This window comes from Lampris incognitus, chromosome 10, assembly GCF_029633865.1.
Source record: "Lampris incognitus isolate fLamInc1 chromosome 10, fLamInc1.hap2, whole genome shotgun sequence".
Lineage (NCBI taxonomy): Eukaryota > Metazoa > Chordata > Actinopteri > Lampriformes > Lampridae > Lampris > Lampris incognitus.
Genome location: NC_079220.1, coordinates 55,084,805 through 55,156,893, shown reverse-complemented (window position 1 = coordinate 55,156,893; position 72,089 = coordinate 55,084,805).

Sequence of the window (72,089 nt, the reverse complement as noted above, 5' to 3'; positions counted from 1 at the left end):
ACAAACGAGTCACCTGAGGAGCAGTCATTTGTGTAGAGGGAGAAGAGTAGAGGGGAGAGTACACATCCCTGGGGGGCACCAAAGCTGATTGTCTGGTGCTGGATGGGATTTTCCCCAGCCTCACATGCTGCCTCCGGTCTGTCAGGAAGTTTTTCATCCACTGGCAGATGGGGGCTGGTACAGTGAGCCGGGTGAGTTCGGAGTGGAGGATGTCTGGGACGATGGTGTTGAATGCCGAGCTGAAGTCCACAAACCGGACCCTTGCATCTGTCCCTGGGAATTCAAGGTGTTGGAAGATGTAGTGCGATCCCATGTTGACTGCATCCTCCACTTTGGTCTCACCCGGTCGAACATTGCAGGCACCAGATGATGTGCTGCTCAGTGGAATGACTCCCCACCCTCAGCGGTATCATTTTCACAGCTGTGGTGTCTCTCCCCCACTTTCTTGTTTTTTTTTTTTTGTCCACAAAACCACCTTCCGAACAAATCAGGTAGCTCTGCTCCAATGAGATGATTTTGTGACTGTTTGAGACTCTCAAATTGTCCGGCGTTACATCGCCCCGAGAAAAGTCAAAACACGCGTGAGCTCTGAATAGCTGGAAATAATTAGGTTGGAGCGCTTCTGACTGGGTGAAGCCTTGCTCAGTGTTTTTACCGGATATTGTGGAGTAGTGTGTGATCTCACATGTATATGATACCTTTATGGAGACATCATGTAGGTGCAGGACAACCGAGCCACCTGAAGACTTTGGTTGTGCTGTGGAGGGAGATACATGGTGTGTATAGTTTGACACCGCTGTCTCTCGGCAACCTGATGGTTCAAAACTTTGTCTGTGATATTAGTTACCACGGCATCCAGTTAACGTCCCAGTGTCTCATAAACACTGTTGTGTTTTAGGATAGTGTCTATGTTAGGCTCTATAGTCTGAATGCAGGTCATTTTATCTTTTCATTTCATTCCTCTCAGTTTATAGTGGGGTTTAAATTAATGCACTGTAACTGAAATTGCAATAGCTCCTTGTAGTCAGTCAGTCAACCAACCAACCAACCAACGAACCGACCAACCAATCAATCAATCAATCAATCAATCAATCAATCAATCAATCAATCAATCAATCAATCAAAATACAAAATCTTACCTGCTTCACAACAAAATATTTGAAAAGTACGTACAATAGAAAATAGCTGTACTTCAGAACATACAACTATTCTAAAAGAGTAAATAAGGGGCGTCCAGGTAGAGTGGTGGTCTATTCTGTTGCCTACCAACAAGGGGCTCGCCAGTTTGAATCCCCATGTTACCTCCGGCTTGGTCGGGCGTCCCTACAGACACAATTGGCTGTGTCTGCGGGTGGGAAGCCGGATGTGGGTATGTGTCCTGGTCGCTGCACTAGCGCCTCCTCTGGTCGGTCGGGGCGCCTGTTCGGGGGGGGGGGGATAATAGCGTGCTCCTCCCACGCGCTCCATCCCCCCTGGTGAAACTCCTCACTGTCAGGTGAAAAGAAGCGGCTGGCGACTCCACATGTATGGGAGGAGGCAGCCCTCCCGGGATCGGCAGAGGGGGTGGAGCGGAGACCGGGAAGGCTCGGAAGAGTGGGGTAGTTGGCCGGGTAACAACTGGGGAGAAAAAGGGGGGTGGGGGATAAAACAAAAGAAATGGATTAGAGCTGCCAGCAGATTTCCATACAGCTACTGGGTCGGTATAAAAATGTGTCTGACTGACAGAATCCTGACAGGGGATGGTGAACTACACAATCCCCAGCCGCGATGATTGGTGTGTGTAAGACCTAGTTTACGTCTCTGTCTGTAATGCAAAATTAATGGTACCTGTTCCCTCTTAATATTAAACTCTTGTTTGGCTCCAGTACAAGACAAGATATTCCTGCTGAGCACAACTGGTTTTATCTTGTACCAACGTGGCACTTTAAAGTAAAGACGGCATCAGTCCTGCCTATCAGCACCCTAAGGAGACGCATGTGCAATTATGTTGTATTTGTGCAGCAAAACCTGCGTGTCAATGCATTGTGGGTAAACTCTCGTCTCACTGTTTCTGTGTGTGTGTGTGTGTGTTCATTGTGTATTCGGTGTTCTTGGCATCCCTGTGAAGGCTCATGACTGTTGCATGTCATCGCTGTCGACTTTCACCGTGAGGACTTCTGTGGCGCTGGCTGAGATGGCGGCGGCGGCGGCGGCGGGGGGGGGGGCTGCGTGACAGCCCATTGATGTTCGGAAGATGGGAGGGGGTGATCCTTACTGTGTGTGTGTCTATGGGAGAGTGTGTTTGTGTGGGGGGATTTTTTTTATGGGTGTGTGTTTGTGTGTATGTGTGTGAGAGAATGAGAGAATGAGTTTGAAAGGGGAGAGCCACAGATATAATTTTTTGACAGACAAAGGCTCAGGATGTATCCCTTGTAATTCTTCACAGACTTCAGGAATCAGGAACACTTGATTTGTCATTTCCTTTCATGTACTTGCATACAGCAGTGGCACAGCGGTGCAACACGAAGACAACAACACGTCTAAAAACTACAAGAACTGCAGGAACACACATATCCAATCTAACGCACATATCCAATCTAACACACATATCCAAACTAACACACATATCCAATCTAACGCACATATCCAAACTAACACACATATCCAATCTAACACACATATCCAATCTAACACACATATCCAAACTAACACACATATCCAAACTAACACACATATCCAATCTAACACACATATCCAATCTAACACACATATCCAATCTAACACATCAAAACTGAACAAAAAAACAAAAAACAAATCACTGTCCAAGGGAACGAATGCCAGCCAGGATGGCTGTCGGAACTGCCGGTCTGCATGGGCTAGCAGATAGCTTAGCCTGCCCCACTTGCGCATCCTCTCAGACCGCCCTCGGGCGCAGCTCTAGGCAGGGCTGTGGTCCCTGGGCCCACCGGACGCGGCAGCAAACCAGGCTCCCCCAGCCGATCCAACGCCAGCTGTCCCAGCTGGACACCCTCGACACACCTTCCCGCACTCCACACGACGACGCCAAAAACACAGTCACTGTGAGGCCAGGCCGCCGCCAGGCTGCTGCCAGGCCGCTGCCAGGCCGCCCTCGGCGTTATCGGAACTGCCGGTCTGCATGGGCTAGCGGTTCGCTTAGCCTGCCCTGCTTCCGCGTCCTGTCAGACTGCCCACAGCTCCAGGCAGGGCCGTGGTCCCTGGGTCCGCAGGATGCAACAGACCAAGCTCTCCTAGCTGATCCAGCGCCAGCTCTCCCAGCCATCAAACAAAGACACAAAGTTAGATGCAGCTGTGGACAAAGATGACTGCATGGCCAGTACTGGGTGAGGCCGCTGCAAACGTGAATTCATGCCGCCATCTTCCCACACCGGGTTGAGGCCGCTGCAAACGTGAATTCATGCCGCCATCTTCCCACACCAGGGTGAAGCCGCTGCAAACGTGAATTTGTGCCGCCGTCTTCCCACACCGGGGTGAGGCCGCTGCAAACGTGAATTCGTGCCACCATCTTTCCACACCGGGGTGAGGCCGCTGCAAACGTGAATTCATGCTGCCATCTTCCCACACCGGGGTGAGGCCGCTGCAAACGTGAATTCATGCCGCCATCTTCCCACACCAGGGTGAAGCCGCTGCAAACTTGAATTCATGCCGCCAACTTCCCACACTGGGGTGAGGCCGCTGCAAACGTGAATTCGTGCCGCCATCTTCCCACACCAGGGTGAAGCCGCTGCAAACTTGAATTCGTGCTGCCATCTTCCCACACCGGGGTGAGGCCGCTGCAAACGTGAATTCTTGCCGCCATCTTCCCACACCGGGTTGAGGCCGCTGCAAACGTGAATTCATGCCGCCATCTTCCCACACCGGGTTGAGGCCGCTGCAAACGTGAATTCATGCCGCCATCTTCCCACACCAGGGTGAAGCCGCTGCAAACGTGAATTTGTGCCGCCGTCTTCCCACACCGGGGTGAGGCCGCTGTAAACGTGAATTCGTGCCACCATCTTTCCACACCGGGGTGAGGCCGCTGCAAACGTGAATTCATGCCGCCATCTTCCCACACCAGGGTGAAGCCGCTGCAAACGTGAATTTGTGCCGCCGTCTTCCCACACCGGGGTGAGGCCGCTGCAAACGTGAATTCGTGCCACCATCTTTCCACACCGGGGTGAGGCCGCTGCAAACGTGAATTCATGCTGCCATCTTCCCACACCGGGGTGAGGCCGCTGCAAACGTGAATTCATGCTGCCATCTTCCCACACCGGGGTGAGGCCGCTGCAAACGTGAATTCATGCCGCCATCTTCCCACACCAGGGTGAAGCCGCTGCAAACTTGAATTCATGCCGCCAACTTCCCACACTGGGGTGAGGCCGCTGCAAACGTGAATTCGTGCCGCCATCTTCCCACACCAGGGTGAAGCCGCTGCAAACTTGAATTCGTGCCGCCATCTTCCCACACCGGGGTGAGGCCGCTGCAAACGTGAATTCTTGCCGCCATCTTCCCACACCAGGGTGAGGCCGCTGCAAACGTGAATTCTTGCCGCCATCTTCCCACACTGGGGTGAGGCCGCTGTAAACGTGAATTCATGCCACCATCTTCCCACACTGGGGTGAGGCCGCTGCAAACGTGAATTCATGCCGTCATCTTCCGGGAAGACTTGTTTTAAGACAAATTATCTTCCACCCTTTGTCAGAGTTATCTGTTTTAGCGTAATCCTCAGAGAATTGCTTTTCCCATTCTTATTGTTGTTGTTGGTATTGCGGCAAAGTTGCTTAATCCTTTAATAGAGGAGGAAGAGTTACAGATATCTTCAGCAGATTTGGGGATTCTTTTAAATGTTGAAGTTGCAGATTATATCAGAGAAAGCTGCTGAAGCTCCTTTAGAAAGACACTTTATTTGCCATGGTAAACAAGCGTACAATGAAATGTGTATCTGCATGTAACCCGTCCTATTGTACAGGAGCAGCGGGCAGCTGCAGCACCCGGGGACCAACTCCAGTTCTTCTTCCCATTGCCTTGCTCAGGGGCACAGGCAGGAGTATTAACCCAAACATGCATGTCTTTGATGGTGGGAGGAAACCAGGAGCACCCGGAGGAAATCCACACAGAAAGGACCTGGGACGGCCTGGGGTTCGAACCCAGGACCTTCTCGCTGTGAGGCAGCAGCGCTAACCACCAGTACATGGACTTTAAGCAAGTGTGCTGGAACCTGGCCTGGCAGTACGATACGATATGATGGCCACTGGTGTCACTGTGCCCACTGGACTCCTCCATCCATCCATCATCTAGACCAGCGTTTCTCAAACCTCTCCTGGAGGACCGCTTGTCCTGCACGTTTTAGATCTCTCCCTGCTCCAACACAGCTGATTCAAATGATCAACTCGTCATGAGCTCCCGAGGCTGCCTAATAACAAAACTGACCATTTAAACCAGCTGTGTTGGAGCAGGGAGAGATCTAAAACACGCAGGACAAGCGGTCCTCCAGGAGAGGTTTGAGAAACGCTGATCTAGACCTCCTAAATCCAGATCACCTTCTGCAGTGGACACATCTGCAAATTGTATGGACGCAAAATGTAAACAACCTCGTTTCTGTGCATACTGCTTATCCACTCTCAGAGCCTGCAGCGGGACCCCGTGGCAGACACGTCCCCTAATCTTCACCCTCAAACTACGAAATGTGCTTTCAAGAGGAAGGGCCCGTGGTTCCAGCTAGGTGACTCGTGTTTGGAGTCGGCTGCCGGCGGTGGCGCGTTACCGCCAGCGAGCTGCTGAGACGAGGCCGACGCCGTGGATGCCGGTATAAAAACAAACACTTTAAAATGAGCGCCCGAGCAATCTTCTCCAACCCGAGCTTTGTTGCATTATTAATGGTCGCCCAGAGAGCAGAGAGGAGGTGGAAAAGAGGTGGGGGGGGGGGGACAGAAATGAAAGAAGTGAAGAAAGAAAGGGGGAGAAAAAAGAAGGGGGGAAATGAAAGAGGAGGGGGGGGGAACGAATAAACAGAATGAAGAAGAAAGAAGAGGAAGACTCGGCTCAATTACCCCAAGTGAGTCAACCTCACACAACCTCCCATACCCCACCACACGCGCGCACACACCTCGCAGAGTTTGCATCATGTAAATCCACTTCACCTGAAGCCAGGAGCTATTTAAGTACCCGTGAATTATTCAGAAAACTCCGCAGTCTGCAGTAAAAACACTGCCAAGCGGAGTGTGCCGTGTATCAGCCAGTCCTGTTTCAGTAATTGGCTGATTCTCCAGCTATGAGAACGCCGGTGTACCTGCGTGGGCACCAAAGGGTAAAGGTTTTTTGTTGTTTTTTGTTGTTTTTTTTATTTTTATTTCTCCCTTTCAGCAAAGCAGGCTTAACACCAACATAAATCCATATTGTGGAAATAATCCCCCAATCACATTTCTTTTAATCCTGTCGTAAAAACATGAGGAGTATGAGATTTACTACATCAGGTTTGCCTCCGGGCGGGCCTCGGATGTTCAGCCCTCGTTCACTCCGATCACGATAACCAATTTATCACAGATTTGAAGGCGACAAATGAAGGTCCGTTGTCCACCATCACGGCATCGCCGTGGTCCTCCCACGCGCTACGTCCCCCCCGGTGAAACTCCTCACTGTCAGGTGAAGCGAAGCGGCTGGCGACTCCACAAGTATGGGAGGAGGCATGTGGTGGTCTGCAGCCCTCCCTGCATCGGCAGAGGGGGTGGAGCAGCGACCACCGGGACGGCTGGGGAGAGCGGGGTGATTGGCCGGGGTACAACTGGGGAGAAAAGGGGGGCGGACACCCCCCCCCCAAAAAAAAGAAGCTGAAATCTGTGATTTCCCCGATCTATCCCTCTCCTACAACTAAAAACAAGGCGTAGCGGCCATCGTTGCTCAGGTCAGCAGCAGGCCGTTCGCACCATGTGAAAATAACGTCCTCGTACCAAAGCTAACACAGCAGTCTAATGTGCTGCAACCCAAATCAGACGGTACTCTACTGTAGTGTCGACTGTAGTACTGGTAGATCACCACCAGGAGCATCGCCACGTCGTCATCACGTATCCGTCCTTGTTTATCACTGGCTTCCTGTTGCATGTTACATTGTATCTAATGTCGATAATCAGTATCAATGTTAGGCGGCACGGTTAGCGCGGTCGCCTCACAGCAAGAAGGTCCTGGGTTCGAGCCCCGGGGTAGTCCAACGTTGGGGGTCGTCCCGGGTCGTCCTCTGTGTGGAGTTTGCATGTTCTCCCCGTGTCTGTGTGGGTTTCCTCACACAGTCCAAACACATGTAGGTCAGGTGAATCGGCCGTACTAAACTGCCCCTAGGTGTGAATGTGTGTGTGAATGTGTGTGTGTGTGTGTGTGTGTGGTCCCTGTGTGATGGCCTGGCGGCCTGTCCAGGGTGTCTCCCCGCCTGCCGCCCAGTGACTGCTGGGATAGGCTCCAGCATCCCTGCCACCTTGAGAGCAGGCCAAGTGGTTTGGATAATGGATGGATGGATGGATGAGTATCAATGTTTGATTAATCAGTGTTTCTCAGAGCTTTTAAAAGAGCCATGAGTTCTGCGAAAAACCAAACCGAACCAAACAAAACAAAAACAGTTTTCTCTCACCGATGGTGTTTTTCAAATCTCCACCGCAGCACAAACTTTGAGAGAGTTTTACAAACAAAACCCCCCCCCCAAAAAAAACAAAACAAAAACTTTTATCCGGGTGTACATTCTGTACTCTAGTAGTAGAAGTGAAAAAAAAAAAGATTAAAAAATGAACCATTGTGTAGGATGAAAATGCGCTGTTAGACTTCTACAAGATCATTTTAAGTTGTTTTTGTAAAGACGCAGAAGAAAAGTTGTGAAGATGTCCTCTTGGGTGGCCGGAGTAAAACGCCCCCGCATTTTAAACTTCGTGTTATCCAACAGGCGCAACCGCTGTCGGGCACGGCAGCCGAAGCAGGAAGCACATAGGGGCAGATTTCACTAAAAAAGACGGTTTTCTCATCTAAATTCCGAGGCTAAACTGGGCCGAGGTAGTAAAACAGCCCAACAAAACAATGATAGCTTCATGTGTCCTGGTGTGCTCTCTTCATAGGTGATGAGCGCCATACGACGCCTGCCGTCAGCGCCTGGCGAGGAGAGCTGCACGCTTGGGTCTGGTCTCCAGCTTAGATCCTGTGTGATGCAGCAGAGCGCCGGGCCCGAGGCGCGAGCACGGAAAATAGGTCACCGTCTGCGGCGCGGCGTGCGCTCTCACCGGCGTCCTGCTGTTTATCCGTCACCGTGAACGATGACGGGGGGACCGAACCGCCCCTCTGGATACGGGCGGCATGACGCCCTTCAGCGGCGCGTGCCGCCGAGGCCCCAGACCGAGGAGCGGTCTCGCAAATCTGCAGGCCGCAACACATCTTCATTTCCCCGCCTCGGCCGTGTCGGTGAGTCTTTGTTCTTTGACCCATCCCCTTCCTCTTTTCTTGCACTCTACCTCAACAACCCCCCCCCCACCCCCCAACTTACCCTCAGGGCGTGCTCTCCACGGGCCTCGGGCCTTAATCCACACAGGGGGGCAAACAGTAACTCTTGGAGATAATGCCTCTTTATTTCCCTCGAGTGCGGGAGCGAGCCTGACTCCGATAACCAATAAAACAAGATTTAGTTTCCTGCAGCCAAAACCGTCGCCTGGGCGCTTTAAGCTGCACCGCCCCGCGCTCACGTGCCGTCGTCGCCGCCGCTCGGAGGTGGTGGTGTATGGTGAATCAGCACGCTCCGCTGCTGCTGTCGGACACAAAGCAACACGGTTACAACCCAAAGACACAACACCGCCGCCGTGGAGGTTAAAGGACAATTCCGCTCTTTTATTTATTTATTTATTTATTTATTTATTTTTCACAACCGCCGTAATCTTTTCATACCCTTTTGCCAATGTGCGTATTGCTTCTGATGTGGTTTCCCTCACCAGCCTCATTGTGGAGATGCTGGACCCGGGACCTCGGCTGGACCCAGCTTTACAAGGGTATCTTAGGGGGGCTACAGAGCGTGGATCTCAAGACAGGTTTCAGCAAGTCCAAGTTGACCCAGTTATCTGAAGAGCCTACCCGGAAGTGGAAATGAAAGAGGGAGTTGTTACCCAAAAGTCATGACTGAGGCACTAGTGGTTTTTATCATTGTTGATATTGAATGGGTGGCATCGAACCCCGGGGTTGTCCAACCTTGGGGGTCGTCCCGGGTCGTCCTCTGTGTGGAGTTTGCATGTTCTCCCTGTGTCTGTGTGGGTTTCCTCCGGGTGCTCCAGTTTCCTCCCACAGTCCAAAGTCGTGTAGGTCAGGTGAATCGGCCAGTTCAGGGTGTCTCCCCCCCTGCCGCCCGATGACTGCTGGGATAGGCTCCAGCATCCTGTGACCTGAATTAGGATAAGCGGCTTGGATAATGGATGGATGGATGTTGACATTGGAAGGACAGGTGATCCCCTGGCGGGGGCGGGGGCATCATCCTGGGCTGTCTGAGTGTGGTCTCCTCGCTGCTTTCAATGCATGGGGTGCTTCTCACTGGGGGGCGGGTGGGGGTACGTCGGCCATATCTGTGTCTCTGGCCTGAGTGTGTGGGGGCGGGGTGCTGGTCGGTTGCCATGCTGTAGTGGACCGAGCCACGGGCTGGTCTGGGCGGCGGGGTCTGCTTGGCCGCTCTCCAGCCGGGCTGCACTCCCGCGCTGGTCTTCCTGTGCCTCACCCTTCTCTCCCAGTTCTGGAACTCATATGTAGCACAGCAAATGAAAGGCCGTGGGTTTGTGGGACAGGTGAGGTGCGAGCCATTTGGGTGGAGGCGTGGCGGGCGGTTGAGATCTTACCGGCAACGCTCCTACCCCTGCTTGCATCTCGACAGCGTCGTGAAATGTTAATCCCAATCACACTAGTTTACTACACACACACATACACACATTCTAACGAACCATACTCCAAACAACAGCCACTGCCGGGTCAGGGTCGGCTGGGCAGGAGGGGTGTGAGTGGTTCAGGTCTGATGAGCCTGGGTGACTCACATCCCCACACCCCAGCCATGTTAACTCCGTACCCGACACGAGTGCACGTTACCGGGGTGAGCGGCACGCTGGCGGGTGGGCGGTGGGCCCGCGGGGGCCCCCTGCCCAGGTGGGCCGCTCTGTCCTCGGTGCTGGGCGGTGTCCTGCCTGCTGCCTTCCGGCAGGGCTGTGGCGAGTGCTGCACAGTGCTGTCCAGGGACCCTGGGTGGTGGCTTGTCATCGTAGGTGTGGGTGGGGGGGTGGCTGACTTGCTCCTGCTGCGTGGCTTTTCTGTGATGGGCGCCGCGGGTGCGGTGGAGACGGATGGCAGACTCCAAAAATAGGACCCAAGGTGTGGAAAAAACAGATAATCAGGGTAGTGGTCGTGGAGGAGGTAGGAAAACTGGGTATACTCTCCTATATATTTCAGTGGCTTGTTGGCTGGTAGGTGTTTAATTGAGAGAAAAAGAGATGGGTCCACTCCATCTAGCACCTGCGTATACCCTCCACTACACCCGTGGATATCTCCGTCATGTCGCCATACAGGAATGCAAATCAGGACTCCTCACCCCTCCTCTAAGAACACTGGCAAAGATTTTCTTTTTCTTTTTGACATAATTCTCATTCAGTGTTGGTCTGGTTTCTCACCAGAGCCCTCCAGGCTGGTGGCTAACTCCGGCTGCCAGAAGTGTTCAGAGGGAACACATTCATTCAACACATCACACACACAGCCATCCTTCACTCCGTCCGTCCAGTTTGCCATCCGCCTCTGCTGGTGTAAGACTCGGAGCGCTTGCTGTCTGGAGGGAGGCTAAGAGCACTGTGAGGACCTGGCGAGTCTGAGCCGGCAAGTCCATAAAAAATGAATATGTTTTTGTGCTGTGCTCCAGGGGATGGATATCAAACCGTCCTCTGTGGGCACCCGAGAGAGAAGCTTCCTTTTTGCCTCGTCGTAGAACAAAGAACAAGGGTTTTAGGGATCCGAGCGAAGGCACTATCAATCTTGAATAGGTTAATTGGCGCGGTTGCAAGAATGGCAGAAGATCTTGTGTGACGCTGGGTTATTATTGCACTGCCAAGACATTACCTTTGTCTTGCAGGATCAAAGAGAACTACAAGGTCCATAGGTCACTGCTTTATGCAAAACCACCACTTGGAGTGGCTGTTCATAAAATCTAACATGAATAATGACTGATTTGTAAACGGATACATACACACATACATATGTATGTATGTATACATATGCATGCATGCATGCATCATGTATGCATACATATGTATGTATATGTGTGAATGCATGCATGCATGTATATATAATATATACACATATGCATGTATATGTATGCATGTATATATGTATATATATATATATTTATGTATATATGTGCGTGTGTGTGTTATGTATGTATGTATGTAACTGCCACCCAAGGACTGCTGGGATAGGCTCCAGCATCCCATGGCCCTAAGTAGGATAAGCAGCTTGTATGTATGTATGTATGTATGTATGTATGTATGCATGTATGCATGTATGCATGTATGCATGTATGTATGCATGTATGCATGTATGTATGTATGTATATAAGTATGTATATACACATGTGTATGTATACATGCATGCATGCACGCATGTATGTATGTATGTATGTATGTATATAAGTATGTATATACATGTGTGTATGTATGTATGCATGTATGTATTTATATAAGTATGTATATACACGTGTGTATGTATGTATACATGTATACATGTATACATGTGTGTGTGTATACAGGACAGTGCACAGCATCAAGCAAATACTTGAATTCAGAAGATTGGGTGCAGAAGATTAGATGTCAGTTAATGATAGCGACATGTTAAACAGATTACCCTCCCCCCCCACACACACACACACACACGCACACCTTAGCATGTAAACTGTGTAGTGGCACTTCAATCATTGTGGAGCGGAAGTGTGATTAGCCGGACGTTTAGCCAGTTAGCTTATGCGCACTGATCAGGCTTTGATCCGCCTGCATGGGTGCGTTTGGAGGATGTCGCTCTGCATAAGCAAGCGGGGATGGTGCTTGTGCTCTGACTTTACAAATGAGTGGTTAAAGGTGCAATGAATAAATAGAAATCAAATAAATAAACACATACACCCCGAGGTGGTGACAGCACAGGTAAATTCAAACATGGATAGTTAAAATTGTGTTTGTGATGTGATGAATAACCATTCTATTATTACAACTATTACCACAAACTCCTTTTTTTGTTCATTTCATTAGTAGCAAATTGGCATAAGGAGGAAGGTCGTTAAGTCGCAGCTGCTAATTAGCAGATGAAGCTCAACCGGGGGGATTCCACAGATCACATGACCTGATGTTCCGCTGCCGCTTTAGTTTACATTACGGGTCCCTAGCGGACGTTTGAGGTGGTGCATTTTTTCTTAAATTTCGTTTTCACCCTCCATTTTAGAATCTTTTCCACTACACGGTACCGGCTCGGCTCGGCTCGGCTCGGCTCGCCCTTGCTTCGTTTCCCATTACTGGAAAGTACCGGCATTTTACGCGGGAGGTGACATGGGAATAACATTATTGTAACTCGCACGCACGCAACATTAAGCCGCACGCTCCATTTAGTAAATTGCACGCACGCTTTAGTCAGTCGTGTGCGCACTTTGAGTAAGTCGCACGCACATGGTACGTAAGCACGCACGCACCGCCGCCCGCTGGCTCTGATCCGAGCGACGCTTGCCGGGAGCTCCGCTTCAGACCGCAGCTCACTTCCTGACGAGGGTAAGGTGCATACAGTTAAGTACGTTATATTGTAGCGAATTTGGGGGGGGGGGCACCACCACCACCACAGGAACTGCCGCAGCCGGGACGCGAACCCGTCTCTCCCGAGACATCGCTATCCGCTCGACTAAAGGGTCCGACCTGTTAGCCGATGGCTAACGTGTCTACTTATCCATGCACGTTGCACTACCCCCCCTCACTTCTGACACCAATTCCTGTGGTTGCCCCCCGAATTCGCTGCAATGTTATACATTATTATATATTGTATATTAAATATATGTAATATAATATATTAATATAATAATTATATTGTAGACACGCTGGCCGCTGGTTCGCGGGTCTGACCCTTTAGTGCAGTGTTTCTCAACCGGGGGTCCGCAGACCCCTAGTGGTCAGTGGTGTAATTGCAAGGGGTCCGTGAAAATAAAATATCTTTAAAAAAAAGATCCTATGACATTTATAGAAATAGGATTATTTTACTCAAATGTGACTGAGACCTTTATCTACCTAAACTATAAAGGGTAACAGGACTTTTTTCTCTAATTACATCTGTTTCACAAGTGTAATTTGTTGTGTTTTAATAAGAGATCTCGCTCCCGTTTGCATTGTTAAAAGTTACTGCATAAAAATTCTGTTCTTCCATATATCTGAAAGTTACTGAATACATATTCTGTTTTGTTACATATATCTGAAAGTTACTGCATACATATTCTGTTTTGTTACATATATCTGAAAGTTACTGAATACATATTCTGTTTTGTTATATATATCTGAAAGTTACTGAATACATATTCTGTTTTGTTACATATATCTGAAAGTTACTGCATACATATTCTGTTTTGTTACATATATCTGAAAGTTACTGAATACATATTCTGTTTTGTTACATATATCTGAAAGTTACTGAATACATATTCTGTGTTGTTACATATATCTGAAAGTTACTGAATACATATTCTGTTGTTACATATATCTGAAAGTTACTGAATACATATTCTGTTTTGTTACATATATCTGAAAGTTACTGCATACATATTCTGTTTTGTTACATATATCTGAAAGTTACTGAATACATATTGTTTTGTTACATATATCTGAAAGTTACTGAATACATATTCTGTTTTGTTACACATATCTGAAAGTTACTGAATACATATTCTGTTTTGTTACATATATCTGAAAGTTACTGCATAAGAATTCTGTTTTGTTAACTATATCTAAGTTACAACTGAAAGCTCTTATTTTTGCCCCAAAGAGTGAATAAATGTTATAATGCAATTTAAAATGCAGTTTCTACTGTTTCTATAATACCTGGTGTAAACTACTAATAAGACACGTTAGCTAGTCTGACCCTTTAGCCGAGCGGTTAGTGACGTCGCCTTGTGGTGCAGTACACCCCGTATCGAATCCCGCACCGGGCAACAAAATAACCGGTTACACTGGTACCTACATTAATATAAGAGACATAATACTAAAGAACCAAATAATGCTATGTACACTGTGTCTCGACATCCCCGGTCCATGTGGGGTCGCCACAGCGGGTCATCCGTTCCCATTTCTTCCTGTCCTACAGTGGCGGCTGGTGCTAAAAATTTGGGGGGGGGGGCGCAGTTTACCTTGGCGCAGCACACCTGGCAGCTGCTTTAACGTCCACACAGTCACAGAGCTGTTAAGCAGGACAATGTAGCCTATAGATTTTATCAGGGTTCGTAGACGGTGGATGATTGACAGTCGAGACGAGGCGTGGTGATGGGTGTGAACATGATTGACAGCCACGAGATTGTCCAATCGCATTAGATCAAAAAACAGTCAAACAATACCAATCCACTGCCAATAAAAGTGGGAGTGTGTGGGGCGCGCAGAACTGCGCCCCCTGGTAAATCTGAAGAAACCAATCAGACAGCGGCCTCAGGTCACCTGCTCGCCACAAGTTTGAGGGCTTACATAAGGTATGGTTTGGCCGGCGCCCCTCACCCAGGAAGTATATGTATTCAGACAGGAATCAACCAAATACCATTTGGAAGCAATATTTAATGGCTGCAGCATGTTTAAGTAGATTTTCATCTCTTGCTATTTGAAGGGGGCGGCGCCCCAGCGCCCTGTACTGGCCAGCTGCCACTGCACAACATACATACAACATGACTGCCCAGAAGAAAAGCATCTTGCCTGTGCAAGTCTTCATCGTCGCGGCGGTTCATGTGACATCAGTTGAATTTTGAAGTGTCTGACAAACACCCTCTTTAAAAATAGTGCAAAACGCATGGTAATATCAAATGTAAAATTCGAGTTGTTCATCAAATCTTGTCATTCAAAAATATGAAGGGAAAAAAAAAAGCAGCCGCCTGTGAACCAAGTGTGCTGGTGGTGTGCAATCCCAACATCATTCCTGTAACGTGTTCAATCATTTAGACAGAGAAAGTGCTGGCCTGTCAGGTTGGATCAAGTTAATTCATGGTACATTACATTATGAAGTAAACTGGTATGAAATAAAACTCACATCACATAACGTCATTGTGACTTTGAGACATGAACTTTCATGACTGATGAGAATATACAGAATATACGTATTGCGTTAACAGCAAGTGTTCATGCTGCTGGAGGGGGGAAAAAAGGATTAATGATGATCAAATGAAGGGAATGAAAAATATGAGTCCACGCTGGGTCTATGAAAATGAAAGCTCACTTTCCAAAACCCTTCCAAACAGGTCATGGTGGGCACAGCGGCAACTCTTTGGAGCTGATTTGGATCCGGAGGCTCGTTGATAAACCCGATTCTGCACCCCGGATAAAATCGCAAAGACAGGCAAGCAGTCGATACATGTTCTGTTTGTGTTCACTATAACGGTACGACTTCAGCTGAAAACATGTTTTACAGAAAGGTGGACCCCAGTCATTTTACATCTCCCAAAACTGTCATATATGAAGATGGATAAATATGAGTGCCCTGTGTCTATATCTGAATGTATACATACACCCTATACCTTGTATACTCCTGGTTTTGCGTCCCTGTATTTTCTGTAAGCTTGAGAAAGGCCCGAGACATGCACACTGTGAGGGAAGGGCAGCGTGAGTGTAACAGAAATCCTACCTGGAATATATTAAATTATTATCAAGATTTTTGTTTTTGGAGGGGGCAACCCAGCCACTGAGGATGCACAAGCCATTGCATGCTGTGACCACCCCGGTGTCAGCCCAGCTCCTGCAACATGGCCAGCGACCCAGCACAGCCCAGAAACACACCTGTACCCACTTCTCCCCTCGACGAGAGGGAGACTGAGCGACACACTTGGCCCCAATCGGAGGCTGATGGGGAGCCCAAGGAGAAAGGGGAGCCAGAGACAGGCGCCGGGGAGGGAGAGGGGTCGCGATAGTCGTGTTGGCTGCCCAGCGTAGGAGCCAAGGAAGACGGGAGCCAGCCGGCTCAGACGAGGAGCGGTAGTCGTGTTGAGCGGTTTTTCGGTTTGTCTTGTGAATAAACGCCCACAGCGGGCCAACCTGCCGACGGTCTCTGTTTCGCTGTTGGGTCGGGTGCTGAAGTTGCCCCGTGGTTGTCACAATTCTTAGCGCCGGTCCCAAGCCCGGATAAATGGGGAGGGTTGCGTCAGGAAGGGCATCCGGCATAATAACCTTTGCCAAATCAAACATGTGGATCATAAATCAGATTTCCATACCGGGTCGGTTGAGGCCCGGGTTACCAACGACCCCCCAATGGTACTGTTGACCAGCAGGGTGCTGGTGGAAACTATGCTACTGTTGTGTGAAGGAGAAGGAGAGGGGGACAGCATGTCCAGAGGTGGCGGGGGGGGGGGGGGGGGAAGGGTAGGAGTGTGGAGATGAGAGTCGAAACTTTGAATGTTGGCGCTATGACTGGTGAAGGGAGAAAGCTGGCTCAAAGAAGAAAGGCAGACATACTGTGTGTGCAAGAGACCAGGTGGAAGGGGAGTAAGGCCAGGAGCATCGGAGGCGGTGGTAGTAGTAGTAGTAGTAGTTGTAGTAGTTGATAGTAACGAGAGACAAGATGCAAGTGTGGAGAGAAAGGAGAAGACAGGCAAAAACCAGTTTGGACCCAGCTTGCCTGAACCAACATTAACTGGTAGGGTCAAAAGACAGCAGCAAAACCAAAACTGATCATATTATGATACAGAGATCCTTTCTCTGTTTCACCAGTGAATCCAGTTGCTGCAGTTTTTCTCCTTTTTTATTCTTACACCGAAAATCTTTTTCTTTCCCCCCCCCGAAGCACTTAAATACTGTTGGCTCTTTGGCGACCACGGCCCTCAACCTGTTTGCCTCTTGAAGCCACGGCTCTTTGCCCATGTTAATAAATGACAGAAAATCCATCCTCCTTCAAGGAATCAGTCTCTTATTCATGTACAGATGTGGATAGAGAGTTGCCGGGACGCTGCTGATGAAGACACGCACCGCCGGTGTCCGGAGAGCGAGCCGTTTCACGGGTGCTCGGTGTGCTGATTAGCCGTTCCTCTCTTCTGCATGGGAAGCCGATCGGAGAGGCCGGTGGAGCTTAACCGCTTGATGCTTTCTTTCGTTTTTCTCACGCCGACTTCGCTTGTTTTTGTTGCTGCTGTTTCGTTGTATTTTTTTTTTTCCCCAGTGAGGTCCAAGTGCTGCTGTCTCACCCACCCGTCAGATGGGCGATGACGAATGAGCTGAGCTTCAGCTGGGTAGCAGAGCACGGCGCTGCGAGAAAACAAACAGGGGTAGTCAGTGTGGCCTCTTGGTGTCTGGCACGTGCCTGTATAATAGCTCATTATACCCCCGGTCCGTGGTGCGAGAGCTCGTAGTGATGATGACGATAAGCCATGATTTGGTTTAATTAGAGAAAAAGGCATTCATCTTCTGGAACGTTCTCTCCCTGCACGGGTTTCTCCTTGGGGACACTCCCCCTCTTTTAATTTCCCTCCACTGTCTCTCTTATCTGTTGTAAGACGGTGTAAGAGCAGCGGCGCACGCGGTAATGCGTTGCACTGCCAGAGTATTAGGGCAACCTATCAGGGGCAGCAAGGTGGCATAGTGATAAGAGAGGCTCGTTTTTTACTCGGCAGGCCCTTTCTCAGTCCCCGGTACATGGTGAGAATAGGATCTTCTGAAGAGCCCTTGAGCAAAGGAGCTCTCTATCCGCTCTCCGTGACAGAGGCTGTCTGTCGACTCCCACGCGGCAAAGTGTGTAGCGGCTCCCGTGTGGCGGTTCAGTAGATGGTGCTGTGCCCTGACCTCCCCGTGGATGGGGGCAGAAAGCCAAAATGGATGCACGTCTCTTTCGTGGCTCAACAGTGTAACCCAAAATATTCTAAGGGGGGCAAGTTTACATCCAGACATCTTGGATAAATTTCAGTGCAAACCTTTTACAAGTCCTCAAAAAAACAAAACGGCAAATCAAGTGTGTTTCATTAGGTGGTTTTAAGTGATTAAAGGACCTCCTTGTGTTGCAGGACTGCATTATCATAAACCATTCAAAAGTAAAACAGAGAAGGTTTGGTAAGAATAACTTACCCGTAGGGAAATTTGCAAAACCAATTTCCAACTTTTCTTCTTTGCATAATTTCACTATTGACTGAAAAAGTTCCACCGCATCCAATAGCAGAAGCATTAAAAACCTCGTCTGCTTCACTAATTTACCGGAGTTTTCTTATTCGCTGACTATGGAAAGGCAGGTAGGGCTGACTTTTACTAGCCCTCTTAAATGATTAGACCCCCTGCTGTTAACTCTGGCTCGTTAACATAGCGACAAAATGTCTCTTCTTTCCAGAACCCTCTTTAACATTCCGCTCAGGCCGAGTGTTTGCTTGTTGTGTTTGTTCACGGGGATTTCAGGTCACGCCGGGTCACTGATGTTTACAAGCTCGGCCTGCACGCGTTCAAAGAATGTTGCTCGGCTGTAAGTCAATATTAAACTTGTACTGGCAAATAAGTCAATACAGGACACCACCCAGCTCACTGTCACGAGTTCACACGAGAGTAAATCCTACAGCCGATAATGCAAATGTGTTGGGGTTTTTTTTTTGTTTTTTTACTTTTGAAATCTGCTGCACTAGCATGGGTTAGCTTAGCCTATGCTGCTTCATTGTTTCCTGCAGTAAAACTCTCAAGTTGCAAGTGCATCTGCACTGAAATTAGGTTTCAGTCTCTTCCTAAGAGCAAATGCGAAGTCTGACACCCACTCCCGTCCCTTTGAGATGAAAACCCACCAAACAGGGTGAAAATGCCGGACGTTCCCCAAACATGTCCCGTCTCCTCCGCTGAGCACGCACCTTTCCACAAAATAAGATCTTGATTTTGTTTTTTTTTTTGATGAAAGGCAAATGGAATTTCCCAGAATGCTTTGCCTGATGAGCAGGGACATGTCGAGGTCTGGGTGGGGCTGTAGATCTTATCAACGTTTCACATTTCATAATGACAGCCTTTGATAAACGTGATGATGAGGGATTCGGTCTTGCGCCTCGTTGCTGTACCAGATAAACGGATCATCGGCCGCTTGTCTTCCACCCGTGTGAGTCAGACCACTTGTAGACGATGTCCTTTTCGCACACAGGTTTTGCACGCGCTTATGCTTAACTCACGCGTGACACCAGTTCCATAGCAGAGTTGTCCTTTTATTAACTCTTGCAAACAGCGAATTTTTTTTTCCATGAGCTAGAAGGCACCAGGTTGCTGGTTCAAATCCCATGTGGGGAGCACAGTATGTCCACCCAGCTGCAAGGCAGATACACTGTAGGATTGCTCTCGGCTACAACACCTGCCTGTCCGAGAAAAAAAACCATCTCCCCTGCTAATTCACTATTTTCAGACCTGGGTACTGGTTGGGGTGCAGTAATAGTATCAGACACAGCAGTCGTAATTACACTACGAGTTATACTTCCATGGCACGAGCTGTCAGTCATGCGAGCACCGTGTAAGTATTCCCCAGAGTGTTCATGGCTAAGTCAAACAGCTTCTGATGGAAATATATTCGATAGCTAGATAGATTAGACAGACAGACAGAGAGACAGACAGAATTGCAGGGGGGTTAATTTGGATAAAAATATCACTACTGAAGAAGGGCTCTTTTCCTCTGAGACACATTAAAGCCGAAGCGGATTAAACATTTATGCCGAGGAACCACAGACTGAACTACCAGTTGTGGAGTAAAGGCAAGGTCTCTCACGCGTGTCTGAAAATCCCAAAACCACCACCCATTTGTTTTAACCGTCACCCTCCTCAGCCACCTCCTCTTTTGGCTGAGCTGAGATATTGATCGGCCACTGTACCTGTATGCAGGTCACAGTCACACCTTCACCCCCCAGGAGAGGGTCCAACTGCAGCACCTCAGACCCCCCTCCTCAAGCCCCTCAGACTCTGCCTCTGATTGGTTAAGGTTAGGGTTAGGATGGGGTTAGGGTTAGTGTTAGCCAATCAGAGGTACTTCATTCATCAAGATCCTACTACTAACCCCACTGGCTCACAGAACTGGGGCCTTAGGAAGGAGGTCATGCTCAACCCCAATTGGCTCACAGAACTATAGGGCCTCAGGAGGGAGGTCTGCTGTCGGACCCGTCTCCCATAATGCGGTGATGTGCCTTCGGGGAGCCTCAGTTTGCTGGGGTTTTCACCGTTTGCCGGGTTCAAGCAAAATCTCCCAGCTCAGATGAATCCAAAAGGCTCCCATCTGACTAAGATGAAAGGAATCTCACTCTGTATGCCTGTCCTTCAATTTTCTTGACAGCTGTTCGTCCAATCGACTTCGCACGTGGTGGGTGTATTGCTGAGGACCCAAGGAAGTGCAGTGTTGAGTATCAAGTTGTGTGGATGAGTGGTTCTCGAGAAAGCTGCGAGCAGTAAAGTTTTAAGAGAAGTTAGTCATAAAAACTTTGAATCACTACTTCTGCTTGTGGGGGCGTCCGGGTGGCGTGGTGGTCTATTCTGTTGCCTACCAACACGAATCCCCGTGTTACCTCCGGCTTGGTCGGGCGTCCCTACAGACAATTGGCTGTGTCTGTGGGTGGGAAGCCGGATGTGGGTATGTGTCCTGGTCGCTGCACTAGCGCCTTCTCTGGTTGGTAAGGGCGCCTGTTCGGGGGGGGGGGACTGGGGGGAATAGCGTGATCCTCCCACGCGCTACGTCCCCCTGGTGAAACTCCTCACTGTCAGGTGAAAAGAAGCGGCTGGTGCAAGTTGTGATATTGGGCTATACAAATAAAACTGATGACTTGACTCCACATGTATCGGAGGAGACCTGTGTCTGCAGCCCTCCCCGGATCGGCAGAGGGGTGGAGCAGCGACCGGGACGGCTCAGAGAACGGGGTGATTGGCCAGGTACAGTTTGGGAGAAAAATAGGGGAAAAAAACTACTTCTGCCTCTTCACTTCCTGTAGAGTCAACAAGCGGAAACGCGAACAGCGCCATTCTGCCATTGCAGCCCACATTGTGGTTGGAAGGGGGATTTCACCCATGGTCCTTCGAATATTGAGTGTGAAGTTGTTTGGATGAACAGGTCTCGAGAAAGCTGCAAGCAGCAATACCAGAGGCCAAGCAGCCGGCCCGTTCTGAACAGGTAGGTTCTGAATGGGCACTGAACTAGTCATGTTAACTTCTGGAAGGGGAGAGAACTGTCTTTACTTTGTCTCACACATCCCTTTTGTCTTACCTTGCCTACTTAAAAGAGATTGGTAATTTGAGTTTACATCATTCATTCTGCCATCTGGTCAGTGAGTCCATGTGTTTTTGAAATTCAGTATATTTTCCATTATTTTTGTGCCACCACGTGCTGCCAGACTAAAACATGAAATTTTGGATCGACACACACACATAGCATGAAATTATGAAACACCAATCTGCAGGAGCTCATAACTATGTAAAACATCAGTACACAATGTATATGGGAAAGGCTTAATGGGTCAGGATGTGGTCATTACTTTGTATAATGCATCTTACTTTGTTGTCCCTAAACAGCTTGACTTCAGTACGCGGAGTTCCAGTAAAACAGCATTGCAGATTAAACCTTTCAAAACATGTTTGTTTACTTTACAAATGAGATAAATGGGATACACACCAGATGGTACGAATGCAATTTTTCCGCCTACGTTTCGGGCTAAAAATCGTATATAATTACCAAGACAGAGATGTGTGCGGAGTAGAGCAGCCAAAGCTTGTATTTTATTTATGACTGATTTTTGAGTCTGCTGCCCCTTTTCTACATTTCTCATGTCTTTTTAGAAGGACATAAGATTGCGGAGGATGTATTTGTTCACATTATTTTACCGTATCCATTCCTTAACTAATGCTGAAAGAGCTGAAAAAAAGAAAAGAGAATTGTCTAAATGATGTGGCATATGATGTAGAAGCAGGGCGAAGTAAAGTTAAGCAGTGGCAGTTCTAGTCATTTTTAACTGGGGTGGCCCAGGGGTGGCAAGGGGGATGTCTAGCAGTGGCCACAATGTGTTGTTAATGTGTGCACACGGCACACAGAATTTTTTTATACGCATTAATCCATCCATTATCCAAACCGCTTATCCTGCTCTCAGGGTCGCGGGGATGCTAGAGCCTATCCCAGCATTCACTGGGTGGCAGGCGGGGAGACTGCCAGGCCATCACAGGGCCTATATGCGTTAATATTCTACTAATAATAGGCTAAAACATAAATTAGTGGGCTACATGCATACACATAACTGTTGATGGTCAGTCTCCTATTTTGCAGAAATAGGAGATGGAGCCAAGTCAAGGAGGCTAACATTAACAGTGACAAGTAAATAGGACCTTTTTCTGAGCTTATTTACAAAAGTTAAGGCTGTTAAGTAGTCAAATGCTCTAAACAAACCACCAAACAAAAATGCAACCCAGGGTTCTATCTTCCTCTAAATTAACTCTAAATGGCTAATCTGAATTATACAGTATACCATATGTTATAGCATATACTGATATAATAAGACTGGCTGTTCTTGGATAAAGAATTAAAATCAGGATATGAACAAAATTTAAGGCCGTTAAATTCATGGAATTTGTTCTGCAGAACAAACTGCGAGGTGTTAGGCAGGTCTTGCCGTGGTACACCAACGTAACACCAGTTTACAGGCTCGTTTTCATCTGAGGAGACTAGCATGAAGTGACGGGATAAGTGACATGCGTCATTACAGAGGTAGTGTGGATGTGATTTCTGGACATAGCAACAGTGTGTATCACCATCTTCAGGTTCCTGAGCTTCATTATGATTAACAATGCTCAGATATGTAACTTAACTTCCCCAAGTATTTGTGTTTATGGATCTATAACAAGCCATTCAAAGAGCTGATGAGGCCTTTTACCAAAGGGTAGGCTACTTTGAAATAATAATAATAATAATAATTGGTAATTAAAACTGCAAGTAGCGATGAGTGGGCCCTTGTACCTCATGTGCGTTGGAGGGAGTGGCAGCCGTGGTAACGCTAGTGGAGGTTAGTTGACACTGCTCTGAATGTTCTGGATTATCGGACATTGTGTGTATGGGTAAAATATCATGAACTGTGTGCAGAACGTGGTGCTCGGGAGGACATGTTGGAAATTGTGTATACATTTGATGAACTATGTGTCATTTAGAGTTCAGCTTCTGTTGCCTGTAAGTGGTGTTATGAATTGAAGACTAGGTAACACATAGTTCATTCAAGGTATACTGCTAATAATCATATAAAAACAACAATACTGTGTCATTGCAACAGTACATTTAGTGGAGTTTGCCTGACATACAGTCAATAGATACACAACAGTTGGTCTAATTGTACTGTATGTCCGGTATGTGGAGCTGTGTACTGTTTTTTTTTTTGTACTTATGTCCTTTATGTTTGCACCGTTGTCATATGTGGTGTATTCTTACCGCCATCCCATCTGTACTGAGATTAATTCCCCCAGGCGTGTGGTAATAAAAGAAACTTAAATCTGCATTTTCATGAATATTGAACGTTGCACAAAGGAGTTGTATATCACCTATCACATAGTGGACACACTATGTGGCACTACAGAACATCCGCTTGTTTTACCTCAGTTGCTGCATGTCATGTGTAGACCACATCATGTAAATTTCGTGTAAATCGGATGTAGTTTGTCACATAAAGCTGACTTCCTGTTGTCAGTAGGTGGCACTATGACTATGACTCAGTATGGGCATGGAGAGGTCTTCAGGCCTGGACTCTTATCCGGCATGTTACGTTTGGGCCAGAATGGTCGATGTAAAGTTACAGCAGCTTCCTCTTTCATGGGGAAACGTGCCTATGTTCCGCATCGCCGCGGCAACGACTTTCCACAAAAACTCAAGAACTTTGCAGTTCGACATTGTAGAAGATCTTCAGATGTCCAACCAAATTTGAGATGATCTGGTTAACCTGCGAGATGATAAAACTACAGCACCTGTAACTTCCTGTCGCCAGGAAACGTCAGGAAAGTGGGGTCATGTTGAACGAGGGGCTTCACAGGTCCGAAGCCTGAGTTAGACCATGGGGATGATTACACCAACACCTGTTGTTATCCATTTATTTTATTTTTATTTATGACACTCATATTGAAGTTTTATTGATGGCCGTTCGTTGAAAGACATTTTTTTTACCCCCCCCCCCTTCTCTGAATTGTACCCAGCCAATTACCCCACTCTTCCGAGCCGTCCCGGTCGCTGCTCCACCCCCCCCTGCTGATCCGGGGAGGGCTGCAGACTACCACATGCCTCCTCCCATACATGTGGAGTCGCCCGCCACTTCTTCTCACCTGACAGGCGTTTCACCAGGGGGACGTAGCACGTGGGAGGATCCCGCTATTCCCCCCAGTCCCCCCCCCCTCCTCCCAACAGGCACCCTGACCGACCAGAGGAGGTGCTAGTGCAGTGACCAAGACACATACCCACTTCCGGCTTCCCACCCACCCACAGACACGGCCAGTTGTGTCTGTTGGGACGGCCAACCGAGCCGGAGGCAACACGGGGATTCGTTGGTAGGCAACGGAACAGACCGCCACTTCTCCCGGATGCTCCGAGGTGGGGATATTTCTAAGTCCCGGCCGTACTCATGTCTGCATGGGGGTAATTTTGAGACACTTGTTCGCTCGAGCCACTTTGACCCGCTCTAATGACGACTGAGCGCCCTCCCCGCCGCGGAAAGTTTGGTATGTTCTGCTGCTACTAGAGTAGGTTATGAAAAGATCCCCAGTGGTCGGAAGAAAAAGGGGGTTGATGAATGATTCATAGAACCCTCGTTCAACAGGCGTTTCCATGGCAACACTTACTGTCTCCGGCGAAGAGAACCGAAGGCCTCGATGCAGACACAGCTCAACTCCCTGAAAGTCCCTTTGATTTCTGTGTACGCGGATGTGTGCACACAAATGCATGCACATGCAAGCACGCATGCATGTGTGCACGCACACACACACACACACACACACACACACACACACACACACACACACACACACACACACACACACACACATACAAGCACAAATCTACAAAGACACAAGCAAATAGTGTTGTGTTCTGATATTGTTTCATGAAATTTTTGTGCTCATTTTTTTTTTCCTCTTGGAAATAGCAGTCTCATTCCGGCATTGCAGTGAACACAACTCGATTACCATTAACACAAGGTACACACAGTTCGACTCATGTGAATTTGATGAGGGATTGAAACAGATTTACATGCCATTATTCAGCCGATTGAACACAACTGCTTTGATGTGGGGTGTTCGGGTAAACAAAGGCAAATTGAGTTTCGGACAATCTGTGTAAAACACGCATATGGCACGTGTGCAGGGGCACACACACACACACCCACCTGCATGCAGGCCCAGGCACGAACAAGCGCACAAACGGGCTTACAAACAACACAAACACCCACGCAAAAACACACAAACTCAAGAGAGAGGCTCCTAATCACACGAACGCACAAAAGTACACCCCCTTCATCTGGTGGGTGATTTGTTGTAATGTAAGCAGTGGGATGGAGAGGAAGCAGGTTTGGGTTTGTGAGTCAGGAAATGCCACAGACGCATCTTTGTCTGTTTTTCTTCACAGCAACACTCAAGTCCTCTTCATCATAAAGACCGTGCTGCACTATTAGACATGGCATAGGCATTATCATCTACAGAGCATAGCTTCCAGCTGAAATGGACCGGGGGTGGGGGGGGGGGTCCACTTCTCTCATGTCTCTCAACACTTGCTCAGACAGAACAGCCAACGGGGCCGTTCGGCTTATTGTCCTCTTAGCTAATGAGTGTGTTGATGAGCGCGTGTCGTCTCAGTTAATGAAATGTGAGACTTTTCAATTGAACACTTTTTAAAGCGACAAGATGTTCCACAACATTCAATTAAGTGAGTTGCCGGTGGGAAACAATGAAACTGCGGCTTTGTGTACCCTCTTTTATCCCTCATAAAGCTTCAAGATGTTTTGTGTATGCGAACTGAAAATGGAGAGGCCTGTTAGTCTACTACCCTGAGCACGGGGTTCGATGCCGGGTGGTTGACATCACTGTTTGACCCGGACAGGTGGCCACAGACCCAGACTCTGGCACCGTTATAACACCGGTCAAAACACCCTACCATGCTTTTCAGCACCGGGAGCAAAGGCCACCTGTCAAGGCACAAGACACGCAGATTGCATTGAGCCAGAATTAGGTCACGCAGTATCCTACACCTGAACCCGGTCCAGCCTGGATCTGTAGCCAGATCGGCTCACTGACACAATCTCAGAATGGGTGACAAAAGGAGTTTTGGGTGAGCAAGCAGCAAGCGGACAGTGAGGTGCCTTGTGAAACGTCCTCTTGCGGTGCAGTTTGCTGACTGCCAATCTGGAATATAAAATGAGGTTGCCGGATGAGACACGGCTGCTGCTGAACCAGCGCAAACCTGGAAGTGCACTCAGTGGAGCACCCCTGGATTAAAAGCAAACGTTAGCCTCGTCTTTCTTTGAATAGATCACCCCGCCAGGTCTTATACACCTGCTGTGTGACCATGTGGGTGCATACCACGGATTTTTCCACTCCTCCTGTCTCTCTCACTACTACTGCTTGAGTGGTGGTGTTGAAACAAGTGGTGTGGTGTGGAGGAGAGGAGGGAACAAGAGGAAGCAGAGGTCATCGGGTACATGCGATTATGAACGCCTGGAACCCTCCCCGTCACATAACCGGCATGGCTGATCAGGTGGGAGTGGTAACGACACCTAATTTGGGGTGTATGTTGCACATCCTAACAAATGGGAACACAATGTCCTGATTATGAAGATCTATATCGGAATCATGTTTATTGGCCATGTAGGTTTGCACATACAGTGGTGTGAAAAAGTGTTTGCCCCCTTCCTGATTTCTTATTTTTTTGCATTTTTGTCACACTTAACTGTTTCAGATCATCAAATAAATTTAAATATTAGACAAAGATAACACAAGTAAACACAAAATGCAGTTTTTAAATGAAGGTTTTTATTATTAAGGGAAAAGAAAAATCCAAAGCTACATGGCCCTGTGTGAAAAAGTGATTGCCCCCCCCCCCTGTTAAAACATAAATTCAGTGTGGTTTATCACATCTTTGGAAAGCTGAGTTCAATTTCTCTAGCCATACCCAGGCCTGATTACTGCCACACCTCTTCTCAATCAAGAAATCACTTAAACAGGACCTGCCTGACAAAGTGAAGTAGACCAAAAGATCCTCAAAAGCTAGACATCATGCTGCGATCCAAAGCCATTCAGGAACAAATGAAAAACAAAGTATTTGAAATCTATCAGTCTGGAAAAGGTTATAAAGCCATTTCTAAAGCTTTGGGACTCCAGCGAACCACAATGAGAGAGCCATTATCCACAAATGGCGAAAACATAGAACAGTGGTGAACCTTCCCAGGAGTGGCCAGCCGGCCAATTTACCCCAAGAGTGCAGCAACGACTCATCCAAGAGGCCACAAAAGACCCCACAACAACATCCAAAGACCTGCAGGCCTCACTTGCCTTAGTTAAGGTCAGTGTTCATGACTCCACCATAAGAAAGAGACTGGTGAAAAATGGCCTGCATGGCAGAGTCCCAAGACGAAAACCACTGCTGAGCAAAAAGAACATAAAGGCTCATCTCAGTTTTGCCAGAAAACATCCTGATGATCCCCAAGACTTTTGGGAAAATACTCTGTGGACTGACGAGACAAAAGTTGAACTTTTTGGAAGGTGTGTGTCCCATTACATCTGGCGTAAAAGTAACACAGCATTTCAGAAAAGGAACATCATACCAACAGTAAAATATGGTGGTGGTAGTGTGATGGTCTGGGGCTGTTTTGCTGCTTCAGGACCTGGAAGACTTGCTGTGGTAAATGGAACCACGAATTCTGCTGTCTACCAAAAAATCCTGAAGGAGAATGTCCGGCCATCTGTTCGTGACCTCAAGCTGAAGCGCACTTGGGTTCTGCAGCAGGACAATGATCCAAAACACACCAGCAAGTCCACCTCTGAATGGCTTAAGAAAAACAAAATGAAGACTTTGGAGTGGCCTAGTCAAAGTCCTGACCTGAATCCGATTGAGATGCTGTGGCATGACCTTAAAAAGGAGGTTCATGCTCGAAAACCCTCCAATGTGGCTGAATTACAACAATTCTGCAAAGATGAGTGGGCCAAAACTCCTCCACAGCGCTGTAAAAGACTCGTTGCCAGTTATCGCAAACGCTTGATTGCAGTTGTTGCTGCTAAGGGTGGCCCAACCAGTTATTAGGTTTACGGGGCAATCACTTTTTCACACAGGGCCATGTAGCTTTGGATTTTTTTCCCTTCATAATAAAAACCTTCATTTAAAAACTGCATTTTGTGTTTACTTGTGTTATCTTTGTCTAATATTTAAATTTGTTTGATGATCTGAAACATTTAAGTGTGACAAACATGCACAAAAATAAGAAATCAGGAAGGGGGCAAACACTTTTTCACACCACTGTACATGGAATTTGACTCCAGTTTCGTGGCTCTCTCAGTGTACTTAACATAGAATAACAACACTACAACACAACAATCTTCAGTTACACACACAAGGATTGACTTATACAGGTGAAATAAGAGGTGATAAAGTGCAGATGGTTCAGAGAATATATCTGAGATGCTGAAATAGATGTTAGCAGGTTACTTACATACATGCCTGAGGTAGATGGACATGACAGAGCGTACCAGTATACATACACTGTATATACAATATGTACAGTACAGTATATACAAAATGGTTGGATTTATTGACAGTGTTAAGTGTTCATTTGATTGACAGCCCGCGGAAAGAAACTGTATATCTGGTTGCTTTGGGGTACAGTGCTCTGTAGCGCCTACAAGAGGGGAGGAATTGGAACAGGTTGTGACCAGGGTGTGATGGGTCTGCAGTGATGCTGCCTGCCCGTTTGTTGAGCCTGGAGGTGTATAAGTCTGGAATGGAGGGCAGGTTGGCACCGATGATTTTCTCTGCAGAAATAACTGTCCGTTGTAGTCTGCCCCTGTCCTGTTTGGTGGTCGATCCAAATCAGACAGTGATGGATGTGCAGAGGACAGACTGGAATCAACAGTTCCTGAGAAAGGTTGAACTTCTTGAGCTGGTGGAGAAAGTACATCCTCTGCTGGTCCTTTTTGATGATTGTGTTGGATGCCCACCTTAGCTCCTGGGAAATTGTGGAACCCAGAAAATAGTAGGTTTTCACTGTAGACACCGTGCTGGTTGAGTATGGTGGGGTGGGGTGGGGTGGGGTAGTGTTGGGGGTCTCCTCCTGAAGTCCACTGTCATCTCCACAGTTTTGAGCGTGTTCAGCAGCTCCAGGTTGTTATGGCTGCCCCAGAGGGCCAGCTGTTCAACCTCCCATCTATATGCAGACTCTGGCTTTTTAAGACTTCTCCAGAATGCTCTTACTTGGTAGCTCAAGATATCATGTAATGCAGTGTTTCTCAACCCAGTCCTCAAGGACCCCCTATCCTGCAGATTTTCTTTGCAACCCTGAATAGGTACCTGTTTGTAGTTATTCAACCAATCAGCAATGAATGTCAGATTTTGCACACCTTGCATAATTAAGTGCTATGAGATGATTGGTTGAGTAAGTACAAGCAGGGCCACCTATGAAGGGTTACAATGAAAATCTGCAGGATAGGGGGTCCTTGAGGACTGGGTTGAGAAACACTGATGTAATGCAAAGAACACAAACGGCACATTTTTTCTTGGACCCATTTGACAATCGAATTGTTCAACCGTTTCATAGGCCTAATTCGTGCTCACCTCTACCTCTGTTTCATGATGGCCAGATTGGGAGCGAGCCTGCCAGCGACAAAAGTCTGTTTTGCGATCCAATTCCTGATTTATCAGTGCCAACTCCCATTACGCCAGTGCCCAACCAAGACCTCACAAAACAGTCTCTCATTCTATGTGCTACTTTATCAGCAATGGATGATCAATAGATTTCCATCATCCTCCTCTATCTAATGTAGGCTCATACATCGCTTTCATATGAAACTAGGCCTGTATATTTTTCACAAGGATGCAGTTTCTGATTTCATCTCGGTAAAGAGCGAAAACATACATCTTAAAGCCCATATTAGCTGCCACACAACATATAGCCTCATGTAGCCTATGTAGTCCTGACAAACATACATGCACAAGCACACATGCGTGCTCAAACATTTGCCCGTTTTTCACTTGTAGTGTCGGTGACATCATTGTCCAGGTGGGATCAAACTGATGACATATCCCAACGTTTCATGACGCGGATGGACCTGCTTATGCTCAGCTGAAGGTTACTTCAACAGATGCTTGTTGAAGCAGCTGCTCTTGTCCCCTTCCCTCCTGCAAACACAGGCAGCATCGTGGCACCAGCATACGTTTCCTGCTATTGAAGAGATAAGGAGAAGATATGTTTAGACTATGGGAATGCTGTCTGTGAGATCTTGTTTGTGTTATGGCCCCGCCAGCACATCCCCATGCCCCGCCTACCCAGTGGTGTTTTGGGGGCTTTTAAATGAAAAGAGCACTGAACAGCATCATAATTAACTGAACAAATAATCCAAGTTACTCATTCAGCACTATACAAACTCAATATGTTATTATTATCATTATCCTAGTCATAATGAAAGTGCTGATGGGACCCAATGGGAGCCATCAAAGAGGAATAGAGTAATATATGTGGTGCTAAAATACTTTTATGAAGGTGAGGTGTTAATGACAGCTTTTAATACAGGTCCCATGTCACTCTCCTGTAATTCTCTACCTTGAACTTTCTCTCTGTCTCTCTCTACCTACAAACAGATGACAAATTAAAGGAAAAACCTGAATGCTTGACCCCTACAGTAAGGGGGTCCAAAGGCTCTGTCATGGTGTGGGGAGCATTTTCCTGGCATGGTTTTGGTCCATTTCTCCCCTGAGAGGGAAGGGTCTCTGCAAGTCAATACGAAGTTATTCTGAGTGATCGCCTTTATCCTATGATGAAACATCTCTATCCTGATGGGAGCGCTCTCCTCCAGCATGACCATGCCCCCATCCACAGTGCACGTGGGGTCACTGAATGCTTTGATGAGTATGAAAATGATGTAATTCATATGCTACGGCTTTCTCGGTCACCAGATCTCAACCCAGTTGAATGCCTATGGGAGATTTTGGACCGACGTGCTCTCCATCCTCAAAACACCAAATGACAGAAGTTTTCCTGTCATCCTTGGTGACTCTGTATCCTCCACAGTGCCTCTCCCTTGTGGAGTCCCTCAGGGTTCTATTCTCTGACCAGTCCTATTTTCACTTTATGTGCTTCCCTTAAGCCTCCTACAGATTGTGCGATTTGGGCCATCTCAGACAAAAAAATGACTAAACGTGGCAATATCTTTGGTCATGGCTCCAAATCAGTGGTTCTATGTCGCACTGTGAGACAGGTTCAAAGACGGCCATTATTACGGTCTTGCGACCGAAGATAACCTGGGACAAAAGTCTGACAGTGTCAGAAATTTAGGATGACCATCTCACCATGTGGCTGCTGCTACGACCTGCGTCTACTAACCAACCTATAAAAATGCAGCACGAAATGACGCACTGATCAACGCGACACAGAATCTCTGCTGGCGCTAAACACAAACAAACAAACTTGGCATCTGAGACCCAAATGCGAAGGATTCAACAAAACGAGCTAAAATTAGCAAACAAACGAGCTGTGGCGACTATTGAAAGGACTCGATTCCTGCTTGGCGTCATGTTGCTCTACCAGGGGCGTAGATTGATTACATGCACTGATGCGGCACACATGCTGATGACGTTTTTATGGACTTGCGTTGTAGCCTGCCATTCAGTAAGTGTTATTATTGTGCAGTCTACATCAAACTTGATGTTGTACCCAAGCTTGTCCGGCTGAGGCTCTTATCTAAGGTCAAGTCCTTTTTGTCATGACTCTGAAAGGTTATACGTTCTTTTTATCTCGTCTCGACTCGACTACTGTAATGCCCTTTATGTTGGTGTTAGCCAGGCCCCCCCTCTCACGCTTGCACATTTCCCCTGTACTGTACTGGCCTCCCTTCACTAGCTCCCAGTACGTTTTGGGAATTGACTTCACGATGTTCTTGTTGGCTTAATGGTGAAATGGGCTCGCTCCTACCTACCTCTCTGACCTCCTGCAACCACACCTCCCATCAAGGCCGCTCAGGTCTGCTGAGCAGCCAGGTTGGGAGCCACAGGGGAGCTCGTGCCTTATCAGTTGTAGCCCCCAAACTCTGGAACGAGCTGCCTCCGCATGTTAGGCTGGCCCCTACACTGCCTGTTCTTATTGGCTTATTCGTTTTTAAATGCAAACTCAAGACCTGCCTTTTCAGTTTGGCTTTCAGTTAAATTTTACTTACTCTTTTGTTTATTTAGTTTAGTCTGATTCCACCTCTTGACCTGTGCTTTTAAATTCTAGATTGTTTTCCTTTCGTTTCTGTTTTGCTCCCTTCGATACCTCCCCTGTCTTTTAGCATTTTATTATCTTGTGCTCTTAACCGTTCATTTACTTTTTATCTTTCGTTATTTGGAGTTTTTATCTATTTCTTAATGGTCTTAAATTGTGCCCCATGTGTTTCCTCATTGCAAATTGATGAGATTTATGATAGTGTCTCCTCAGTTCCTGTTTTTATTCAGTGCTGCTTTTATTATTATTACTATAATATTTTTCGTGGGGAGGATTTTATTGTGTGAAGCACTTTGTATTAAGTGTGTTTGCATGAAAATTGCTGTACAAATAAAGTCTGATTGATTGGTTGATTGATTGATTTTAAATCCTGTCCTAAAATACATTTTTATTCTTTGGCTTTTAACTCAGTATGAGAATTGTCTTAACTCGTTTTGTACTTGTGTTTTTATTGTGTTGTTTTGTGGTTTTTGCTGTTTTGATCGTACAGCACTTTAGTCAGCTGTTGTTGTTTTTAAATGTGCTTAATGGTAAATAAATTGGATTTGATTTGATTTAATATGAGGGAACACATTTGGAAGAATGGTGTCCGCCCCTCCAGTAGAGTTCAGAGACTTGGAGAGTCCATGACGAGGTGCACTGAAGCGGTTCTGGAGGCCCGTGGTGGACCAACGCCTTACTAACACACTTTATGTTGGTTCGTCCTTTAGTTTGTCACCCGTCTGTGTGTATGAAAGCCACTTTATTTTGTCGTTGTTCAGTTGTTTGTCTTCTGCATGTAACCCATCCTATTGTATGGGAGCAGTGGGCAGCTGCAGCGCCCGGGGACCAACTCCACTTCTTCTTTCCACTGCCTTGCTCAGGGGCACAGACAGGAGTATTAACCCTAACATGTGTGTCTTTTTGACGTTAGGAGGTAACCGAAGCACCCGGAGGAAACCCACACAGACACGGGGAGAACATGCAAAGTCCACACAGATAGGACCCGGGACGAACCCAGGACCGTCTTGCTGTGAGGCAACAGGGCTACCCACTGGACCACCGTGCCACCCCTGTATGTATATAAGCATGTATCTATCTGTCCATCTATCTGCACACACACACACACACACACACACACACACACACACACACACACACACACACACACACACACACACACCTGTGCCAAGATAGTGCTGCTTTGTGTTCTACATAGCCGAGTCATCCCTCACTGAAGGGATTAAGAGATTAGAGGCTTCTGTGTGTGTGTGTGTGTGTGTGTGTGTGTGTGTGTGTGTGTGTGTGTGTGTGTGTGTGTGTGTGTGTGTGTGTGTGTGTGTGTGTGTGTGTGTGTGTGTGTGAGAATGTATGATGACTGTGTGTGGGTGGGATAACACATGGCTAAACAGTCTGTACATGGGATCTTTTAATTGCAGGCAGTCATCTGTGTACAGTATACATGAGGGTCTGTGTGTGTGTGTGTGTGTATGTGTGTGTGTGTGTGTGTGTGTGTGTATTTAAGTCTGTTCGGTATTATGTTCTCCAAGTGGAGACTTATGGATACAATATTTAGTTGTGTGGGAGGGATCTTTTGATGCAATGTTGTGTTTTTAAAGATCAATATTTATGACCGTCTCTGCTTCTCAGACTGTCAACACTGCTCGCGTCATGAATTGCAGGATTCTTCTTGTGTGTTTACGTTTGTGTGTCTGTGGGGTTTTCTTTTTTTTTGTTTGTTTTGTTTTGTTTTTGCTTTCCATGTGCAAAAAGTAATGCAAACTGAGTGCCGGACCTCGCTACGAAGGGTTTATCCCAGGTGTCATCCAGTTAAGGTCAGTGGTTATTGTCAGTAGTTCACGTCAGTGGTTATTTCATTTCAGTGTAGGTATTTCATGATGAGATTTGATGTCAAGGAGTTGCTTTGAATTAGAAAAGCCCTCACAGTTGTTCAGCATTACATCTCCAAAATGGCAGCATGAGAGAACAGCGGTGTACCAATCCACCGAGGTCACTTAAGTGCCAACCACTAGCGTGCAAGGATGCTGTAGTTCCAGAGACTCCGGAGGAGGTTTCAAAACGTTCAAAACATAAATTTGCAATTTTGGGTGCAGCACATCTCACACTCATGATGGCTGAGCATGTCACATCACCGGGAGCAGTTGGTTTTTGTGTGTTTGTGTGGTTGGTTGGTTGGTTGGTTGGTTTTCGGCTTAGAAGAGAGTCGTGAGTTCAAGTACAAGGCAGCAAACAGTTCGTACTCACGCATATAAGCGTGTTATTCACCCACAAGACACTAATCTACCGTCAGTCTGTTGTTTAGTACAGCAGCACCACCTGGACTCTGGATGAGCGCGTAGAAGCGCCAATGCAAAACCTGTGGGCTTGTGCTGCCCCCAGCTGGCGAATATCTCGCATTACAGCGGGGTTTCTTCCTCATCCTGTCGAGGTTTTTCAGCGTTTGGGCCCCAAGTGAACTCAGCTGTGCCTTGTTGTCAGTATGTGTTAGCCTGACCAGGCAAATATACAACATGACGCTCTTGTCAAAGCAAGAAACTCGAGCGACAGTGACGTCACGAATATCCAGATTTGATGTAAAAGCCTCAAATTGCTGATTATTTCTCTAGAGCAGTGGTTCTCAGCCTTTTTGGGGTCCTGGACCCCCTGCATATTTTGGATCTACCCTGAGGACCCCTCCACCTGATCTTGGGGGAGGGGGGGTTGCAATTTGATAGAAACAGTAGAAACTGCTTTTTAAATTGCATTATAGCATTTATTCACTCTTTGGGGCAAAAATAAGAGCTTTCAGTTGTAACTTAGATATAGTTAGCAAAACAGAGTTCTTATGCAGTAACTTTCAGATATATGTAACAAAACAGAATATGTATGCAGTAACTTTCAGATATATGTAACAAAACAGAATTCTTATGCAGTAACTTTCAGATATATGTAACAAAACAGAATATGTATTCAGTAACTTTCAGATATATGTAACAAAACAGAATATGTATGCAGTAACTTTCAGATATATGTAACGAAACAGAATTCTTATGCAGTAACTTTCAGATATATGTAACAAAACAGAATATGTATGCAGTAACTTTCAGATATATGTAACACAACAGAATATGTATTCAGTAACTTTTAACAATGCAAACGGGAGCGAGATCTCTTATTAAAATACAATAAATTACACTTGTGAAACAGATGTAATTAGAGATAAAAGTCCTGTTACCCTTTATAGCTCAGGTAGATAAAGGTCTCAGTCACATTTGAGTAAAATAATCCTATTTCTATAAATGTCATAGGATCTTTTTTTTAAAGATATTTATTTTCACGGACCCCTTGCAATTACACCACGGACCACTAGGGGTCCGCGGACCCCCGGTTGAGAAACACTGCTCTAGAGCACGTGTGCCTTTCCATGTCGATTCCCCCCCCCTCCCCTTCTCCCCAGTTGTATCTGGCCAATTACCCTACGGTCGCTGCTCCACCCCCTCTGCCGATCCAGGGAGGGCTGCAGACCACCACATGCCTCCTCCCATACACCTGGAGTCGCCAGCTGCTTCTTTTCACCTGACAGTGAGGAGCTTCGCCAGGGGGACGTAGCGCGTGGGAGGATCACGCTATTCCCCCCTCCTCCCCTAACAGGCTCACCGACCGCCCAGAGGAGGCGCTATCCACCCGGACGCCCAGCCAAGCCGGAGGTAACGCGGGGATTTGATCCGGCGATCCCCGTGTTGGTAGGCAACGGAATAGACCGCCACGCCACCCGGACGCCCAACGTCGAGAAAGGAATTCTGTTATCAAAATGGCGAAACCACAAGTCACCAGGAAGGAGCTCGGCCAATGGGAAATGTGTGTATGTCAAGAATTCCTTTCATACACTAATATCCATATCAGGTTTGAGGACTGTTTTAATATACAGTTATTGTTGAGCAACTCTGCATGAAAAATGATCTGAAAATCATTTTTCAGCGTGTGGACACGCGACAAGTCGACCTTCACCGTACTGTTGTCATTATTAGTCACACTGAGTGACTCATTAGTCACTTTTAAGAATGAACGTTGTGGGTCACCATTCGGCTCTTCAATGCAGCTGTTCAGCAGCAAATCACAATATTACGCAACCCACCTCCAGCCTGCTGATAAAGTTAACAATCAACTCTACCAAGTGGACACACACACACACACACACACTTTCCCCATCTTGCATTGCTCTTGTTCTCTTATTCCCCCCAATCTTCCCTGAGTCCTTTATTTTTTTCCTTTTCGTCTCTCCCGACCAACGCTACACACACCACCACCATCACAAACCCGCTCGCGATGCTCACCCCATCCATCCTCCGGCCCTCCGAGCTATTTCGGCAACGCCTGTTCTCTCCCGGAGCTTATCCCACGCTCAGGGCTTCACCAATTAATGCCTGTCATGTTTGCTCCCTGGCAGAGGAGCCATAAGCGGTGCCGACAATTTGTATTACAGTGGGCCCATCTTATGCATGGCTGGGCTGGGTGATGAGGCCTGACGGAGATAATCGGCTGCGGGTGCACAGACCGTCGACGCCTAACGTTACAGAACTGGCCGTGGCAGAGGTGGGCTGAAGTAAGTAGGAAGGAGCATAAAGCAGCAATATGTTTGCACAAAACGGCAGGCAGGTGTGCCTAGATGTGCAACAAACCAAGCACTGCACACGCGCTAGGTACACAGTCACGTTGAAGTTAGTCGCATGCAGGTGTGATGGAGAGAGACAGGGAAATGTAGGGGTTTCTACAGTTACATCGACACCGAGGTGGCTTAACAAGGCTGTGGCGTTCACTCGTTGTGGGTTCTCCTTTCTGTCCCCCCTTTTTTTCTCTTTGCCTCTCCCTCTCTTTCACGTCCTCCCTCCGTCCCAGCTAGTATAATTACATTAAGCTGGGTAGATCACCTTTCATTACCTGGAACGACGAGGTCTGCCTGTGCTGGTTTGCGGGTGTGCGCCTTTGTGCATGCACACATGCACGTGTATGTGTGTGTATTTGTGAGTAGGATTGTGAGTCTGAAAAACTGAGAAACTGCATTGAGAGTAGTTTGAAATCTCCCTGATATTTGAAATGTTCATAATTCTATATCAGGCGGCATGGCGGCACAGTGGTTAGTGCGGACGCCTCACAGCAAAGAAGGTCCTGGGTTCGAGCCCCGGGGTAGTCCAACCTTGGGGGTCGTCCCAGGTCGTCCTCTGTGTGGAGTTTGCATGTTCTCCCCGTGTCTGTGTGGGTTTCCTCCCACAGTCCAAAGACTTGTAGGTCAGGTGAATCAGCTGTACTAAATTGTCCCTAGGTGTGTGTGTGTGTGTGTGTGTGTGTGTGTGTGTGTGTGTGTGTGTGTCCTCTGTCCAGGGTGTCTCCCCACCTGCCGCCCAGTGACTGCTGGGATGGACTCCAGCATCCCTGCAGCCCTGAGAGCAGGATAAGTGGTTAAAGATAATGGATGGATGGATGTCACACTGAACTGTTTCAGCTCTTCATACAAAACGTAATACAAGACGAGGAGGACCCGAGTAAACACAAATTTCTGTTTTTAAATGATACCTTTAGTTATCAAAGGAAACAAGCAATCCAGCACCAACTAACCCTGTGTGAAAAAGCAATCACCCCTTTAGTTAATCAACCAATTAACCAAATTTGATTGATCACTGAATTTAATTAGATCAGTCACACCCAGGCTTCATTGCTGCCAGCCCTGTTGAATCTAAACAGGACTCATAAACAAGGCTCAGCGTTTTCGGTTTTTATTCCTCAAAGCCATCCAGCGTGCTGAATTTCGCCACAAGAGGACACTGTTACATAACCTCACACGAACAGGAACAACTTTTGGGTCCAGGTGAAAATCAGTTTAAACCGATCTGCTCCTTTTAAAAAAATGTGGGTATTGCTCGGTGAAAAAATGTAAAAACTGAAAACGCGGCGCCTTGCTCATCACTATCAATATGAAGTAGGCTACAAGGTCTCAACAAGCAGCACTCGAAGTCGCCATCAAAAGAGACTACGGAAGAGATGAGGAAAAAAAAGTTGTTGGCATAACAGTCTGGAGAGGGTTATGCAGCCACCTCTAAAGCTCTGGGACTCCAGCAAACGCTCCAAATGGAGAAAACTGGGAACAGTGGTGAATCTTTCCAGGCGTGGCCGGCCAACTGAAATTTCTCGGCTCATCCAGGAAGTCACAAAAAACAAAACCCAGGACAACAGCTAGAGAACTGCAGATGTCTTTAGCCTTAGCTAAGGTCATCGTTAATTTTTCGTCAATAAGAAAGAGACTGGGCAAAAATGGCATTCATGGGAGAGTTGCAAGGGGCAAACCACTGCTAACTAAGAAAAACATTACTGCTCGTCTCACATTTGCAAAAAGGTACGTTGATGACCGCCAAGCCTTTTTGGATAATGTTCTGCGGACGGATGAGTTAAAAGCTGAACTTTTTGGAGGACACGGGACCCGTTATGTGTGGCGTAAAGCAAACACAGCATTTCCCAGTAAGAACACACCAGTGGTCTAACATGGTGGTGGTCGTGTGGTGGTGTGGGGACGCTTTGCTGCCTCAGGGCCTGGAAGACTCACCATCAGTGAAGGAGCCATGAATTCTGCTCTCTACCAGAACATTCTGAAGGAGAAGGTCCGGTCATCAGTTGCTGGGTTATGCAGCAAGACAATGATCCAAAACCCAAGAGTAAGTCCACCTCAGAACGGCCAAAAAGAATCAAAAGTAAGGTTTTCTGGCCTGGTCAAAGTCTTGACTTGAACCCCATCGAGACGCTGTGGCAGGACCTTAAACCAGCACTTCACGCTCGAACACCCTCCAGTGTCACGGAATTACTGCAATTCTGCAAAGAAGAGTGGGTCAGATTCCCTCCAACGCAGTGTGAAAGACTGATCTCCAGTTATAGGAAGAGTTTGGTTGCAGTTGATGCTGCTAAAGGTGGCACAGCTAGCTAGGTTCAGGGGGCAGTTACTTTTTCACACGCGTGATGTGGGTGTTGGGATAACGTTTTTCCTCGAATAAATGAAACGATCATTTAGAAACCTATATGTTGTGTTTACCTGGGTTCTCCTTGTCTTACAGTTCATTTTGCATGAAGAGCTGAAACCATTCAGTGGGGAACATTTGCAAAAACAGAGGGGATCAGGAAGGGTGCAAACACTTTTTCACGGCACTGTAACTCAACCACTGAAACCACTGGGAAACCACCTGTCATCCTCGGAGACACGCACAACATATTATGCCGGCCATAATTCTGTTTCCCTCGTTCGCCGCTTGTGTAAACAGAAAAACGACAAACAGTAATGTTCTCCTGCTATAATTCATAGAACAATCCAACAAATTATTTAACAATGTTTACAAAGCTGCGCGAGCGCAACGGAGACCTCCGGCAATGACCGTGTCTGCTGTTTGTGTTTGGATTTTGCAATGTGCAGTTTGATCTCATATTACTTGTAGTGACTTTTGGTGTGCATGTGTGGGATCTAAACCTTTTAGAGTTTGCTGCGCCCTACCTTGCTGACATTGGCTCTCGTTTTCATTCGTGCGTTGTTTCTTTTCTCAAAGACTGCGCAGGAGTCGCAGCAGTGTACGTGCAGCTCCACATCTCATCGACAGCCAGGCTAGTAGAACTGCTCCCTGAGGCAGTGGAGGGTCTTGGCATTCCTGTAGTGCCCCACCCCCACCAAGCCATGTACCATCTGGAGAACCTGGGAATGGAGCACACAGGGCACCAATAGTTGCAAGAGGTCATTCCCTCATCGGGAGCTTGCCACCTCCGGTACCCCAACTCGTCGTGGAGCTCAAAGTTGTCCCATTGAGAGTGGTAGGCCTTTACCTCCGGCCCCAGCACTGACGCCCCTGTCCACTCAGATTGCCGTCCCATCTCCAGCCAGCCCCTCACTAGTGCCAGGGTCATGTCCGTCTCCTGCTGCTGCCTCAGTTGCTGTGTGGTCAATGGGAACCACTGCTCCTCATTGCTGGTGGTCCGGACGGCTGCCACCATCAGCATCATTTGGCCCTATTCCTGCCGCAGCGGCACTCCAGTGCACCGGGGCTCTGAGCCTGCTGAGCTGTGGCTGCTCAGTAACCAGCTCACCGGTCCTTGTTCCCGCTCCTCCCTCAGTCGGAACCAGAGCACCATGGTCTTCGTGCCGAGGGTGATGGTTGCCTCCAATACTTTAACATGGGCTCCCCAGTAGGTCAGCAGGTCCAGGCAGATCATGCATGGGTCTTGGATGTTGATGAGCCAGAACTTGTGCGCCAGCTCCTGGTCTTTAGCCCGGAATTGCAGTGACCTCTTCCCTCTCATGCCAGCCTTTTCTCCTGTCACTGTCATCAGCTGGGTGTTGGTTGGTGACCATGCCACCGAGTGGGCCTGTGGTGCCTGGGAGGGTGCCAGGTCACACCAGGGAAATGGTAGACCCATGTCTACCAAGGTCCTGCAGGATTGACCATCAAGTTGGCAGTCTAGACACAGTCTTTTGGTGTGACCTTGGCAGCCGAACAGCCTGCATTGGCCTTGAAGGGGGGCTGGAGACTGGAGTGGTGGTCCCCTCACTAGGCCACTCTGCTATCATTTCCTTGCCGGCCGGGTGACTCTGGCTTTCGGCGCTGGTGCTGGGCAGTCACAGGCTATGTGACCAGGCTCATCACACAGCGATGGATGTCACCTGGATGTTGGAGGCCATTGCTGGGACTGCTGTGGTGGAAGCCAAACTTGGTAGACCTCTTCCTCTTCGTTGTAGTCAGCCAACCTGACGTGCGGTCGGACAGCGGGGGCCTTATGCTGGGTAAGCTCCATGGCGAGCCTCGGCTCATTCAGCTTCACAGAGAGCCTTGCTAAGGGATTGGGGCCATGGTGAGGTGAACATGCTGGCGCAACTGCTCCGACATGAGCCCCTGCAGGAAAGCATGGAGGGCCAGCTGCTCTTGGGTGGCTGTGTTGAACTGTGGGTAACCATGTCGGGTGTGCGGGTGTGCAGCTGCACATCTGCGGCGAAGGTACCCAGGTTCTCTCCCTCTTGGCGGTGGCGGCTGGCTAGCTGCTCCCTGCTCCAGTCAGTGAAGGGTCGTAAATATATATAAGGAAAATATGAGTTTGGAGACTGCTGTACTGTAGTAGGGAAGTGTGTGTGGCTTAGAGAGTCGGAGTCACGGCTGCTGTGTGCAGCAGTTTCGTGAAGCACACGGCATGCGAAGGCAGCGTGGATTCTGGGCCGCTATTATTCAGAATTGTGGCTTTTCGCCTGTTAGGTGGCATATGTGAGCCTTTAGGCAGGTGTCGTTGTGTTGTCCATAATCATTAAGGACAGAACCACTTACTGGCCCTTCACTTTGAATGATAAATGACACCATTTGAAAATATAGTGACCCACGGTATAATTCATTACTTTTACAGCGCTGTGTGGGCTGATCAACACAACCCAGGTCTATTATGAAGGGGGGGGGCGCACAGAGAGATGTGGGTTTTTTTTAATTCTTTTACATAAATTTGTGAAATTGTGTGGTTAAATCATGTGAACAGGGCCAGAATGGCTGCCGCCGTACACCTGCAGACGGAAGCTGTTGTATCCTGAACAGCAGACTGAGGTGCTGTTATTTCCTCCATACGTATTTCTTATTTATTTGTTTATTGGCATATTACTCTCCAATCCCTTCAGGGGGCTGCCGAGGCTGCTGGCGAGGGGTTTGTGGGAAAGGTCAGCCAATCTGCATAATTTCCTATTACTGGTAATGTGGGAAGTGATTGGATTCAGGGCGGTGGCTAGTCAACCGTCAAAATTCCTTATTTCATGCACCTCTAAATGAATTCTCATCCTCCCGAGTTGCACGATTCCGTGTGTGTGTGTGTGTGTGTGTGTGTGTGTGTACGTGTATGCACACCGTGAGTCATTTGCACATATCGCACATATGTGGGCTTAATATATGAAGATGCTTTTTACCATGTAACGTGCCGGTGTGTTTCCATGGGGGTCTGAGTGTTAAGTGTGTGTTTGCCAGTGCAAAACAAATACACATCAGACACGAATCCCTCCCCTCTTGAGGCATATCTACATACATAGGTACCTGACACTCAAGTAAATATTTATATTAGCCAAGACAAGAGCCTCATTCATATGGACGTGTCACTCCGTTTGTTTACTACCACTCACCGGGGTAGGTCTGCAGACTTCCTCTGCCTGTCCGGGAGGAATCCCAGGTAATTATGTTGTTTGTCAGAGACATTTATAGCTGTAGGACACGGAAAAGTGCTCACACTAATTCACGGCGGTGCCGCCACTATTTATCAGATGATATTTTACCGGGGCAGCACGGTGGCGCAGTGGCTAGCGCGGTCGCCTCACAGCAAGAAGGTTCTGGGTTCGAGCCCCGGTGTAGGCCAACCTTGGGGAGGTCGTCCCGGGTCGTCCTCTGTGTGGAGTTTGCATGTTCTCCCCGTGTCTGTGTGGGTTTCCACCGGGGGGCTCTGGTTTCCTCCCACAGTCCAAAGCCATGTAGGTCAGGTGACTCGGCCGTACTAAATTATCCCTAAGTGTGTGTGTGTGTGTGTGTGTGTGTGGGTGGGCCCTGTGTCTCCCCGCCTGCTGCCCAATGGCTGCTGGGATAGGCTCCAGCATCCCGGCGACCCCGAGAGCAGGATAAGTGGTTTGGATAATGGGTGGATGGATGTTTTCCTGGTCGTGTGTCTCAACACAATCCTTTCCTTCCATGACAAATATGAATATTGAGCTTCGTGAGAGAGATCCCAGATTGGTATGTTACCAAAAAACCAAAAAATAAATCTACGCAAGCGTGCATTTCGTAGTAGTACTACACATGGTACTGCATAAACAGAGAGCTGTTCAGTGCCGGGAGACCGGCCAGAGAAGTGTACTGCCAGCAGGATTTGGTGCGTGAGAAAAGGTCCATCAGACACGTTTGAAATTAAAGGCTGTAAGGTGAACACCTGCCCCCTCGCCTGTCTCGCTGAGCCCGGCAGAAGAAGTCTTCAGACGGTGATTAAAGCAGCGGCGCGGGCACACACTTCATTCTCATTCACACCGTGTTTCACTACCGCTGTGGAAACACCGCCGCCGCTTCAACCACTAACACTAATGTCTCCGCCGTCATAACGGACGAGTGCAGCAAGATGTGCACGATTCTGCGTGTGTGTCTGTGTGTGTGTGTCTGTGTGCAATGTACTTGTCGATTGTTTTATCCCGCGGACAACTGCTCACAGTGTGTGCAGCAAGGTCATGCTTTCTGGTGGCCATATGCACCCCTGTCCTCCACGCATGGTGGGAAGACACCCGGAGAGCTGTGGGGCGGACGCACAGGCCGCCACCGCCACCGCACAGGCACGCCGGAGACGAGCACACACCTGCTCGCACACCGTGGGGCCCTGTCATGCTGAGGATGGCGCCGGCGGAGCCGCCTAGAAGTCAACCAGGCGTTCACTGTGGTCAGCTGTCCTTGTGGAGCGACCACCCGGAAGGTTACTTTTGAAATGTAATCGGTTACAGATTACTTGTTACCCCGTTAAAAATGTAACTATTTCAATTATTTCATCAAGGTAATGCAACCTCAAGCGTAGAAGCCCTAAAAACCCAAATTTAAACCAGCCAGAGTAAACCTCACTTGGTTAGCCAGGAAGGACCCATGCATCTTGCGCACCAAATCACGTGATCCCGCGAGCCCGATGCCGCCTGTTGGCAAACACTGATGCCGAGCGCGAGGGACAAAATACTGACGGATGAGAGCACCTCGTTAGCATTTGGAGGTTTATTACCCCGGGGACTTAATGCAGGTGTGCGTGCTGAAATGTGAAAATGCTGAAATGAGAGAGAAGAGTAAGGTTGGGTTAATTTTGCATGACCCACACACACACACACACACACACACACACATACACAGACACACATTCACCCAGACACACAAACACACCCACAGGCCCATATGCCAGTGTAATTTATCCACATTTATGGTGAGATATCAAATCATCTTCGATCCCCAGCAGCCCACGCCGCTCCACCACCTCCCCCCGGCCCCTCCTTTACCTCCTCCTCCTCCTCCTCCTTTTCCTCCCCTCGCCTCCTCTTTCCTCCCCCTGGCTGCATGGCGGAGCAAAATCGATAGCAGATAGAAAAGGGAGAGTGCTGGAAAATATAGTTGATGTGGCTGTAATGCATCATCATTAAACATGGGTGTGTGGGGCAGGGCCATATTTCAGCTGCGGGGCAAATAATTTCAGCTAATAATTGAGATTCAGTGTTTTTTAGCTTTATACTAATGGGGTTGTCAAGGTGAGAGTCCATCAGCGGGGGGAGAAAAAATTGAAAATGAAAAAACATGGAAACTTATTATGGAATCTTGTGTGTGTGTGTGTGTGTGTGTGTGTGTGTCTGTGTGTACGTATGTACGTTTACGTCACAGCATGTACAAGTCCTCCAACCCATAGGACCACATAGGTCATATACCCTCTGATACGGCCCACAGGAGCGTTTCCTAGATTAGCGCCCCTACCGGCGGCAGGAGGTACGCCACAGATAGTTTTCGCCCCTGTGCATTGTGGGTTTTTATCTACTTGGTGACGTCCTTCTTATGAGGCCTCCTAGACAGGCTAATAGAGGTCAGTAAATAGCGATTAAAACAATGTGAGAACAATAGAACATGTAGTCAGTGGGTGTTTGTGTTGTAACTAAGAGTGCTATTGGCAGCACGGCCGCTAGAGGTCGCTTAACTTCCAAACGTAACTGTAGGTCTAAACAAGCTGCTAGTACAAACGACCTATGGGGTCGTTTTTTGGCGGAGGACGGCCTCGTCCGACCAGTTGCACAGGGTTTAAATTTGTGTGTAAAGTTGTGTGTTTGAGATGGAGAGAGAGAGAGGTGGAGGCTTAAACACATACAGCAAAGCAGGCGGTGTGTGATTTGCAAGCTTTAGTGGGTGATGGAGGAGTACCGGCCACTGGGTCGCGTGTCAGCTTTGAGTCGCTGCGGGAGTTGGGAGTCTCCTGAAATCCTGAGGAATTCTGGTTCTGGTGAACTTGTGAGCACTTGAAGTGGACCACACATATCTCCTCATATTCAAGTTCTCAGTAAGGGGCAGAAATGGCAAATCCATGTCCAGCAAGGAAAAGTCCTGACCGTGCATTTGATCCACCCGTGCACTAAACGAGGTGATTTGATCAGCTGGTTTCCCCTACCTGACCGAACAGCGGCGGTGACTAGAATCAACTGGTGGAGTACATGGGTGGAGCAAATACATGGTTAGGATTTTTATTTTCTGGACATGGATTTGCCACCTCTGATAAGGGGTGGGCTTTGGTGCTGGTGCTGTGAGGAGAACATTTTTCTCCTCCCAATTGTACCCGGCCAATTACCCCCCACTCTTCCGAGCCGTCCCGGTCTCTGCTCCACCCCCCTCTGCTGATCCAGGAGGGCTGCAGACTACCACAAGCCTCCTCCCATACATGAGGAGTCGCCAGCCGCTGCTTTTCACCTGACAGTGGGGAGTTTCACCAGGGGGATGTAGAGCGTGGGAGGATTATACTATTCCCCCCAATCCCCCCTCCCCCCCAAACAGGCGCCCCGACTGACCAGAGGAGGTGCTAGTGCAGCGGCCAGGACACACACCCACATCCGGCTTCCCACCCGCAGACACGGCCAATTATGTCTGTAGGGACGCCCGACCAAGCCGGAGGTAACACGGGGATTCGAACCGGCGATCCCTGTGTTGGTAGGCAACGGGATAGACCGCCACGCCACCCGGACGCCTGTGAGGGAACTTTTACCACCTACTACAACTACCATGGCTTCCCATCTCATAACAGAATTGGGATGGATGCTCCACTGTCTATAACATACATTACAGTGTGTGTGTGTGTGTGTGTGTGTGTGTGTGTGTGTGTGTGTGTGTGTGTGTGTGTGTGTTGTGTGTGTGTTGGGCTCAGGCCTGTGGTAATGAGGAGGCCTGCTGTGTAACCCTGTCTTTGTTTGTGTTCTAACAAGCACAGCTGACACAACAGGACTCTGGCATAACCTTCCCATAGTACCACACACACACACACACACACACACACACACACACACACACACACACACACACACGCGCAATAACCAAAATCAGTTTGTAATAATCACCCAGTTTGTGGTGATTTACAGTTGTGCACATAATGAGCCGAGTCTCTGGTTGAGCGTCGAAGGCGGTGTGGAGTTGGGCGGTGGGAGTCTAATGGAGACCCAATTTTGTTTCCCTTCCTTTTTTTGTCCTCCTTACCTCCTTGATTAACAAGCCTCATTATAACACCGCCTTTGGCCGCTGCCATAACAACTGATTGACCTTGGAGTCGTTTGCTAAACTTGTCCTGTGAAACAGACGGCTGAGATATTTCACGAGACACCGGGGTTGTAGGACACGTGGGCTTTACCGTATCTGGGCTTTTGGGGGTATCATGGGACGGGGGGGGGGGTTACTCTTAATCTTAAGGAAACACTTCTACTCGTGCTACATCGCTCATCTTTTAAATCCTTGAGATGGGGTTCGTTTCTAGATTCACTTCTTCATCTCACCGCTAGAGGGCGCTGACCATCCTCCTCATAACCGGTGTGCGGGGCCTTCCTCGTTCCCTGTGCTGGCTGATGAAACACTTCCTTGCTGCCTCGTTCGTATTCCCTGTATAAAGCCACCGAAAGTGCAGATACGAGGTTCAGAATCAATGTGGCCTCTCAACAGTAGTTTCTTCAACCAAACAGAGGTGGATATACTATATATCTATATCTACACATATATACATATATATATATCTATATCTACATATATATATATCTATATATATATATATATATATATCTATATATATATATACTGTGTGTGTGTCATAGACGAGCATCTTGTACCTGCTGGTAGGCTGGATGGCACATCTTTTCAGAGTCTCGTCTGTTTTTCTTAAACTTCTTGTGTATTTGTGCTGACGGGGCGCCCCCTCTGGGTTTGCTGTAAGCACACTCAGTTTGGATGCAGGATACACACATGTGTATGGGTGTGTGTACACGTGCATGTGTGTGTGTGTGTGTGTGTGTGTGCACCAGCGAGTGTGTGAAAAGCCATTCCCAAAGAGCCCTGCTCCCACTCCTAACACGACTCTCACCGAAGAGAGTTGCCCCCCCCCTCCAGTGGTGGCTGCTGCTACATTTTTTGGGGGGGGGGCCAGTTTACCTTGGTGCAGCACACCTGACAGCTGCTTTAACGTCCACACAGTCACAGAGTTATTAAGAAGGACAATGTAGCCTATAGATGTTATCAGGGTTGGCAGACGGTGGATGATTGACAGCCGAGACGAGGCGTGGTGGTGGGTGTGAACGTGATCGACAGCCACGAGAATCGTCCAATCACATTAGATCAAAAAACAATCAAACGATACCAATTCACTGCCAATAAAAGTGGGCGTGTCCTGGGCGGCACAGAACTGCGCCCCCTGGAAAAGCTGAAGAACCAATCAGACAGCAGCCTCAGGTCACCTGCTCGCCACAAATTTGAGGGCTTCCATAAGGTGTCGTTTGGCCGGCGGCCCTCACCCAGGAAGTATATGTATTCAGACAGGAAGTATATGTATTCAGACAGGAAGTATATGTATTCAGACAGGAAGTATTTGTATTCAGACAGGAAGTATATGTATTCAGACAGGAAGTACATGTATTCAGACAGGAAGTATATGTATTCAGACAGGAAGTATATGTATTCAGACAGGAAGTATATGTATTCAGACAGGAAGTACATGTATTCAGACAAGAAGTATATGTATTCAGACAGGAAGTATATGTATTCAGACAGGAAGTATATGTATTCAGACAGGAAGTATTTGTATTCAGACAGGAAGTATATGTATTCAGACAGGAAGTATATGTATTCAGACAGAAACCAACCAAACACCATTTGAACCAGTATTTAATGCTGCCGACAGGCTGAAAACACTTTTGTTTCATCGTTATTTACATTATATACAACTACATTATATTTAACATGTTTAAGTAGATTTTCATCTCTTGATGTTTGAAGGGGGCGCCTTGTACTGGCCAGCCACCACTGGTCCCCCCCCCCCCCCACCTCCGTTTAATAAGAATGAATCCGCGGTGCTGCCATCCCATGGCGACCAGACAGAGTGATGGAGACAAAACGGGTGGCGCTATAAAAACCTGCCAGTTCAGGACGGGATGTGGACTCCAGCCCTCGACACATCCCAGACGTGTTATGGAATATGTGTGCATTTGTTTTAAAAGGTGAAGTGTAAAAAAAGAACTGAACGCTGTGAAGGAAATGACACGAACTAATGTGGTAAATAGTGACGTGACGCGCATGATGACGCACAAATTACACGCAGTCACTTTGACCGCTCATGGTCGCTTTAGGTAGATCTCATCACAACTGTATTCTGTGCAATTAATCTCAAACTAATTTTAATGCACATGTAGCAGGGAGCGGCAGGTCTGTATCTTTTATCCCACAAAGTTATTAAACTTTGAAAATCCGAAGCCGTCAAAATGGCCGCCTTGACGTTTTAAAGTAAAGCGGTTGTGTTATTCAACAAGAAAAGATGGCGAGATTTGTGAATTGTCCCGCCCCTAGTGATGGCCCGGTGGCCTGTCCAGGCTGTATGGTGGCCAGGCGGCCTGTCCAGGCTGTGTGACGGCCCGGCGGCCTGTCCAGGCTGCGTGACGGCCCGGCGGCCTGTCCAGGCTGCGTGGCGGCCCGGCGGCCTGTCCAGGCTGCGTGGCGGCCCGGCGGCCTGTCCAGGCTGCGTGGCGGCTCGGCGGCCTGTCCAGGCTGCGTGGCGGCCCGGCGGCCTGTCCAGGCTGAGTGGCGGCCCGGCGGCCTGTCCAGGCTGCGTGGCGGCCCGGCGGCCTGTCCAGGCTGCGTGGCGGCCCGGCGGCCTGTCCAGGGTGTCTCCCTGCCTGCCGCCCAGTGACTACTGGGATAGGCTCCAGCATCCCTGCCCCCCTGAGAGCAGGATGGGCGGTTCGGATGATGGCTGGATGGATGTTTTAATGTATGTGATTTTGTGGGGGGGGGTGTAGGGGTGTGTGGGGGGGTAGGGGTAGGGGTAACTTGTGATTCAGGGAGTTTTGTGTCTGGTCGAGAAGACCGTTGGCGTGTCTTTGGAAAGGAAAAGTGATGTGCATGATATGGAGCAATACAACACCGCACTGCCCGTTTTGCTCCTCCGCCGTCTTTTGCGGTCCAGCTTCCTCCGAGGATTCAGCAGCCGGTTAAATTTCCTCCATGAGCAGCCCTTATTATCAGCCAGCAGCTGCCATTTACTGTCCCCTGGCTGCCATGTGATTAAATGACAAAATGATTTACCGGAAAATGTCAGCCGCCGCACCCACTCCGGCGCCGGGGGTGGAGGATATCGGGGTTTTATGTGAGCTTACGCACGTGAGAGTGCTTTTTATTTTTGCTGTCTGTCCACGTGTGTCCGTGTGTCCTTGGCTGCATGTGGCTCATCATGTTCTTTTGTCCCATCCAGCTATCCGTCCCGGTTAATGTGAAGCATACCGTTCATGGGCCGTCATGGCGTCCAGTCGAAACGTTATGTTTTTTCTTGAGCGGCCCTACCCATCCCATGCCTCCTCTGCATGTAGTGTATCAGAAGTGCAAGAGGAACTGCAAATGGAGCCTTCTGCAGGCTCAAACGTGTGCATGCACACCGACACGTGTCCACGTGGACGTGACAGACGGCATGTAAATGTCTGCTGAGGGCACACCGGGGAGAAGGAATACAGACAGATGGTACAAAAAGGGGCGAAAAGAAGGACATGTAAATGAGCAGAGGGAAAAGAGAGAGTGGGCAAAGCGAGTTAATGGGTGTCACACGTGGCTATACAAAAAGCAAAAAAAAAATCTTGGGATGGGTCTGACCTATATGAATTTCGAGGCAGTTCCCGTTTTACCGGTTGCAGAGAGTGGCTGTTATTTTGCCAAGCCGGGGCGACGTTTAAGCTATATACAGACAAAAGGGCATAGGGTGATGAAACGCTTTTTTTATTCTTTTATTTTTTATTTTTGTAGCGCCACAGGAAAAAGTATGAAGACGGTGTGCGGCTCAGTGCAGATTCAGACAGGAGGACCTTGCCTTCCCTGTTTATAGCTCCATTAACTGCCTGCCTCGACGCCCCTTGGGGAAATATCCGGCGCTTAAATATGATTTCATGCCATTTTGCATCTACATTGTAGGATGGGGCCGACGCTAAAGCCTTCCGCCATCTTTTCTGTCTAATAAATATTGCAGACCAACTATCTGTTAAATTATCCATGATGTGATCCACTCAGTCATTTATCCAGGACTCTCTCTCCGACTCCGACTTGTGTGTTTTCCTGCACTCCGAGTGTGCATTGTGTTACTATGTAGATGTTTTTCCCACATATCCCCCGCATCGGTTTCGCAGAGACCTCATTAACTGGGCGACTGGAGAGGCTGCGAGCGAACTTCCTCACTTCTTCTATTGCGTGTTCCTCCCTCCACTTCATTTTCACCCCCCCCCCCCGTACTTCACCCTGTGTGTTTCCACAAAGAAGTCTGTGCACCGGTCCGATGAGTGACCAGTCCTGCACCTTGCTGAAAAGAAGTACAAATCACTGTACTATATAACAAGCAAGGGAAGACGATCGCTTATATCGACTGCGTAGGACTGTCAGCGCCACGCCGGGGGGAAATAATGAGGGAGTTTCACTGTTCGAAGCAGAATAGCAAGTAGTTTCTGGGTAAATGACTCTAACGATTTAGCCAATGTAGCTGTAATTGTTAGCAGGCGAGCAAGGCGCAGCCGGAGAGGCCGTGCAGGGGTGTTTTCTACAGGGACCCGTGCCGCTTGGGACAGCCTGGCTGACTTAGTGATTTAAGGCCGTAACGGTAATGATATGCGTGAATTTCTCCTTTGCGCTGGCTCCCACTCACACGAGGACGGTGCAGGAGGCTTTGAGTTCCTTTAATGACCTTGTTGCACGTTCTGCACCACCCACCACCACCACCCCCCCGCTGCCGCCGCATGCTGCCTAACAAGGCAGAAACGGCCCGACGATAAACTCAGACAAACACGCCGCTGCGAGGTGGCGAAAACCATTTCGAAATAAATCGCAAAAGTGCAAATATCGGCTCTAAATGTCGGCGCGCTGTGAATTCTGATCAGGGTGTCCTGCTGTTTGCTAGATGCGTCGTAGTTTCTCCGACAGTGCTTACATTATAAAACTCTTAAACAGATTTTCCCTCGGATGTTTACCGGTAAAGATGGATTATTCCTCTCCCAGTACCTGAGGCGGCTCTATTTGCAGGATCAAGAGTGGAGATTCTTATCGGAAAGGTCAAATTTTCAAAGTAATGGAATTTTTTTTTAACTTCCTTTTATCTTAAGAGATGCTGCCCGGCTGGTTATCTTAGAATTGCCCCCTTGCACCCTGGGAGGAACACCGTCATCGGAAGCGGATGTAGCCGGGAGAGTGGCTACTTCAGTGATGAAACATCCATCCACCCGTTATCCGGATCGCTTATCCTGCTCTCAGGGTCGTGGGGATGCTGGAGCCTATCCCAGCAGTCATTGGGCGGCAGGCGGGCAGACACCCTGCACAGGCCGCCAAGCCATCAGAGGGCGCCCCAATTCACCTGACCTACATGGCTTTGGACTGTGGGAGGAAACCAGAGCAGCCAGAGGAAACCCACGCAGACACGGGGAGAACATGCAAACTCCACACAGAGGACGACCCGGGACGACCCCCCCAAGGTCGGACTACCCCGGGGCTCGAACCCAGAACCTTATTGCTGCGAGGCGACTGCGCTAACCACTGCACCACCGTGCCGCCCCTGTGATGAAACAAGCTGTGTTTATTATGCACAAGCAGCCCACAGCACCTGATGGATGGATTGTAATATAAATGGCAAACACGCGGGTGAGCCGACAGCCATTACCACACACAGTTGTAGGGCAAGCGCCCAAAACGTCGCCCCGGATGGGTGGGGAGGTGTTCATGACTAGGGGTCTACTTCGCCAATCCGCCAGTTAGCGACGCTAACCTGTATTGACCAACGGCCATCATGCAGCCTCGCCAAACTAACGGAGTCTATATCTATAGGCCTGCGGGCAGCCTGTCGACAGATGCCGTCATCACCAAAAAGAAAGAAAAGGCCCCTAAAAAATATAGCAGGTGTTCAGGAGATAAGAGAAGACGAGGGGTTTAAAGAAGAAAAGGAAAAAGGGGGGGGCAGGAGGGAGGGAGGAAACGGGAAGAAAAGAAATGGATGCTTTCTTACAAGGTAGAGCTCATCGATGCCCCCCTCTCTTTTTCTATTGCTTCCATTTACTTTCTTTCATTCTTTTGTCCTTGTTTTCTTTCTTTCCCTTCTTTTTACTTATTCACACACACACACACACACACACACACACACACACTAAACCATCCCCATCAACCCACCTATTGGCTCTCCAAATTGCCTCTCAATTTTCATTTGGCCCTTCGATTAGTCTACCCGCTGGCCCACCGCTCCTTTCTTCTGCACCTCTAGAAGTGGTGCTGGCAGGGAGATCAATGGCTCTGAACTCCAGGAGGAACAGGAGAGGGCCTGACTGCAGGTGCTCTTGTCTCCTCTCCTCCTCTCCCCCTTCTCGCTTTGTTTTTTTGGCGTGCCGTCTGTCTGCACCTCTCCCGTCACAGAGAGGAGGCCACGCTTTCTAATGCACAGATCTAAAGGCTCTCCTTTCACTCTCCCTGCCGCACCGCCGTTGTCTAATGTTTCCTCTGCACCTCTTTATCAAAAGATGCATTGAGAACTGAAGTTTGGGTTTGAAAGCCTGACATCCCGGCCCCCCACCCCCGCCGCCCCTTCCTTTCACCATCATTTACTTGAACTTCTGTGACGGTGTAATTTCAGAAATACTGCCATAGCTTCGGCATTCCTCTGTCTCTGTTCCCTCAGGGTCACCATCAAGAGTAATGTGAACTCACTCTCTCGTCATTTTTCTCCGCGAGGCCATTCTTCTTTGCAAGTTGCAACTGACTCACACTACTCGCGGGCTCGATTTCCCGAGACCGCATATGCACATGCCATTGTTGACAATGGTCACGCTCTTTTCCCCTAGGTTGTCAGCGATGTAAAGGGGGCCTTAGCCGAACCTTTGGGCTTAATGGTTGGCCTCTAGCTTCTCACGTAAACTTCAATTGTTTTTGTGCAAGTTATATTGAAAGCCAGCCCTGCAACCCCACGGCTGTTGGTTTGAATCTTGGCAGATGGCGAAGAAGAATGCATCTATTGGCTCACAATTACCATCAAAGGGCTTGCGAGCAAGGCGCTGCGCTAAAGACCGAGGTCCTAGTTGCATCCAACTCTGCACTCTCATGTGGATAGTGCGTGGCACTGGCTTTGTTTATTTTAAAAGCGTTCATGTATGTCCTCACTGTGACTCAAAAAGAGAAAAATTCACAAAATGGCACAAAGCGGGCAGTCATCGAATGGCCAAAGACATCTGGCAGCCTCTGGTTAGCATCTCGCTAGCAGTGCTGTGTGAAGAAACTAGTGTGGGGGTAGTGTGGTCTCGCTCACACTCTGCATCCATGCTGCTCCTTTGGGAGCTGCCTTGAAGAGCCCTGGAACGGCTGCAGCTCTGGCAGGCTCTCTCAGCTAGCTCTGCCTCAGGTGTTAGGGAACTGGGACGTCCATGAGACCTGGAAAGAAGCTGGCCAGTAGGGCTGACCGACTAGGGAAACGAATCTAACTGCAATTTTTTTTTAGCCGAAACACTGCGATTGTGATTTAGTACGTGATTTTTTCTTTAAAGTTCATCATCTTCCGTGTTATCCACTGAACACAAACAATAAATCATTCTATAGTACGACAAACACAACAGTCAACATATAAACTGCTCTTTCCTGTAGGCCAGGCCTACGTGTTATGATGAAATGATGTGCAGCATGAGGGGATGTTTCCATAACAATAATAATAATTAATAATTTTTATATACAGCACTTTTAAGACGAGATTTAAAAGACGCTAGAGACTTGGTTTGTCTTAGTTCAACAGGAAGAGAGGTCCATAGTGTGGGGGCTCCGACAGCAAAAGCCCCATCACCCTTTGTGACAAACCGAGACCCCCACATAATGGCCGGAATCACAGAAAGTTGAATTAGTTCATCTGGACACAACGATTAATGGCAGAAAGGTTTCATGACACAGCCAAGTGACTTCGTCAGTCTCAACTGACTGCAGGTGTCCCCCGCCCTTATAAACAGCACAGCTGCATAACGACCGAAACCAACGATCGGTTTCATTTGCAAACTGGCATGACCATTAACTAGAGCTACAATAGCCATGCCGTGTGTACTATTCACAGAAGATTGGGGAATAGTCACCATTATAAGATGGCGACAGATGTACGGGGGGGGGGGGGCAATCAACAGTCCTCCGTCACCAATTGGTGATGGGGGGACAGTTGATGACACAAGGTGTGGCAGCCAAAACTCTTGGTGTTACATTTGATCCCAGCCTTTCCTCTGATAAGCACATTAAAGAAATCCCCAAGACTTTCGCTTCTGGTGTGGGAAGATGGTGGCACAAATTCACATTTGCAGCGGCCTCACCCAGTACCAGTGTGGGAAGATGGTGGTGCAAATTCATGTTCGCAGCGGCCTCACCTAGTACCAGTGTGGGAAAATGGCGGCACAAATTCACGTTTGCAGCAGCCTCACCCAGTACCAGTGTGGGAATATGGGGGCGCAAATTCATGTTTGTGGCGGCCTCACCCAGTACCGTCCATGCGGTGTCTTTACCCACGTCTGTGTCTAAGTTTGTCTTCGTCTGATGGCTGGGAGAGCTGGTGCCGGATCAGCTGGGAGAGCTTTGTCTGCTGCGTCCTGTGGGCCCAGGGACCACGGCCCTGCCTGGAGCTGTGCCTGAAGAGGTAACACCGAGGGCGGTCTGACGGGACGCGGAAGCGGGGCAGGCTAAGCTAACTGCTAGCCCAGTTCCGATAACACAGAGGGCGGTCTGGTGGTGGCCTCGACTGTGTTTTTAGTGTCGTCGTGTGGAGTACGGGGAGGTGTGTCGAAGGCGTCTGGCTCGGACAGCTAGCGATGGATCGACTGAGGGAGCTTTGTCTGCTGCGTCCTGTGGACCCAAGGACCACGGCTCTGGTCAGAGCCGTGCCCAGAAGCAGGGCGGGCTAAGCTAACTGCTAGCCCATGCAGACCAGCCGTTCCGGCGGTCATCCTGGTGTTTGTTCTCCTGGACAGTCATTTCTTTTGGTTTAGTTTAGATATATGTGTTAGCTTGGATACGTGTTCTTGTAGTTCTGATAGTTTTTGGATGTGTTTTTGTGTTTGTGTTGCACTGCTGTGGGCTGGGGGAAATGATGTCTCGTTTCATTTCATGTGCGCAAGGGCATGAAATGAAATGACAGATAAAGTGTTTCTGATTCTGATTCCGAGACTGCCTTTCTTCACTTACATAACAAAGCTAAAATCCGGTCTTTCCTGTCCCTGGCTGACGCGGAGACTCTAATACATGCACTTGTGTCATCCAGACTTGATTGTTGTTGCGATGTAATGTTGTGTTTTCAGGTCTGCCACGTTCTAGCACTGAAAGTCTTCAGATGGTTCAGAATGCCGCCGCTAGAATCCTAACTAGAACTAGGAAATTGGATCACATCACACCAATTCTTGCCTCCCTTCATTGGCTTCCTGTCCATGTTAGATCAGACTTCAGGGTGCTTCTGCTGACTTACAAACTCCTAAATGTTCTGGCCCCATCTTACCTGTCGGATCTCCTTAAACCGTACATTCCATCTCAGCTCTTACGCTCTCAGAATACAGGGCTCCTGTGTACCCCAAAGTTAAAAAGAAGTCAGCTGGTGGCAGCAGGGCCTTTTCCTATCGGGCCCCGTTCCTGTGGAATAACCTGCCTGCTGCCATCAGACAACCAGAGTCTGTTGAGTCCTTTAAATCCACACTTAAAACCCATCTTTTTGCCTTAGCCTACAATTAGTTGCCTTCAGGTTGAGTGCTTCACAACCTGTACTGCCTGGCAGGTCAGTTTCTGTCTTAACGAATGTACCAACCACTGTTCTGCCCACGAGATTATAGAGTGTAGATTACTGACGACTGCAAACTCTTCTCTTCTCTCACATCTTTTCTCTCTGAATGACATCTTCTCCTTTCTCTTCTTCTGTGTGTGTGTGTGAATGGTGTGATGTGAGTCTCCCTTGTGTGCACGTGCAGTCGGTCCTCCTCCCAGGTCTCCATGGTGATGCTGGTCACCACCTGGATGCCGCTTGACATCCCCCTGGTCACATTTTTTTTTATATATATATCTTATAAATACACTTTGTTATCCTGTTTCAGTGTTGTATCCTTCTCTCACTCAGATGTGTGACTCATGTATTATTTTTTGGGGGTTTTTTTTTTGTCGCCATGGTGATGCTGGTTGCGTGGCTCGGGCGCTGGGCTGTTCCGGTGGTATCTAGACACAGCTTGGCATCCTCCTCATCATATTCTTACATATCTTATAATTCCATTATGATTGCGTTATGCTCCTTCTGTGTTGTATTGTGTAAATTGTGTGAACACAACATCCGTTGCACGTTGTGCGTCTTGGGGGAGAGATCCTCCTCTGTTGCTCCCCCTGAGCTTTCTTCCTATGTTTTCTCCCTCTTGAAGGTTTTTTTTTTAGGGAGGTGTTCCTTATCCGGTGCGAGGGTCCAAGGACAGGATGTTGTGTTGCTGCAAAGCCCCTCGAGGTAAATATGTAAGTTGTGATGTCGGGCTACACAAATAAAATCGACTTGACTTGACTTGTCGTGCTGACACGCTCCGCCTCCCATCTCTAATTGACAGACTCCAGCTCCGGTCTTCGTCCACTGGGCCGCCGCGAGCTCGATGGCGACAGGCAAACTGGAAATATTGTGGCGTCCGGAGTGCGTTGTTAGCGCGACCGGCGTCGTGTCGTACCCGCTCTTCCGAACAGTCCGTCGTTGGCAAGTGGCTCCTCTTCGTCTGCTTTGTGTCGTCGCTTTATGTCCCCTCACGTCCATCTTTCATGTATGTCTCTCCCTATCTCTTCCCTTGTTACCGTCCCGGTTCGCCGCTCTCACCTTCTCCATTGTTGTTGTTCCCCCCCCCACCCCCCCGTCCCTCTCCCTCATTCTCTCCTCTTCCTCCCACTCTATCTTATCTTCCTTCTCTAACAGGCGCCATTACTTCCCTCGCTACATCACATTTCCTCCACCTCTCTATCTGGCGTTGGCACTCATCACAGCCGCCTCGGTCTCTCCTCTAACTTCCTCCCCCCTCTCTCCCTGGTTCTCCCCCCCCGCCTCGAGAGCGAGGTGTTCACGGCGCTCTGAGGGGTGCTTGAAAGGCTCCACGCCTTGTGAAGGGAGGAGGCCCCTCTCACGGAGGCCCTCTCAGCTCGCTTTATGGCCGAGTTGTTGTTTTCTTCTTCCTTTTTTTAATCATCACAGAATCGGTTTCTGCCGCTAGCCCCCCCCCCCCGCCCCCCCCCGGTTCCTCCCCACTCATGGCGGCGTTATCAAGCTGACCTCTTACAAGAATTAGAGCCAAAACAAACTCGTTTTAATGAGCGAGAGATTGTTGGCACGAAGACGTCGTGCAGCATCTCGGGGCGAATTTCCAACCTGAAAGTGGGGAGATTAGCAGTTCCACTTGACAGGTGATGAGGGAGTGGCGTGATAAAGCGGGGTTATGGAGAGGATCCCCCGGCTGACGATGTCTCCCAGGAAAAACGGCGGCCAAAAAAAACAAACCGCGAGTTTCAAGGTTTGGCCTCTTTTCTTTCCCTTCTCCCGCCGTCGCTCTTCACCTCGCTCCTCTCCCCAGCTCTCTTTTGGGGTTTCCACTCGTTTGTCTTTTTGAACTCTTTTCTCTCCCCCCCTCCTCCCCCTCCTCGTCTCTTCCCCTCCGTTGCCTTATAACGTTCATCGTCACCTGGACATCCCCCCCCCCCCATTTCTCCTCCTCCCGCTCCGCCGCCGTCTCCTTGGCATAAAGTGGCCACAGTGCCGCCAGAGGCACTTGGACCACGACCCAATTATATTTCTCCACACGCTGTACTTCACATTTCACACCCCCGTGTCCAACACAGCCTCTCAGGAAGGACGCCGCTCCTCTCGCCTGGGGACGCCACTGCTTAATGTGGAGGAGTCCGGTTCGGCCGTACACAGTGTTTGACACGGCGAGAGGAGGGGTTGTGTTGTCGGAGGCTGCAGCCGTCTCGCTCCACACGTGTTGGGTCGCTTCTGTTGCGGCGCCGGTGACGTAATGTTGTGTTCACGCCAAGGTGACATGGCTTGATGGACAGATGCACGCCAATCCGCGTCCGTTGACTTGAATATTTCAATATTCAGTTGAAATTGAATTGAAGTTGAATATTTTGGGGGTTTTTTTTCCCCTTCCCTTTGCTCCACAGTTGAACCCGGCCAATCACCCCCACTCTTCTGAGCCGGCCAGGTCTCTGCTCCACCCCCCCTCTGCCGATCCGGGGAGGTGCTGCAGACCACCACATGCCTCCTCCCGTACATGTGGAGTCACCAGCTGATTCGTTTCACCTGGCAGTGAGGAGTTTCACCAGGGGGACGTAGCGCGTGGGAGGATCACGCTATTCCCCCCCCAGTTCCCCCTCCCTGTGAACAGGCGCCCTGACCAACCAGAGGGGGCGCTAGTGCAGCGGCCGGGACACATACCCACATCCGGCTTCCCACCCGCAGACACGGCCAGTTGTGTCTGTGGGGACGCCCGACCAGGCCGGAGGTAACGCGGGGATTCGAACCGCCGATCCCCGTGTTGGTAGGCATCAGAATAGACCGCCGCGCTACCCGGACGCCTGAGCGAGTTGACGGTGTTCAACTTGAGCGAGAAATTGGCAATTGGAAATTGATACCGGAGTTCTTGTGTGTGCCTCTGTGCCATTAGTTTAAGTGTATGTTGTGTGTGTGTGTGTGTGTGTGTGTGTGTGTGTCTGTCAGAGTGTGTCAGTGACTACTAAACCCAAGAGGCGGGGAAGATTGATGCACTGCCATGAATCAACAGACAGTGTTGGGAGGGATTTGGTGCCTCCGAGCCGGGCTGGCGCTCTGAGCCGGTGTCGTCGGGCCCGCTCCGCCTGTTTGGGTTTGACAGCTGTTTCGCTTGAGAGCTGTACGTGAGCTCGGCGGCGCGCCCGGCATTTTGCGGTTATGCCGGGCGAACGTGTGTGTGGGCGGGCCGGTGGGTCTGCCCACGCGTTGGTCTGCCGACGCGCATGTGTGTCGGCGAGGCCAGACGGCTGGGCCGAATCGATACAGGTTTAAGTAGAAGGAGGGAAATCAATTTCTTAATTTTCCTGTAAGTAGAGAAACGGGGGGAGCAGCGTGGCCCTCGTGGCACCGGACCACTTGAACGCTGTGTGTGTGTGTGTGTGTGTGTATATATACACATGTGGGGGAGGGGGGTTGTCTTGTCATAGCCTAAAGCTGTCCCATTGATTGATTAGACGGCTTCCCACACTGGGGTTAAATGACATAGAGAAATGGTTTGTGTACTCCCGTTGCCTGAGGATAACCTAACCATGTAACCGTAATGCTGCGCTCCCCTGCTGTATATGTGCATGTATAGCACACGCACAACACACACACACACACACACACACACACACACACTCCCACCCACCATGAGAAACCTTGAACACTCCTTCAATACTTACCTGACAATTATGTTAATTGGGTATTTTTTCATTGGTGCGGGCGTAGCCTCTCGTCCCTATTACCTCGTGGCTTATTGGGCTGTGAAACCGATCTATGGTGGTTCCGGTGGGGCCCTCCGTGCTAGGTCCCCACAGCCACGGCGGGTAATGTAGCCATTATCACTGCTTTTAAAATCTGCTGTGTCGGTGCTCCAGGGGTCCGCTCCGGGTGTGTACTTTCTGAGCAGGTTGCTATCCATGTGGCGGGCCAGATAGCAGACACATTTGGGCCTAATCCAGGGCACTCTTGGTACTTACGGCTCAGTTACGGCACTGGCAGCTGGTGTGTGGGCCAGACGTGGCCCACATGTCATAAGCCGGGCTTGACTTGGGTTAGGGCAAGTGTTGCGTGGGCCCGACATGGCCCAAATGTAATGAACCGGGCTTGACTTGGGTTACAGCGCATACTATGTGGGCCAGATGTGGGCCGACCCGTGGCTGAGTTGAGGCGGCCACACTCACCCTGAGTCAACGCCGTCATTCAAGGCCAAATGTGGGCCGTAAGATAACTGCAGATGTGGGCCATGTTTGGGCCAAAGGTTCTTTGCTATCTGGGAACCGTTTTGATCATTGTGGGTTTATGTGTAGTATAAGTTTGTAAAACTTTACAGAAACCCATAATAAAGTGAGTGAACGTGTGCGTTTTTGCTACACATATCACATCAAAGGACCGGAGCATGTAGTACTCATAGTAGGAGCTTGCGATGCCGACCTCCATCTTCTCTCTAGCCACTGATCAATAGGAGGTCTTAGTGTGCCAAAGGCCCACTATATCTCGCTAGTCTTGAAGAGACGGAGCAGGACATCTTTTTTAGATCTCTGTACCATGTCTCCTGGTCTTTATAAATACACCCCAACATCTCTGAATTATCGGAGTACGTTTGACGATGGCGTGACTCAGAAGTGCACTGGAGGACAGAGGTGAAGATTGGGGATAGAAATAGAGATAGCAGAGTGAGCCGGGGTGTCCCCTGTGCTCCTTATCACTGGCTGACAGTGTCCTGCAACCTCACAAACTATCGGGCAATCCGTTATCCCGGCAACCAAGGGCGCCTATGGATGCATCACAGTGAGCTTCCTGTCCCAGCAGGATACACACAACTGCAGCTAATAAAGTTAATAATGGATCTTTTTGTTTTAGGTGGGTTAAATGCCAGTGAGCACGCACAGACAGACAGACAGGCAGGCAGGCAGGCAGGCAGGCAGGCAGGCAGGCAGGCAGGCAGACAGACAGACAGACAGACAGACAGGCAGGCAGGCAGGCAGGCAGGCAGGCAGACAGACAGACAGACAGACAGACAGACAGACAGACAGACAGGCAGGCAGGCAGGCAGACAGACAGGCCAGACAGACAGACAGGCAGACAGGCCAGACAGACAGACAGACAGACAGACAGACAGACAGACAGACAGACAGGCAGGCAGGCAGACAGACAGACAGGCAGGCAGGCAGGCAGGCAGGCAGACAGACAGACAGGCCAGACAGACAGACAGACAGACAGGCAGACAGACAGACAGACAGACAGACAGGCAGGCAGGCAGGCAGGCAGGCAGGCAGGCAGACAGACAGACAGACAGACAGACAGACAGACAGACAGGCAGGCAGACAGACAGACAGACAGACAGACAGACAGACAGACAGACAGACAGACAGACAGACAGACAGGCAGGCAGGCAGGCAGGCAGGCAGGCAGACAGACAGACAGACAGACAGACAGACAGACAATAGTAGTATCGGTGCTGGTTGTGTGGCACAGCTACATCCAACAGACCCATTATTAATATTAGCTGCAGCTGTGTTTACCCTTCTATGCTAACACCACAGAGTACCAAGACCAGTCTGGCATATTTGTAACCTTTACATGGTTTTTAACCTAATCATCAGCAGACTCATTAAAATGGTCTCGGCTTTAGTTTTTCTTTAAAGCACGTTTCTCCTTTTCTGAAGCGCAGAACATTTATTTTTTTTAAGACTGTTGACCGTTTCTGATTGTTGTTCTGCTTCGGCAATATTCAGGGTTCAGTGTTCTTTCATGAGATGCTGAAATATGCAATTCATCGATCAGATAATCATTTTTGGAGACTAAACCTGCCGGGAGAATAAAGGTTACTTTATGCTGATATGAGTAATGGAGTGGAATATAAGGATAATATTTCATTTCAAGTCTTGTGGGGCAGAAATAAGAGTTTGCCTCTTATCTGGGAATTTCTCCCCTATGTGTCAAATGCAAGAAAGAGGTAGGGTCTTACATACTCTGCATATGGCAGTGCCCTCTGATATTTAATTTCTGGGAAAAAGTCTCACAGGAACTTAACTCCATTTTTGATAAGGAAATGCAAATGAATCCTGGTTTGTTTGTGCAGAATCTTCCAGGCAAAGGGCTCTCTTCGACAAGTGGCCAGCAAAAACTTTTGAACAAGCTTCTCCTCTTCACAAGATGATAAATCTCTCATCTCATCTCATCATCAGCCGCTTCTCCGGGGTGGGGTCGCGGTGGCAGTAAGCTAAGTAGGGCACTTCAGATGTCCCTCTCCCCAGCAACGCCCTCCAGCTCCTCCTGGGGGATCCCAACGCATTCCCAGGCCAGATTGGACATATAGTCCTTCCAGCGAGTTCTGGGCCTACCCCGGGGTCTCCTCCCAGTTGAATGTGCTCGGAAAACCTCCAGAGGAAGGCGCCCAGGAGGCATCCTAATCAGATGCCCGAACCACCTCAACTGGCTCCTTTTGATACGAAGGAGCAGCGTCTCTACTCCGAGCTCCCTCCGGATGTCCCAGCTCCTCACCCTATCTCTAAGGCTGAGCCCAGACACCCTACGGAGGAAACTCATTTCAGCCGCTTGTATCTGTGATCTCACCCTTTCGGTCACGACCCAAAGCTCATGACCACAGGTGAGGGTTGGAACGAAGACTGGCTGGTAAATTGAGAGCTTTGCCTCCCGGCTCAGCTCCCTCTTCACCACAACGTCCGCATTACTGCTGATGCTGCACCAATCCGCCTGTCAATCTCCCGCTCCATCCTCCCCTCACTCACTCGTGAACAAGATCCTGAGGTACTTGAACTCCTTCACTTGAGGCAACAACTCATCCCCAACCATTTCCACCATTTCCCGGTAGAGAACCGTGGCGTCAGACTTGGAGGTGCTGACTCTCATCCCGGCCATTTCACACTCAGCTGCAAACCGCCCCAGTGCACACTGGAGGTTGTCAAAGAAGATGAATCATTAACTTTTATTTATTTTGCACTTTGCTAAACAGGGTTACAAAGTGCTTCACAGAACAGGACAGAACTGTTAAAAATGACACAACATACAAAAGAAATTGTAAGAGAATAAAATTAAAGCACTAACGAATAAAACCATAAAACAAGAGCAAAGGGGAGGAAAGCAAATTGTTAATCAAAACAGTTGCAAAAAGAAGTAAGAGTAAAAATAAAAACAGTATAAATAAATAAAAGCAAATATGAAAGGTTTGTAAAAGCTTTCACAGAAAGAAAAGTTTTCAGATGAGATTTAACAGAAGCTAGAGACGTGGTTTGTCCTAGTTCAACAGGAAGAGAGGTCCATAGTGTGGGGGCTCTAGCAGCAAAGGCCCGGCCGCCCTTTGTGACAAACCGAGACCTGGAATAACCAGCAGGGCTCCACCTGCAGACCTTAATGGTGGAGAGGGCGTATAGCAGGTCAATCAGAAATGTATGTAGGAGCAAGGCCGTGTAAAGCCTTACAAGGGAGCCATAAAAGGTCGAAAGAAAGCAAGAAAGTCCGTCCGCTCATCCTCATAATTGTGGATGTAACTGGATATGTACAACTTGAAACTTCTCACCCGTTTGCTGGTAGATGCAGGTGACAGTTTGTCGACGGTTCTGTGCATGTCGCTGACATTTATCCCTGCCAAATCCTGCAGGCATCGCGAAAAATATGTCATTGTCAATAGCACGCGCCAACAAACAGGAAACGGGAAGTCAACGGACTGCAGTTATGCAGAGAGTCGGTTTCACCTCGGCAGACAGCGGTCGTTCACCTGCATTCGCGCATGTGTGACTGTAGCCTGGAGCTGTGGGCGCCTTTCTAAACTACCTCTGGCATCCTACCTGGCATCCTTCCAGTGTCCCTGTGAATGTCTAATGTTCCCTCCTGGGTATTTTACTGGCCATCCATTATCCAGGCCGCTTATCCCAATTGGGGTCACGGGATGCTGGAGCCTATCCCAGCAGTCATCGGGAGACACCCTGGACAGGCCGCCAGGCCATCACGGGGCCCACACACATTCACACCTAGGGACAAGTTAGTGCGGCTGGTTCACCTGACCTACATGTCTTTGGACTGTGGGAGGAAAGCGGAGCCCCCGGAGGAAACCCACACAGACACGGGGAGAACATGCAAACTCCACACAGAGGACGACCCGGGACGACCCCCGAGGTTCGAACCCAGGCCCTTCTTGCTGTGAGGCGACCGTGATAACCACTGCGCCACCGTGCCGCCCTATTTTACTGTCTTGTGTTCGTATCTGTGTAGCGTATCCAAGCCGTGAGATCTCTGTTATAGTGTCTCACCATGTGATGTGCACGTCTACCTGCCACGCTGTTTGGTTTTGTTTTTAAAAATCTCTGTGGGTCTGTGATCTGCTCGCATCTATCTTCCCTGTCGCGCGCGTGTGTTTTGTGTTATTATTCTGCTCTCGAATATCCAGTAAAATATTCTGTTAAAAAGCCAAGTTTGCCTTTATTACGTGAATCAGATGAAATACAGACGCCCCAAAATAACACAGTATATCAGAGCTTGGTTGCGTTACGTGAGACGGCCGTGCACGAGGCCTCCGTTAAATGGCGTGCGAGGGAGGCACAAATGTACTGTCAGATCACAGATAATAAACGAACCATCTGGCGAGCGAGGCTGCAGCTTTAATGCAGCTGGCGTGATAATATCGGCACATCACGCTTACCTGACGCATCAGTGGCCCGGGGCGGCGCTGATGAATGGTAACGGCGCGGATGAGCACAATATACTACAATAGGAGCCGGGAATATTTTACAACACCGAAATGTCAGGGCCTGCATCGCGGGATATGCCGGGAGTCTTAAAACTGCTTTAACCAGCTCCCGCGAGGAAGAAATTGTACATTTAAATAAGAATGGCTGGGATGAAAACATGAGTGTGACTCACTCCTTGTGAAGGGCGGTGCTCTCGCCGGGAGTGTGCACGGAGCAGATTTATCAGGCCAGATATGTCTCGCTGGCACGGATAGACCATTCATTTAAACCAATAGCCGTCTTCCTCTCCCCTCAAGCTAGACTTCAGCCGGCACTGAATCAGGTTATACATGAAATGCCAGCAATGACGAGACATTCACATCAACTGAATACCGCCGAGGACTGACGGGGAAACCGGGCCTTTGGGTGGCGCTTCGGGCACGCCGTCGCTTCGGCTAGATGAGCAAATTTCATCGGCAATTTTCATACGTCGGGCGCCGCAGCCTCCTATTTTCCTCCTGCCTGACGTCTCCGACTTCTTATCTGCGGCTGGTGCAAATAAATCCCGGCTAAAGACCGGGGCGAATGGAAGTGTGAAAAGACAAGAGGAGGAGGAGATGGAGAGTTGAATAGCTGTAACATGTCCCCCACCACCACCTCCTCCTCCTCCTCCTCCTCCCCCGTCCTTGAACGGTTTCTTTAATAGAGTTATAAATACACGAAGATGTCAAGGGCTCGGCGATAGCGGCGGTGGCCGCGTGCCGCCTCGGGGCTGCCATACATCCGCGCCTCATGGACGGGGCCTAACCCGGCCTGTAGACCGATGCGCGCCGCAACGTGCGGCACGAAGCCTCCGAGCTGACACATTTGCCGCTGGTGTACGTTATGGATCCTGCATTAATGCACCCGTGACCTTGCAAGAAAACACACTTTCTGCCCGAACACACACACACACACACACCGATGACGAGTTTCCTAGCGAATGGACATGCAAAGCACATGACGCGGCAGCGTGTGCAGACACTGATATACTATTGTGTTGCACACACAACCCCCGCTATGTTGTCGAAACACACACACACGGGGTCATGCAAAATGTGCATGTGGAAGCGCTGTCTGTACGACAGTGCTTGCCGGTTTTCCACAGGTGTGTGAAGTTTCGTGCACCCACCGAGCTCCTCCGAAGATATGTTTCCTACAACACAAAACGCCCTGGCGCAACTAGTCATCGTTTGTTGTGAAATTATATTTAAACCCTGGCGTGATCCGGTAGGAGGCTGAATCCAGACGTGAAAAGTTGCTGCTAAATTAGTAAATTCCTTTCACGGTGAGGGTGTAAATGAAACTCGTGTAATTATTCATTAGCACATAAGAGGCACGGCAAGAGGGTCCTGGGTTCGAGCCCCGGGGTAGTCCGACCACCCGGGTCGTCTTCTGTGTGGAGTTTGCGTGTTCTCCCCGTGTCTGTGTGGGTTTCCTCCGGGGGCTTCAGTTTCCTCCCACAGTCCAAAGACATATAGGTCAGGTGGATCGGCCGTACTAGATTGTCCCTAGGTATGTGTGTGTGTGTGTGTGGGCCCTGTGATGGCCTGGCGGTCTGTCCAGGGTGTCTCCCCGCCTGCCACCCAATGACTGCTGGGATAGGCTCCAGCATCCCCGCGACCCTGAGAGCAGGATAAGCGGTTTGGATAATGGATGGATGGATGAGTACTGCACATACCAGTCTTTTCCTTGCATATTGTATTCTGTCCTGCCATGCAGTGGTAACGTCCCCACCCACCGTGCCAAAGAAAAAGAGCGTTCACCACAAATGGCTTCTTTTCAATATCAACCGGTCAATTCTTGCAGTAGTCTAAGCTCTATTGTGAGGCAGGCTAACAATGTGGAAATCCCACCCCCGTCTGATTTATACCGAGTCCAGTTCATAACTCCGAGCTGTAATGTCTGAGTTGAAAACGCCGGCAGTAAAATCAAATCCCTTCTTTTCAAGCAGTAAAAACAAATCATTTGTACTGAGCCTGGATTTGACCAACGTCTGCTGGAGATCGTGCGATTATATGCAGGAGATTTGTTGACGGTCTAAAAGTAAACTCTCTCTCTCTCTCTCTCTCTCTCTCTCTCTCTCTCTCTCTCTCTCTCTCTCTCTCTCTCTCTCTCAGGGCGAGTTTGTGGCAGCGATGACATGGTTGAGGTCTTTCCATTAATTGCAAATGTATTGTCCCTGTTATTGAATCCATTAGGGGTTAGTATTTGTTGGTCAGAGCAATAATTCAGGCGGTGGTGAAATGGGCTACATAGTTGGCTGCTCGAGTGCAGGCAAGTCCCCCCCCCCTCCCCCGCCTCTCTTCTTATAGTTTGCACTGTTTACTTTGGCCCCTCAGTAATGTGTGGGACAGTGGTTAGGGAGATATGTCGAGGTTGGTCCACGAGAGGAGCATCAAAGATAGTCAACTAGTGAAAGATAGCCATCTAACAGACGGTGGAGTTCTTCTAGTTTGGCACTTCAAGTTGATATAATGGCTTTAAATCATTTTTTATGAACATATTTTTACAGGCATTTTAGGGAGAGGAAAAAAAAGCATTTTAGGAACATTTTAGGAAAACATAAAACATGCATTAACATAAATCGTTCCATTGTTCAACCCATCCAACCCCCCTCCCTCTACCCCCCCCCCCCACCACCACTTGGTGTTTTGAGCTCTTTATCTTAGGTCAAGGAAATATGACAATGATAACAAAAATACATTGCAGTTAAGAATAATAATAGCAATATTAATAAATGAGGTACATTAGTGTACAAACAAAGAGAACAAGAATATATAAAACTTAGCACAAAAAGTAAGGAAATGTGTGTTTGGTAGATTATCTCTTTGTTGTAACGATGCTTCTCGGCAATAAATCTTATATCAGGCAGCTGATTGTCAGCACCTGGGGTACCAGAGGCTCAAAACAAGAGTCAATAGCAGCAGCAAAATAAGCTGTTTGGCATTGGCAGAGAAGATTTGGCAAATTTTTCATGGGCGCAGCCCACATACTCAGCTCTGCTGCTCATCCCACAACTGCATGTTCCTTACACATGTGGCCCCGTTTAAAAGGGAAATAAACAGGCTTTCCAACGGTATAAGATTTACTGCCAAGAAGCATTGTTACAACAAAGGGATAATCTACCAGACACACATTTCCTTACTTTTCTTGCTAAGTATATATATATATATATATATATATATATATATATATATACACACACACACACATGTAAGTATAAATGGGAGCAAAATGAACTGTATAGATGTGTGGGCCATTAGAGTGCATAATAATAAGTAGCTGGGAGATCTGAGGATGTTCAGTGTGCTACCAGACTGTAGGAAGTAGCTGCTGCGTTGTGTTAATCGTCTCACCCGGGTGCTCGTCCTGGGGGAAGGGAGGTCAGACTCTTAACATAAGAGCTCAGCGGCTGCCGATGGCTGTAAAATCTGTCCGCCGACCCCCGTATGGAGAATTTCATCTTTTCCAACTCCAGAACAGACACGGTGTCACGCGGCCAAGAAGTCGGAGACGGGGCGTAGCGGCGGTTTCTTCCATAGGAAAAGCCTCTGCTTTCAATAATTGATCAAATTTGATATCTACTAATGCAGTGTTTGTCTACAAGGGGTGGCGCAGTGGTTAGCGGGGTCACCTCATAGCAACAAGGTCCTGGGTTCGAGTCCCGGGGTAGTCCAACCTTGGGGGTCGTCCCGGGTCGTCCTCTGTGTGGAGTTTGCATGTTCTCCCCGTGTCCGCGTGGGTTTCCTCCCACAGTCCAAAGACATGTAGGTCAGGTGACTCGGCCACACTAAATCGCCCCGAGGATAGGCTCCAGCATCCCTGAGAGCAGGGTAAGCGGTTGGGATGATGGATGGATGGAGTAACACGGAGAGAGAAAATGGTACGTATGGATGGTGTGGTACACCGTGACAGCTTTATTTATCAAACGATCATCAAAAGTTTATGAACGAAGCTTCTGTTTTGTGACGCTTCTGTTGAGCAATGACGTTACCAAAATCTCAAGGAGCCTCTGAGGTCAGTCCACGGCACACTAGGTGTCTTAATATCACACACACACACACACACACACAGGGCGAGAGAGACAGACCACACCCGGTTCACCCACGCAGAATGACTGACTAGACCCATCACTCATGCAAACTGCATCCGACACGGCCACCCGAAATTGATGCCTTGACACCAAAGGAAATAGAGTGCGAGAAGTGAAAATCATGGCAAGGTAATTTACGGGCATGGATGCACATTATGGCACGCCGCAACCCCGAAAGAACACACAATAATGTCGTTTGAACCTGAGTGAGCCGCCGCCGAAGGCACCGTCAGTAAAAAGGACTACCTCGCTAAAGGCCAGATAAGAGCTTGAAACAGGCGGCCAGGCTATGCCGAGACACAGCTGTAAATTACCTCCCCGAAGAAACAAATTCTGTCACCGGGCAGTTTCTCGTCGGTCTGGAGATAATTGCTCCGCGCGGGGGACGGGTTGCTCACAGTTCAGCACAGCGCTCGTCTTGACTCGGCAGAGGTGTGTGGATATTGTTTGTTTCTTGTTACCTCAAAAACCCAATTACCGTTGAACTGGCCAGTGTGCGGCCAATAATGAGGATGAAAGTAATTGTACCGCGGTGCTAAGCTAAACAGTAAGCTAGCTGGGATTGTGCAGCATCGAACAGTATTGGGCGGCGCGGCGGTGCAGTGGTTGGCGCGGTGGCCTCACAGCAAGAAGGTCCTGGGTTCGAGCCCCGGGGTCGGCCGACCTTGGAGGGTCGTCCTCTGTGTGGAGTTTGCATGTTCTCCCCGTGTCTGCTGGGTTTCCTCCCACAGTCCAAAGACGTGCAGGTCAGGTGACTTGTCCGTACTAGATTGTCTCTAGGTGTCAGTGTGTGTGGGGGAGGCCTGTGATGGCCTGGCGGCCTGTGATGGCCTGGCGGCCTGTCCAGGGTGTCGCCCCGTCTCCCGCCCAATGACAGCTGGGATGGGCTCCAGTATCCCTGCCACCCTGAGAGCAGGATAAGCTGGTCAGATAATGGATGGATGGATGGATGGACAGCATTTGACCAGTAAGGCAGATGGCGGATGTCCCACCCTCTTTACTTTTGTTTGATCTTTTCGGCCTCCGACCGTCAGTCTGCCCTTTGTCCAGCTGTTGCGTGCAGGGTGGATGCGAGGTAACGCCACGCCACTGGAGACGAGCCAGATGTCAGGGTGCACCCGAGCCCACAGCTCACAAACACACAAGGGATGTTGGTAAGGCCACCGCACCAGCAAGGAAGCTGTGGGGTCAGCGTGAGGTTACCGGCCTACGTGTGACGAGGCTAATTAAAACTCGGTGTCTTGCAAGAAGTTCGTCGTGAGAAATACAAGAACGTAGTCAGGAAGTGCAGAAATAAACATGTCGTCTTCCCGAGGAGCCGCTGTCCTGTCGGCTCCCAGGTCCCCGAGGTCCCGAGACCATGCGGCCTCATAGGATGCCATGCAAATTTCTGCACCGTGTGCTTCATGCGGCACGGCCTCGGGAGGTTAAAGGAGCCGAGATGAACTGTAATGCGAGTCGGTCGCACGCTGTCAGCTGGAGCCCGGAGAGACGGGAGGCGGGAAGGCAACAAGTGTTACGGCGTCCACAAATGCCCTCGCGTCACGCCGGAGGAGAACAACCGGGCAGGGCCGTAACGAGCCTGCTGACCCATTTCACGGTCATGGACCGAGCCGGCGGCCGTTCGGCGTGCGAGCGCTGGCGTGTCACTGGGGTTACCGAGATAGCGTCTTCGTTCAGTGGTGTGAGGCCCACAAAAGCCGGTGCTTTGGACCCCCCCCCACCCCCCTCCACCCCTTTCAATTCACCCTCAGCGGACTCGACATAAAAGTCTAAGCGAAGATAAAACGAGCTGAGGTCTGCGTAAAATGAGCTATCAGCACCTGGGGTCGGGCCGGCAGCCAGCAGCCGAGGTGCCCTTCCATCATGTCGAGTCTACCGTCCCTCCGGTCCCAGCGGCGACAGGCTAAAGGAAACAGGTGACGCCTCGTGTGAAGCGGCCTCCGCGGATGATCAGAAACAAGCTGGTGTCATATTGGGTGGAATGAGGAGTCACGCTTGGGGTCATATTGGGTGGAATGAGGAGTCACCACTCGGTACAGTGAGGTTGTGTTCAGAGGTTAAAGGAATGGCCGACGGCCGGCTGAAATGGCCTGCTCAGCAGATCAGATATATATATACACTACCGTTCAAAAGTTTGGGATCACCCAAACAATTTCGTGTTTTCCATGAAAAGTCACACTTATTCACCACCATATGTTGTGAAATGAATAGAAAATAGAGTCAAGACATTGACAAGGTTAGAAATAATGATTTGTATTTGAAATAAGATTTTTTTTACATCAAACTTTGCTTTCGTCAAAGAATCCTCCATTTGCAGCAATTACAGCATTGCAGACCTTTGGCATTCTAGCTGTTAATTTGTTGAGGTAATCTGGAGAAATTGCACCCCACGCTTCCAGAAGCAGCTCCCACAAGTTGGATTGGTTGGATGGGCACTTCTTTGAGCAGATTGAGTTTCTGGAGCATCACATTTGTGGGGTCAATTAAACGCTCAAAATGGCCAGAAAAAGAGAACTTTCATCTGAAACTCGACAGTCTATTCTTGTTCTTAGAAATGAAGGCTATTCCATGCGAGAAATTGCTAAGAAATTGAAGATTTCCTACA